General features: G+C 37.4%; 1 long non-coding RNA gene across 1 annotated transcript; it reads left to right on the top strand.

The window, feature by feature from the left end:
* Nucleotides 1-26,461: 26,461 nt before the first annotated feature.
* LOC113965272 lies at nt 26,462-55,173 on the top strand. Its single transcript, XR_003533487.1, has 4 exons — nt 26,462-26,562; nt 37,988-38,047; nt 51,636-51,962; nt 55,154-55,173. It is a non-coding gene; the product is annotated as an uncharacterized LOC113965272 (long non-coding RNA).
* The last annotated feature ends 16,916 nt before the right edge of the window (nt 55,174-72,089 follow it).

Below are 72,089 nucleotides of genomic sequence, written 5' to 3'. Positions count from 1 at the left end.
TCCCTGTGGGAGCCAGATGAGATTCCCCATGAACCAGGCAATAATATGTCTACAAAAGACTACTTACACTCAAAACATGTAGCAAATGTATGTCTAATCATAGTGATCCCCACAGCTGTGTTACCCATGGGATTCAGACTTGAGGAATGAGACAATATTCCATTGGCCTTGGAAACACTGAGGTAACTGCCCATTTTACTGAATGCCAGTGGCCCATGTTGAGCATACAGCAGCAGCAAAGGCTTCAGTTTTGCTTCTGTTTTTCCACCAGGTAAAAACAAGGTCTGCAAGCAAGAAAAACTTGTTCACCCACGTGTACTGAATTAGTAAGCAATGTAGTCAGATTTATCCCACCCACTTCTGTTCCTTCATTCCTTTGTCCCACAGCCAGAGTTGTTGCTGGTTCTGATCAGCATTTGTACATTTCCATGAAAATTTGTAGTTTTTTTAAAAAAGGGGCTTGGAAATAGCAGGAGATGACAGTGACCAGTGACTGATACATGAATTGTGTTGACAGTGCTGCTATCCTACTGACAAATGTCAGGATGGATAGCAAAACAGGATGAGAAGCATCACGATGCCTTGAGAGAGAGATGAAATACAGTGAAATGGAATATAGATGACATGTATATCAAAACAAATATATCTAAATGGCTGACCTTATTTAGATAAGGAATGACATTTACATGGCAAAAGCAATGAAATTTAAATTATTATCTTTAAATGGCAGTAATTAAAGTGTATGAAGCTATAGCAGTCTTCTGTAGAAATAGATGTATGATATCAAAAGTTACCGACAGAAAAGCCTCCATTCAGTACATAATTCTCAGCAGACTTTCTTTATCTGGAAACAGTGTTACAGTGTTATCATCAGAGTGACTAATTTAAATGAATTAAAATGTCATCTGGAATTAAGTCTAATTTTATTATTATTCAGTCTATCAATGGAATCCTTACATAATAAGGGGGAAAAAACCACAGTATGTCTGAGAAAATCAGCATGATCAGTGATTTCAACCTGAAATATTTACTGTTTTCACTAAGTCTATTGAAATGTGAGTTGTATTTAGACCTCATACTTACTTATGTTTAGCTATATAGACAGATTCATTGAATCAACAGGATTATAACTGTTTTTGAAAGTGTAGGGGAGCTGGTCTATATGTAAATTTTGGTGAGAAATACAACTAACATGACTAGAAATTTTAGTGCAGATGTAGTTACAATGATATGAAATACTTATTTACAGTGATATAATAACTGTTTTTCTTTCTTTTTTGTCTGATAAATTCTGTGTGAACTGGACTCCTAATCCAGTTTTCTTTGGAATTAACTTTGTAGCTGAATAATGCATTTGGGAGAACAGTCCCCAGGAAAGGAAAATGTATTTTAAAGGTTATTTAAGTGATAGTATCAAACCAGAAAACTGGGGAGCAGCTGAAGTGTAAAATATCTTCCTATAATGAATAATGAACCCATATTTTGGATACGGGTAATATACATACAGCTTTTTACAAAAGGTCCCATTTCTAAGCATTACTGAATATAGAAATTTGTTCTCTCCTTTCAGTATGTTTGTGACAATAGGAATATTAATAAACATTCTTGGTAGATCAAATTCTGCTGTCACAGGAGCAGTTACATCTCATTCCTTGTACACCTTCATTGGTTTTTATGTAGGAGCACTCTCAAAGCTGTTCCCATGAGTTTGTGAACCTGGCAAAGGGAACTAGAGGCAGTGCATGTCCTGGGACCTGGTTGTTCCCACATGACGGTGGCTGTTGTGGATGCAGGACACAGAACTCTGTGAGAGCAATGACATTGTATTGCTCAGGTGCTTGAACTGATGAAGCAGCTCAAAGCTTTCCTTGTTGGGAAAACCTCCAGGACTACTTTTAAATTAAACCACTTGTCTCCAACATATTTGAGTAATCTTGTGACAGGAAGAAAGCAGAAAAGCAGGGAATATGTTTGAATTTTTCTGTAACACTTCTACTAATGATAAGAATAAATCGAGAAAACTACAACCAAGATGCCAGTTTTGTTTATCCTGTAGCATTGTGTACTGTTCTTTATAGGATCTGTGAACTGCTGCTTCTGTATTTCAAGTATGCAATTCTAAATATTCTGTATAAGTTGCTTAAGGAGACCTTATATACAGGAAAAATACCTGTTAGTGTACTTAAACCTAAGCATAGATGAAGTATAATGAACAATCTGTTAAATGTTAATATAATTTATCCTTTCTTAATTTACAAACATGACATATTGCATGTATTTAGTGTTAATCTGTTTTAGACACTCATTTGTTTTGACCTATGTCCATAATATATTATGTACCTTGAGAAATTTATCTTGTCACTTTGAAACAAGATTACAATTAATATGACACACATGAGTTTAAATTAGTACTCCAACTAGAGATGTGTGAGTAATGAATTAGCCACAGTCTTGAACTGTTGGCAGACAATTTAAATTGCCTGACTCCGATGCACGATCTGGAATCACTAAATATGTACACGGTCTTGAGTCAACATGTTTTTTGGATCAGTGACTGAATGATACTCTTTAAACACTTTTTTTTTTCTCAGGGAAAATAGCAAAAAAAAAGTTAGCTTGGGACTGTATAGTCAGATGTCTGACTGCAGACAATTCTTCCACAGATTTGTTTTGTCACACCACATTTGGTTTGCGATTGTAAGGTCAAGCCTAAAAAGTTAAGTGGTTGCCTATAGGAAGCAGGATTGTAATTGTGATATCATTAGAAATACTGAATTGTGGATAATACTTTATATTTGTACTTGTCACTTGTCTGGTTTTTGACAAGAGGAGGCAGTTTTGATGGGCTTCCTGTGGTCCTTGTGTTTTTTATCCTGTTATCCAATTTTCTGCTGCACTGCTTTCCTTCTGTCACACTGACTGCTAGCCAGCCTTGCGTCCTTTACTGGAAGGGCATACAAAGCTTTTCGCTATAGTGGACAGGAATAAAAGGAGAGGCAATAGCAGGGCTGAATTTTGATAAGTACCTTATGTCCCCTGTCCAGGGTAAGTCACACGTGATCTATATATCACCTGAAGGTCTTTCAAATCTTAAAGAAAAAGTAACAATTATGGAATATGTGTATGTATATATAATTTTGAAAATCAAATTAATACTTAAAAGAGATAAAACAATCTATAATTTTAAGGGATCTTTGTGAAGGACAGAAAACACTTAAGTTTAGTGACCCTGTATTTTTTTGAAAAAGTCAGAAACCAAAAAAATAAAAAATCAAACAAAAACCAACCAGTCCATAAACCACAATCACAGTCCTAGTATATAGGTAAGTGAACATTACTCAAAATCTCTACCCTTTATTCAGCTTATAATACCTTTTTTTTTTTTTTTTTGAACTGGAGTTTGGCATGAACGAGACTGAATGTATCCAGGTTTATGCTCTGTATGTGTTTACATGCTGATTTAATCTGCTTTAGATGTATCCTATGCAAAACTGACAGCCTCTGCTAATAGTCACATTTGCTCCCATTCTTTGAAAACAACTGTAACTTTTATGTGGGGTTTGAATTATTGAACGAATCCCTGGCTTTTGGTTATATTTGGTGCTAGATTTCTTTGCCTGAGTGTTTTAAAATCCCACCCCCATAAACTTAAGGAGAGAAGCGTAACAATGCAGGAAAGATATCAAGGCTGTGTCTGAACAGGCAAAGCTTTGAGTTCCTACAGCCAGGTTCATGCCTTATTTGGATTACCCACAGGTAAGGACATATTTGTGACAGTCAACCCTCCTCTCACCATGGCCTGGCTTCTTTGGCATGGACCTGGAAAGCAGAAGAGAGGGAAGTGGCAGTCCCAGTCTGGACAATCAGGAGCCTAGGACAATTGGTCCCAAGCTCAGGAGAGCTATATCTCATTCCATATGTGCCTAGTAGCATGCTCTAGGTCTTCAAACAGCTCCCAGCTACTTTATTTCCATTCCTCCTTTATGCATAGCTGAGGTAGAAATGCTCTTGTTAACAGCTGTTATTTTGTCATATGCCAAAGACTGTCAGTAACATGGCTCTGGGCATTGTTGAGAAAGAAGGCATTAAGTGGGAAAAAGAAGTGTCCTGTAAGCTACCAGAGACATAACTGCATTACTGAAAGAAAGTGCATTTTCAAGGCCAGGCTGGATGGGGCTTTCAGCAACCCGGTCTAGTGAAAGGTGTCCCTGCCCAGGGTGGCAGAGTCAAAACTACGTCATCTTTTAAGGTCCCCTCCAACCCAAACCATTCTAGTATTCTATGACCTAATGTGGTCCCATCATCACTGATAAATTTAGAGAACACCATTCTCCTTATTTCTTAAATTATTTTCAGAACAGGGAATTTTTGGTTTATGTAGAACATTTTTTGTAGATCTTACCTATTATTGTTCTTTCTGGACTCAATACCAATGTCTACTATAAAGGAAGAAATAATTGCTTAAAATATCTGTGAAAATTTGCTAGCAGTTTTTGGGGAATTTGGCAGTCTCCCAAAGAAGCATCTGAATCCTTGTTAGTCACTTATAAAACTACTTTGAACAATGTAATAAGTCATGAGATTATGGATAAAACCCCTGCTTTAGTCATGGGTTGGGCTATGATTTGATAGATCTCTTTTTATAACTTTATTTTAAGAGGTTTTTTAATATGCCATATGGGGTGTAGGATGTAGCTGGAACAGATTGTTGTTCATTAATCAGTAATTCATACTTCATAAAGAGCAGAAGTAGTGGTAAAAGTAACGAATTATCTAACATTTTTGGTCAGGCACAGCAAGCACTTGGAAGCATAATGATTGCTGTCCTTACAGGGCTTCTTCCACAGCCACCTTCTTTGTTCCCACAGTACAGTCAGGACATGCAGTTTTATGTTTGGAAATGAGTGGTTGCAGCAGCCAACATTCACACCGGCTTGTTCAGAAGCAAAGCTGATACAGCCACAAACTGAGTCACACCCTGAGCAAATCTGGGATAAGACCACAGGAGTTACATGATATCATAAGAAGCCTGACCACATAAAAGAAACTTAAAGGTATCGTCAAGGTTTGAAAAGTCATGAAAAGGGAAATCAGATCAGTCTAATGCTCGAAGGTTTGGTAGGTCAGAGAGGAAGAAACATTTCTGTAAAAGAAATTTGTAGGATTTTTATTATGTACTGTAACTAGCTCTAAGATGAACTACCCAGTATGTTATCAGGATATATATATATATTTGTCTTGTTTTATTTTATGCTATCAACAGTCTTAAAAAAACTTTGCTTTTCATTAGAACATTTTAGTCTTCATGAATGGATGACACCTGGTAGCTACCATGCCTAGAACTGCAGTCAGCAGAGCATGAACTGAGGAGTCCTCTCTAAGGTATCAAAAATATCCAGGAAGTGCCTTCAGGTACAAAAAAATCTCTGAATTCTTAGTTACTTATATGAGTCTCTTCTGGATTGGATTTATCCTTACACATAATATGGCAACAGTTTATTGACCATTTTCTAGTGGTACGTATCTCCTCTGCTTTTGTTCTGTTCTGTCTTACATAGCTATGTGTGTTTTTTCACATGAGAAACTAGGACATTTTTAAAATTAATTAATTTATTTATTAGCCCAGGTGTGCTTTTGTGTGTGTGTGTTGTGCTACTGTGTGTTCTTGGGTTCATGTAGAATATCACAAATCCAATCACTGAAAAAGCTGAAGTTTAAGTTATGCCCAAATAGTTCCTTTTGTTCTTAGTGCGCTGCAGAATAGGTATGCTTCCATACACATCAAAGAGCTCTTTTAAATTTTTCTGTTCAAGTACAGGCTAGACGGATATAAATCAAAACATAGGCAACTCAAACACCTATTCCATTCACAAGTTGACCTATATTTAGATTGTGTTTTTTTGTTTTAGTGTTTCTTGTTTTCAGGTAGCTTTTATAAGCTCCTGTGGTTTAGTGCTGGTAGGTCAAACGTGACTGTGATGTGTGCCTGAACTTCATGGATTCTCATTCATAGTGAAACTCCAGATGTCTTGTGGTTTTGGTGTCTTGGTACAATGATGCAAGGTACTTAATATTGTCACAGCTCACCTATGATGCAAGGCAAAATGTTACGTATCTGGATTTGAACAACCTGCTACAGAAAGAATGTGGTGATTTGTTTTTTTTTTTTGACCCTGTGACCCTGGTCTTGTAATTTCAGTAACTTTATAACTCTGAGCTCTCCGGACTCAACCATAGAAATAAAGTTTCAAGTTTGCTTAGGAATAAATCAGTGCAAAAGACAAGTCCTCTTCTAAGCAACAATTAGAGCATTAGCTGAACAAAGAGCTTCATCTGGCAATTAGTATTCCTATGGTGAACAGGGAGAGAATTAGCCAGAGATACAACAGGCTCAGGCTGCAAGAGCTGAAGCAAAAGGCTCGGTGTGCAAGCTTTCTGATGCTCCAATGCCTTTTCTCCTCCCAGTTTGAGAATCACTTGCATTTATTTTTCACAATAGGTTAATACTCTTGTGTTGAAAGAATACATTATGGCTCAAACATTCATCTCTGCTTCAAAAGATAGGCAACAGCTACTGGAAACAGCAGGGCTCTCTGCTGTGTTTTTAGTCCTGAGGCTGATCAATAAACTCTGGTGACACAAGGGAGGAAGGGGTAACACACTCGCACACTGCTCAGCCCCAGGAATGCAGAAAGGATGAATAGAAAGCTAAATGTTTCTTTAAGGAATGAGACCCAAGCACAGATGGTACTCTGTATTCATGGAAGGCTCCCACATGGTGCAAAGAATTAGAGCCTGCAGGGCCTCATAAAAATGGTGGAATCACCTATAAGCAAAATCTTCAGCCTGATTCACTCTCAGCTACATCGCTGTAAGATAGTAGGAGTAGAGGTATTAAAGTCATTGGATTAATGCAGTGTAACGCTGTCCTTAGAGCTGAACCTCACACCCACTGTGTGAAATGCTTATCCAAAGGGCTTGTAGTGACTGAGTCATGAATAAACTGGGCAAGAAACCTAAACCTCCATCTTTAAGCATGATGAACCAGATCATGGATACTATGTGGGGCCATGATATCCCTGTTGAGGTGGAAACAACCCAGAAATCCAGCTTACTGGAACATCTGGGGTTCTCACAGGGATTGGAGTCACATCTTGTAACCATTTCTAAACCGCTGTCTTTATAGTTCTTTATCTCAGAAGTAACATGAAGTCAGGAGAAAGGAAAAAAAACCCCACACTGTTTTTTCTGTCTCGTAATCTCCAGATGCCTTAAGTGCCCCTAAGAGAAAAATAAACTAATGTCATTCTCTCTCAGCCTTCTAAACTGCAAATTAGAAAAATAAACTTCCAAATATTCCAGAAGTTCAGATGTCCTGGAACAGAATATTGCTGCTGAAGGGATGTAGTTAGTTCCAGAAATCTGAACCTTAAATGGAAACAAGCAGGATTTATCTGCTGGACATTTGTAGTGGATATAAATAATGCATGCTACATAGAGACAAACACTGTTATTTATTTCATTAAATCTTGTCACAGTTTCTATATCACTAAATTCACTTGTGCTACATAGATGAGTGCTACAACAGATCAAAGAAGAAAATAAAATGATCTCTTGATTTTAATTCAATACAAAGTCATAGTTTAGTTATGTCTTTGATGTCCTCTAGTAGATCACTCAGCAAATATCAATTCTCAGAATTTACGTGCTGTGGATGTGCTAGTTCTGAATTCTTCCTGGTAATGGGGAAAACCAGTTTTGTTAGTATCATGTTTACTGATGCTTTAAAATGAACTTGTAGCTGAATTTCTGATCCCAGGGAATTGCTGTTAAAAGAACAGAATGGTAAAGTTAAAGCAATCCGGGGACACAAAACCTCTTCATTTACCTGCTGCACACTCAGATCTGCCAGACTGCAATGGAGGCAGCAGACTGGGGAGACAGGCCTAGGAGTTGTATATATTCCTGTCTGAAGAATTTTCCTTTCTTGAGTTTTTACAGAGGAAAAAGCAGATGAAAAGGGACTCTGTTTGTCCCATGCCCTTCATGCCTTCCCAATCTCAGTCTTCTCAACCATGAGTAAATTGTTATGTTGTGGTTTTCTGCTAAAGAGGGACCTCCACTCTGGGATGCCCCTTGAGCTATGCTCCATCAGGCTCTGGACCAGAGAAGGCTTTCAGAAGTCATAACTTGATGTAAATCCACCAAGACTGGAACTAAAATTTCTAGCTATGAGAAATATTTGGTTTTCAAAAAGAATTGACTTTGGAGGTGAAGAAGCATCATCAGACAAGAGTCAGGGCCTACTATAAATCTTGTCCAGATATGTTTTGAATGGTTGGAGTTAGGACAAAATTAGAGACTGAGGAAGAAGAAAGGATTGTTATGTGAATAGCAATGTAATTTTTCTGATTTACGAATAACAGCACGTATTTTAATTATCATGTCAAATGGAGGTAGTTTTCTCTTTGTATAGCTCCAGAGCATTGCGTCTGCAAGCTTTCTTCCTACCTGGCCATCTATCAGCCCTGAGAAAACAGCCCTCCCAGACTAAGAAGGCCCATCACAGCCTAGTGAGGCAAGCGACAGAGCCCCTCTGTGACACCACTAACCACAGCTGTTGCTGCTGGGAAGGACACTTAAGTATAATACGTGACTTACCAGACTGATTTTCTACAGGTCCCAAAGCTTCCTGGGTGGATGCTAGGTTATTCATTTGGTGGAAGAACATCCAAGAGCAACATAACCTATAAGAGGTCAGGCTGGGCTGGTCTTAGATGTATAGCTTAAATACATGGTCTAAGACATTTGAATGAGGGTAGATTAAGCATTGATGAATTTGGAGATCATAGAAGCGATGATCTTACAAAAATACATGCTTATTAGGCACTATAGAGCCAGCATATAAACTAAGTTGGAGTAATTAAATAAGAGGAAGGCGAAGGGGTGAAAGAAAACACCATCTGCTAACTCTCTATCAGTCACTTATAAGCAAACTGGAATATAATGAAGGCCATTGCATTCTGATCATGAATAGATCCGTCTGCTTGGCTTGTGTTTTTTTTCCTCAAAACTAGTGCATATGTTTTGTAACAGTTTGGTAAACACATGAAAGAGAGAGGAAAAAGAAAGCTAAAAATCTCTGCTGAACTGTATGAAATGCAGCAATTCGGATGATCTGTGATATTTTTAAAATATTTATTTTACAGACACTCTTTACATTTCCAATTTAAATAGTTTGATTTGAAGGTAAGAACTTTATTATTCCGTCAGCAGTTTCACATTGCCATAAGATAATTGTATTTGACAGAGTGAATCCAGATCAACACTAATTCATGACCTGACATTCTCAGTTATCCATAGCCATTAACTGAGACACTGATTCTATTAGCTGACTTCTAAATGTAGGGTATTCATGGAATCTTCTGTAGGGTTGAAATAACAATTGTTTTTAAGTCTGCATTTTTCAATATGAATGATGACTTTCTAGGTTATTAATAGAGAAGAGTGACATAAAATGACATGCCCACCTGTTGTGTCAACTACCAGCAGCCAATAACATATGTTAGCACAAGAGAAATATTACTTAATTAATATTTATATAAAATGAAAGAATACTTTTATTAGACGCAAATAATTCAATTATTGCAAAAAGTAAAATTCATTGCAGCATTTTCATGGGCATTTCAATCATGCTCATGAAACACTTAAACAGGTGTATGACTTTAAATGGGAAGGAACAAGCCACAATACATGGAACAATTTATGTAAGATGCTCTTGTGCTTAAGTCTTTTTTTGAAGGATATTATATTGAGACATGTAATTACCGATACAGACTTTTAAGGACACTTTCCACCACACCTGTGGCAAGGATTCAGTCTTAGTAATGTTAGTTCAGCTTAATTATTAAATCAAGAAAGAGTTTGGGGATTCTCTGCAGAGGCTGTGTGGTTGGTCACTGTTAATAATATTCAAAATTCAGTATTCCTGAAAATTTCACTTGAGTGGAATTCTTTTAAAAAACAGCTTGTCACTAGTTTGTTTGTAACAAACTAGTATGCCATTTTCACTTTTGGAAGTTGAATTTGCTGTCCACTTAAGCTAGTACTATGTCTCTTCTTGTGCCAGGGTATGGTATCATGAGTAGCAGTGTGGGATCTGTGTCAGACTCCTCATTGACCCTTTGGCTTCGAAGTTACCAGCAATCAAGTCCTCATGCTTACGAAGACCATGGGAGCACTCTTTTGCAAGGAAGGCAGACTGCTGCATCTGTGGAAGGCACAACTACACCTCCCAGTGCGATGAGCTGCACAGTATGCAGGTGACAAACTGCAGCTAAAACACTTCTGGGGGACATGTCCCATCTGCCCCACCCCAAACACACATATTTTCCTGCCCAGAACTTTCTGAGGACAGGCAGTGTCTTTCTTAAAACCAGTGCTGAGAAAAATAAACATAAGAGGACATCCCTTTTGTTTTAAAATCATGTTCCTGACGCCATCAATTTTCTTTTCCTTGGTTACAGCAATGAAGCAACACATTTTGGCCAAGAGAAGGAAACATGCACTTACACCAGGCATTAGTTAGGACTTTGATGTACTTGAAACTGATTTTAAGAAGAATTTATATATCTACTATGTTTTGCTCCTTGCAAGCACACTTTTGCCCTAATTTCAGTTATTGACCTTTAACTGTGAAAAGTAAACTGAGGAAACACAGACACAATCGTGCTTGAGATGTGCTATTAATATTCTCTAGACAGTCAGCAAGTTTGCATCTTTGCCAGCTCTTAGCAGGCTTTTAAAGACACGCTTCCAGAGATTACAAAGTTGTTTCAGTGCAATTCAAATGGGTTTTAAGACTGCTTAGGCTGGAGGACTAAAGCACAATGCTTGGGTTGACAGTATTTCAGCCCAGCAAACTGGGATAGCTCAAGCTCACATGTGTATCAGAAACACACATGCCTCTCTGGGTACTTGTGTAAGATTTGGAGACTCTGAAACAGAGAAAAGAAAAACTTCTCTCCAGATTGCTTAAAGGAATGTTTTTTTCTAGCAGCTAATTCTTATTACTGAGGTAAAGTGAATTGCTCCCTCTATACTCGTGGTAACCCAGCTAAAACTGCTTAGCATTTTTCGACTGATGGGGCTCCTTGAGGACCTTTCCCATAGCTCCATGCTTATTTGCCTTGCAACCTCCACAAAAATAAACAGGAACCACTATGTGACTGTTTGAATGTGAGTCTTGAGGAACTGCTTTCTAATCTTCACAGTACAATAAGGGAATGTCAGTGCTACGTGATGATAAATGTTCAGGGGGCGAGTTTCTCTCATTTTGGCACAAAAACTGTCTTTTCCCTTGTAGTAACTTGTATCACACAGTCATGAGGGACAAATGGGTGCTGTGGGAGCCACTTCCACAGCTAAACTCTTGAGTGTCTTACAACTTAATACAGAAAATTAATCTTTTCTGTGATTTTATTGTCTCAGTGGAGTTGTTTTGGCTTAGCTGAATGCTACATTGAATTATCTCTTGCAAAATACCCCCCTGCTTATCTATCTGACTCCAGAAACTTGAAGAGGTTAGTTGCTGTCTAATGTCAGAGTCAATTACTTTTTAAAAGACAATTTTACCAGTTGGCACCTGGCTAACTGACTGTAGCTGCCCTCTCCTTGGAGGCAGTCTCCCTAGGTCAGCTCTGAAGCTTAGGGCGGGAGAGCATATGCATCATTTCTGTTAGAAATAAACAGATGACATCTCCACATAAGAAATAATCTGATGTACCCAGTGATTGATATATAGTCAGTGATAGTAAGTTTGTATCTGCCCCTTATTTAGCCACTAAACTTTTGCCATGATCCCACTCCTATAAAAAAAATGAGAAGTGGAAAGGAGGAAGTGTATTTTAGCATCATGAAACATGATTCCTTGCCTGTCATTTTAAATCAGAACAAACATGGTCCCTGTCACATATTCATTACAGGGAGAAAAAGAGAGAAGTATTTCAGGATAGTAAGCCATGATGAAAACAAAAAGCAACCTTTCCCTGAATATTTAAAAGCTAAAGAATGTTACAGAAACTGAAAAGAAATTAATTGACTGGGTGTGGTTTAACTGAACAGGAAGAGGAGGCAGTAAAGTGTGAGAGTCCCAGATAAAAACAAAAGTTCTTTCAGAGTAACATAGCTGCCACTGTTTCTGGTTTCAACAGAAATGCACAAGGGACTTCACAGAGGTGTATTTTTCTTTCTTGACAGTACTGGCACAAATAAACATGACACACTGAGTTTGTTTTGCATTTATTGAAATTTTCTGTGTTTTACTGTGAAGAAATTATCTGTTGGAAGCCCTCGTGGGACTCCTGAGAAAAATGTATTAAAATCTGCCACCAAATTAGAGGAAGGCCTGGGATGATGTTTTGATGTTTTGCTTCTAGGAGTCCCTACCCTCCCCTAATTTGATCCTTTTGCATTAAATTCTGTTTAGTCTCCTTTCCATTAGCATCTAGATGCCTTTATATGAAAACAATCTTGTTTAAAAAAAAAATAATGTTTGAAGAAAACTCTTGCTACTTGTAGAAAAATGCAGAAAAACATAGCACTTGTTTTCTTTCCTAACTTCTAGAAGAATGGTATGGACTATAAAGACTGAATTATATTTAAATAGGGTGAGAAACATTAACATTAATTAACATTTCTCCAGTATATAATTGATATGGTGGCTAGCAATAGGCACTCACATAAGTGTGCTGGCAGGAAATAATGACCTCTATATTCTCCTTTGTATCCTAATAGGAGGCTAGGATTAACTGCCCTGAAGCAGATCAATTACTCTGAATACAGACTACTCAGACTGAAGATGAACCAAGGTGGTACTGAGGTTACAAAATAGAGGGGAGAGGGGTGTATTTGCCAACTCCTAAGAGAATATATTTTGTATACTATACCTGGATATCAGCAGGAATATAATACCTTTCTTAATAAAAAATAACTTTTTCTCATACAGAAAAAAGTAGAGGGATTCTACTGACACAGAAGGACCCTGTGGCATCACAAACAGCTAGTTCATTTTGCTTTGACTGTGTTCCTTTCCACCTTGTTAATTAAGAGTTTAAATAAACCTAGAAAGTGAATCCCTGCTATGAAGCAGACACGCAAAAAAAGGATAAGAAAATAATGAACATAATAATACAGGGATTTTTAACAAAGGACTGTATGCAGAGAGGCAAAAAGGAAGCAATTCGTGTTACACTGGGGTGAAGATAGTGTCGTAATAGCAAGATGTGCCAGTGGGAAGGTGAAAGTTGTAACAATTTAAGTTTCCGCGGCCTGTCTTTGATTTATGTCAGAAATAGTATGCCTGCTGTGACCTTCACAGCTTCTTAGGGAAGACTTTTGTATACTCCATTGTCCTTGGCATAAGGGACTTCTCATAAGCAAAGATGTTCAGCATAGCCAAAATTATACAGAAGAGTTATATCACAGAGGAACAGTGTGGTTCCATACATTGTTCATGAAAAATCCAAGCATCTCCTTCAAAAAAAAGATCACGAACCATCCCATGCAAGCAGGAAACATAAACTGGCAGTTTTGGTTTAGGTTTTTGTTTATTTGTTTGTGTTTTTCCTATCTATGAAATCATATGACCCAGATCTGTAACTCCTGACAGGCTCCCTTGAGACACATCTCAGAAATGTTGTTTTAGATACATATGAATGCCTCTGTTGGCTTCCAGCCTGGGTTAACTTCAGTGGCAGCTGATGGCAGTGTACAACAAATAGGATGTAACTAAATTTGGGAGTGAAAACTGTTATAAAAACCAGTGGAAATCACATGGATCCTGAAAGGCTATTCAAGGCTCATGAACAATTTCAAACCATTCCCACCTCCCCAAACATGGTGATTTTGAGACCTGTGCCAATGCTATTACACACCCTACGCTGATCCAGATCAAATGTTTACACAAGAACATTTGGAAAGCTGGAATTCAAATAATCTTTTGAACATGAATAGGTAAACCACGTGAATCCCTTTCTATGCTGTTTAAAATCACTTGTTCTGAATGAGAGTATTCACGCATTGAGATTTAAGGTAACACAACTGAGTTACTTCAAATTTCACCTTTAGCTGCTTCAGATGAATCTTTTTGTGTGAAAGCAAAGCCATGAATTATAACTGATACATGTAATGCTGCCCTTTGACTCACTTGGCTGTCTGACTGAAAGCCTGAGGGCAGATGAAAAAGTGATAAAATTAATGAAGTAAAAAGTATCCTGCCTATTTTTAGAAATAGGTAAGATTTATTCCTCATGGTATTACAGATACAAGTTTACCATCACTGTGTTGATGGTTTTCAAAGTCATTCTAATCTTCTATGTCACTTATTATTTCTTAAATAGATTTTGCAAATTTATTTTGGCTATCTGTCTAAAAGTAATGTACTTAAATATCAGAAGATAATATTTCCAGCAAGTATGCAATGCTATTTAAATATTATTTTGTGTCTCTATCATGTGAGCTTCATCTCCAGAAAGCTTACAGAGGAATGGGATCTAAAATGGAATCTGAATGGGAACTGAAAATAACGACTCTTCATTGTTGCATGAGAGACCAAGGTTGAATGGGTTCTGACCTCTAAACTCAGGGGAAAGGGAAGTTCTAACAGGATACATAACCAAAGCCTGATCCATGTTTAATTAAGAATTCATGAAGTCTAGAAACTTTTTGAAATACACGGTGATTTAATTAATGCTTTGTATGGTAAGGATGTGCATCTTAATGAAAAAGAATTGCAGTAAAGCATTCAGTTTAAAAAAAGAGCTAGCTGAATAGGGTTTACATTGCTTTAGTGGTAGCTTGCATTGGGTACCTTATACCTTAAGAAACAAGGAAAGTGATTATAAGGATTCCTCTTCATATCATTCATAACTTTAATATGCCTTAACACACTGCAGAATTCCTCTTTTATAGGACTCCCACACAGTCACATGGGAAAAAATTCAGACATGTATAGCATAAAAATAGTCTGCACTGTTTGGTGGCATACAGAATTACACTTCTTAGTAGAACTGTATCTTAGGCAACAATTCCGAGGGAGCTTTTTGGTATCATTTTAAAAATAGTGAACTTATAAAATTATTTCAAATGCCTGTGAGCTTTCTTCCATCCCGTAAATCACTAAATCAAGTATTTCTACATGAAAAAGATGTGATCTCACTGTTGATGTCAAGAGACGGTTCCCTGTTTTTGTTCTCAGCATCTCAGCCTTATACTAACAAAAGAGCAAAAGGTATAACTTCTGTAACAACTAGCATTTCCTATCATAATTTTTGTAGGAAATTGAGACTAGAAGGCAAGAGTCATTATTAAAAAACATATATAAAAAGTATGTTTAAAGTAAATATATTCCCATGATCAGGGAACCCATTTTAGAAGGTAGGAAATATCTATAAATTTATTTGAATCAGGTATTAAATGCTCCAGTTCTTTGATAATTTATCGTTCCAAATTGAAGTGCCATTGTATGTGATAACAATGCATAAAAATGGACTGATTCTTTTTTTATAAGTGGATTGAGAGTTTGTCATCTGTAACATGTTACTTCATGTGACATAAGCTCCAAGAGCAGGTTTGCTATTCTCACCCAAGCCAAGAACTGTGGGGCCTGAGCTGGGCTCTTTTAAATAGTTTCCCTTAGGCTTAGTAAACTTTTAGTAAGAACCTTGGATCAGAACGTTATGGTTATAATCACCACCTGCCTTCTCGAAAGAAGAAATGGATTATATAAAGTGAGTGTGGATGTTCAGTGTTTTTCAGTGGATCTCTGCAGTTTATGAAAGCTTGAGTTCAAACTGCAAATTCTAAGGTCCTTTCCAGGGTTCAGATAGTTAAGGTTTATTTGTAATAGAGTAACTTCAAGGGATACCAACTAAATGATCTTTTTTCAGTTTATTTTTGTTTTATCTTTCATTTTCCCGAGTATAATTTTATATCATGCTAATTAGAAAGAAGAATTTTCCCCGCATTATGTACTTGACAGTACTTGGTCTTTACTTTGTTTCAGCTGTTTCCCTTCTTTATAATTAGATGTTTCCTTTATTTTTTTAACTGTTTTTGTCCACAGTAACAGAAGCAGCAAGATCTGATTGCCACAAAACCTCAGAAGGTTTATAAATTGTTAACAGTATTGCTAATGCCTGGGAAAAAAACCCTCTTCTGAAACCTCTAGTGTTAGGGTCTTCTTGTAAGTGCAAAGAGAAAATGTTAGCTCTGGTGAAAGTTTACCAAGCACACTGACTGCTGCAGTTTACTTCATTGGTTAAGGGATAGGCAGACATGTTCAAAAGGAATTTTACAGGGTGAAAATAAAGAAATAATTTCCATGAAAACATAAAGAAAAATACTTCAAGAAATATGCTACCAAAAGCCTCATGTGTGACTGGGGATGTCAAAATGTCAGATTTCACCTATGACTTACAAAACATATAATGTAATCTGCATCATTTTATGAGCAATCAGAAGGATGCAACACATTTACTGGCCAGAATATTTACTTCTACCAGAGCACTTACAGCTGCAGTTTCCAGATACGTCACTAAGGCACTCTGTGCACTTCTGCTGCATTTTGTGCTCTCTCCTTCTTTGGCCTGGGAAGAAACCATTCTGTTCACTGAAAATTTTCCTAAATAAAAATGCCTCATTTACATTTAATAGTCTTATGTCACCAAAATCACATTGAATTTCTGTTTCGTCATTATTTTTAGGTTCACACTCCTTAAAATATGTTGTAATGTTAATGGCAGACACAAATTATAGCTGTTCTTAAAATGTCCCTGTAGTGCATGAACTTTCAGTAAAACTTCTTTACAGTAGCCTTTCGGTGAAAAAAGAATCAGTTGCATATAAAAATATACAATATATAATTTCAATTGCAGGCACTGCTAAAGCACAGAGAAGAGAAGCAGACTTTGGCCTGGGCAAAAGTAGCAGAGTGACTTTCTGTTAAACAAGCCTGCAAGCAATCATTGAAGTCAGTTGGTAGCTGTATGAACAGTTTAAATTTATCCATAACACAATTCCATAATGTACCCTTCACAAGAATAAAATAATATGTTTAACATCAATGCATAACCATGTTTAGATTCACATTAATGCAACTTTGCTTGTTTCCATCAGCAGAAGCAGAAACAGACCAGATACTTCAAATTTCTTTAGTTGAAATATATAAACAAGAAATGTTGACGTTATTCTAGAGGGTGAATCTAGTAAGGAAAAAAGTAATCAAAAAAATTTTAAATTAAGCTTCTGCCTAAAATAGATCACTGTGAGAAAAGAGTCAACTAAACATCCTTTTTTCTAAGTGACTCCCAGCGGACTTCCATCAATAAACTAGTTGGACATAACTTACTATATGGGAACTTATCCAGGAGTTATTTCTGTGACGACTATAATAAAAACTTGTGAAAAAACTTTCTGAAAATATACTACTTCAAGTCAATAATAAAATTATTATTTTTTGAAGTTTTGTTTGTTATCAGCTGAATTCTGTGAACTCCTTTCTGAACACAGCTCAAAGAGCTGAACAGAGGAATATTTTTTGATCAAACTGCTATTTTCTCTTTTCTGTAGTTCATTTTAATCTTCTGTCTGTATAAGAAAATTTCTCTGTTGTATGTAGCTGACTCTTGTCTTAAAATACAGAATATAATAGTCATTGATCAGTCAATGGATATAGAATAGAAGCAAATATGAAAGGTAAAAACACATGACAAAAATAAAGCAGTGAAAAGAAAACATTACAAACATTATTTCATGAATCCATCTGCTTCTTCAGGAAATGCTTTTTCTCTGGGAACTAGGGAGGGCTGGACAAGGCAGTGTCTTTTGGAACAGTGTCGCCTTTTAATAAAAGTGCTAGAATAAACATATAAACTTATAACTATAATTAATAGTTTGAAGGTTTATGGAGTCTTGTAATTTTTTTTCCAATTATTATCACAACATTTACTGGTTGTTTACATTTTTCTTTCAGATGTATATTGATACATATTGAGGTTGTAAACTCATGGCCTATACCTCTTTGTACCTTCAAATGTCCTGTTTCGCAGTACTTATCTGCAGCACCTGGGATAAAGCCAGCCAGGCACTGAAGAAAAACAGAGATTTGATGAGTTTGTTCTGTAGTATTAAATCAGGAGATGGGAAATAGTATCTTGTGCCCTTTTCTTAATTTTATCCCTGTAAAATTCAGTTCCATACTTAGTGGAGTATTTTGTTTGTTTTCTGTAGGACCCTGTGGGAGGATCTATCCATCATCCAAACCCACATACAACACAACCTGAATAAACAAGAGTTGAATTCACCAGAAGATGTGCCAGCAATACAATAAAATATACTGACACTTCTTCACATACAGTTGCCATGTCCTATGTGCTTTGCCCTTATAATTTGCCTTCTGGGAAAAGTAATATGTGATAAACTTGCTGCAGGTGGTAATAAATTAGTAGATGCAGAACTGATTCAGAGTGGCTGTGTCCGCCCATCTCCAGCACAGATGTTCTGCAAAAGATTTAGAGACTGTTCTGCAGGCACTCAGTCTCTGAGGTGAAGTGGTTGCATGCTTACACAGAAAAATAGAAACAGTCCCTTTTTGCACATACCTCCTCAGTTTTTTGGTTTTCCCTTCCTCTAAACTCCTCCCACACAGAGCTTTTCCCTTGCACAGTATGTCCATATGCATGGATTGAAAGTAGTTTTTAATCTGCAGCACAATATAGCTTCTCATGTATTATACTTTCCTTTAAATCATCTTGTATTATCTATACTGGGACTTCTACTAATTTCAGTAATTGTATTCACTAAATCATCAGAAAGTACTTACTAATTTTTCTAAGAACAGTTACAAGATCAGAAAGGCATAATTTTTTTGGCCTGAAGGGCTGGTTTGGTCTGTCAGGCTATACTTATCCTATCATCAATAATTAATCTTTCCCAGAAATTCAACACTGAGTACACAGAAGATCAAGTTTTGATACTCATGTGGCTCCTCAACACTTCAGGATAATGTATTAACCAGGTTAAGAATCACTGAAGACAAACATTTCTGTCCTTGTAGTGTTATTTCCCTCGGTTATCGTATCATTAAACTAAAAATACAGTGGTGATAGGCAACGCTTATAACTTGAAGACAAACTTGCCTAACAATGCCAATGACACTTCTATTAATCTTGCTGATCAGATGAATAAGGGCTACATTTAAAACCTAATATGCAGCGGAGACAACTTGGCCGTGACACCAACCTGAGAGTTTGGAGACCCTGCAAAGAGCTTTCTTGTATCTATTCTGAGAGGACACTGAACTGTAGACCAGTAACAGACTAAAGGAAGGTTATAAGGAGGCTAATCCTATTTTACTGTGTAATGTAGTTATAAATTAAAGGCCAGATCTGCAGAGATATAGAGGTGTTTTAAGTGCTTTCTACCTCCATTTCAGCACTCAGAGCTTCACTGAGATAGATGGAAGTTTTCCAGCAACTTCGCTGGGTATTAACTTCCCTAAGTGCAGCATCAAGTCTCACATTACCAGTGTATTCATCACACAGTATTTTAAAACATCTCAATAGCTTTTTGTGATCTAGTTATGTATCTTTAATGACAGAAGCATCAAAAACAAATAAGCAACACAAAACTAACTGAAAGTAATTACATTACTTCCTGGTCTGATGACGTAAAACCCCCATAGCTCACAATTGATTTACAAAGGGGCCAACAAGATCTGTAAAGAAAAGGTAAAGTCAGAACTCCCAGTGTAAGCACACAAGGCTCCCTGCTTCTTGATTTTTAGTTGTTAATACTAGACATTCTGAGAAACAAAGCTCTAGAACATCCCAAACGATTTACTGTGACAGATGGGAGACACAAACAAAAAAAAACACACTTGCTTTGGGGACATAGTAACCTTTTTTATATCTGGATCTGCATGTCCTGTGCTTCCCATAGCGCCAGTACAGATCCAGATAGATGCAATATGTCACACCTGTGGGTGCAGCACAGTTTCTCTATTGGTTTATTTTGTCTTTTGCAGCTCATAGTGCTATTCCCTTACACAACAGAGCTGGGTAACCCATGCTGAACTGGGAGGAAGACAACTTCGATTCGCAGCTGAGCCAATCAATTCACAAACTGCCCCAGAAAGGATTTTGTTTGTACCTCAGTTTTCAGTAGCATGACATGTTGTGATAATCCATGAGGACTGATATTTATTGAGCTTCTCCTGATAAATGTTGCCTCTGCTTGATAGGCAACATGAGTAATGAATATACCTGATGCATTACACGTCACTGTGTGCACTCCTGGATGATGGGATGGTGAAGGGAGCCTGAGTCCCCATTTTCACACCAGGGATTCATTCTTTCATTTGGATGAACACACAGAGTATCTAAACAGCATTTTAAAATGGCAAGTGACAAAGAATATATCACAGTCCTTGGATAACTGCCATTGCCAATAACAGCACAGGTTTTATTTTAGTCTGAGCTGTTCTAGCTCTAATGTTGGCTGTCTGCATCTGCTACCTCCTACTTGATACTTGTCTATAACACACTGACAGTATGTATGGATGTAAACAGCTACTTGCAAGTAAGAAATTCCTATATGTTTCCTCTTACTTAATCTTTCCTATTCTGCTGTATGTGACAAATGTTGTCATACACCCATTCACTCTTTTTTAAGCAATCATATCCTCAATGAGATTTAAGGTGATAACACATCTTGGTATGGTGGAATGATCTGTAAAGTCAAAGTGAGCCCAATTCTGAACATACTTCTGATTTCACGATCATTATGGTGGTGATTACCAACCGTGTGTCCTCACAGTGAGAAAGCTGGAGGAAGCAGCTTCCAGCATTGGGAAATTTCTGAGGTACAGCTCACAAAGATAAACATATAAGAGGTAGCTGGCCACAGCTTGCAGCCTCTGCTGAATTGTGAAGGCAGTGGAAGCTGAGACCCTTCACCTTGGAGAGGAAAGATTACTTTTTGATGTGCTCTAGGAGTGGGAACCAAAAAGCTCTCATGCTCTGAGCACCAAAATGTCTTGCCCTATGTGACATAGGATACTGATGCTAAAGTTGCACATAATTTAATGCAGCAGACAGCTACAGATTCACAGCTGAACAGACCTGCAAAGAATCATATTATTGTGCACAAAGGAAGCTGTATGATATGAATATGATCTGACACAACTGACAAAACCTGACAGTATGTATCAAGCTAATCATGCAGAGAGCAAGTACGGGCAGTTTTCAGAAAACAGGCTTTTGTTTTTTATTTATTTTCCAAAATACTGCATAAAAGACTATTTTTTGACCTTTTGCCCAGTTCACTGAAACTGATGGAAAAATCTTCTCGGATTTCATGGGTTGTTGGATCAGGCCCAGAGACTGCAGCAGTGTAGTAATTTAGTGTGAAGGGCACTGTCAAAGCCATGAGGAGGCAGTGGGTTGGGGTAGATGGAGACGTTTAGAACAGAGCTGAGATTCATAGGTAGAATTATTAATGTGAAGCTTGCAAAGGCCCTCCTCCCACTGTGCATACCTCTGTTTAGCAAGATCAATCACTCACTTCCACATCAACCAAATTTGTCCAAGATTAGGAAGTTAGTAATAATAAATAATTAGCATTTACATCACACCTTTCAGCTTCAAAGCATCTTACAAATATTCACTAATTAATCCTCACAACAGTCTTGTGAGTTAGGGATTTTCAGCATTCATTAAGGACTCAAAAATCTACAAAGTAAATAAAAAAATAGGCAGCAAATTATCCCCTCCCTGACTATATGAATGTTTGCTGCCGACCAGTACAGAAGAAAATATGATGTGTCTTGGGAACACTTCTGTCCCAGTAATTCATGCATTCTCTAAAAAGTAAATACCTATGTATCATAACTTCATGAATTAAACATAAGGTAAAATAAACCCTATTATTTTAAGTCTTTGTCATCCTAAAAATATTAAATATATTAATTTTGAAACAATTACACAATTATTTATTCTTTTACCAGCTACTGTGATCATCAATTGTGTTTTCCTACTATAGGTTTCCGAAATATCAAGAGAATCTTTGAAAATATCTATTAACTATCCATTTGTCAGATGAGTGCTGGGAGCATAAATGCAGTGGTCCTAAGAGACTCTAAAGCAGCTGTGTTTCTCAGAGCAGTTAAAAAGACACACAAAATATTGCTTGTAGTGTCTTTCACATCCAGTTTAATGTTCATTCTGTGCAAAAAGAAGCTGCTAATGGGAAAAGGAGGAAACGTTAATGAATTCTATCCCTACTCCATAACGCAGGTTACTCAGAAACACGTGGTACCTTCAAATCTTTCTGGTTAGCATGCAATGTGGAGAAGCTGTTACAGTAAAGGATAAAGAACTGCAGAGAACTACAACTGCTCATGACTCCCTGCTCCCTATCGTGTGAGTAAATTGGAATAGAACCACTCAAGGAGATGGGTCTCAGCTGATTCACATCAGGCAAAAATGCAGTGTGCCTTTGTGGTTTATAGACCCTCTTTGTCTCAGTCTCCCCAATAGACAACTCTACGCTTTTCCAAAGGAAAAAGAACAAGCTCTGGAAATCAATGGAAATCTAGTTTTGCTCTGTGGTTCTTTCTCAGATTTTCACTTTACCCATTGATAGAAGAGGAGAGTTAAACAAGTAGATTCTTATTTGTTTCAAAAGAGAGAGGGTCTCCTTGTATTTCTTCAGGATTCACACGAAAGAAATTACTGTTACCTTAGGAGAAAATAGTTTCATTTAGCAGGTTAAAAAGCTTCTTTCCTTGTGGTGGATGCCAAAAAGTAATAACCTTGTTCTTAGGAAACAGTGTGAAATAGTCTATTTTCTTGTTTTTTTTGTTTCTACAGAGGCTCTTCATGCACTATTCAAACTAATAGTTTTCATATTACAAATTACTATAAAGTAAGGCTACAAAATGAAGAGTTATTCCCTAAATAGTTGCATAAGTTCAGGTTGTGTTGGAGACATATTGTCTGGGGCAATATTGGTAGAAGAGCTACCAACATTCTGAATTGAATGTTAACTATCTTCAGAAATATCTAATTCTTTTTGTTGACTGGCCTTTCCCAGAAATCAGAAAGCTTCATAATCTGCTGAGTTCTGCAAGTGACCCCTTCTCCCAGCTTAGGTTCAAACTTCTAAATCATTCCCTGCTCTGCGGCCTCACCATTGGATCTGGCTGTTCCTCGCTTGCTGTCTACCTCCGGTACTTTTGCTTTTTAAACTTAGGTCATGATTTACAAAAGAAGGTTTTGCAAGCCATACTTTTTTACATATTTGTTATTGGATTCAGTTTCACTCAGATCACTGGCCTGCCTCCAGTTCTTACCCACTCCCTTCCAATTCCAAAAGTATACACTTTTTCTGGCTCATTTGTAGTGTTGGGGTGTTTTACAGGGGGGTGGCACACGATGACAACCAGGTGTCACAGATAAGACTTCCCCATGATACAATTTCACAGGGTGCTCTGTTTTTCTCAGGAGACATTCTGGACTATTTTGTCTTGCACATTGCCAGAAGCTGATTAGAAATCACTGGAGTACAAGCTGAATGGCCAATTAAACCCCTGTATCCTATGGCAATCTGATCGAGATAGAAATTAGAGAACATAAGGGACACAGCTCCCCTAAACCACAGCTTTCTTAGCAGCTCAGCTTCTTTTAGATGCTCTGTCTGTGATAAAACACATTTGACCACCTGACAACACATATATTTAGTATGTATTGCAGTACATCCATATATGTACAATATATGCACCTAGTATCAATCATAGTACATGTAATGCAAATATATGTAGTCTTGTAATTTTTCAATGCCATACAAAGAGACTTACTCACTCCACTATTCTGAAACACAAAGACCTTTTAAGACTTTCTGACAAGCAGAAAATTCCTAACCCAAACAAGTAGAAAGTGTTAGGAAAGTAAGTTCACTGGACTTTCTGGAACATATGTCCTGGTGTTTCACTGATGGAAAGAGGGCATAAATGGTCATCCAAAGCAGCTTGAAAAACTTAAGTGAATTTCGCTTAACTTTTACTACATAGATTTTTCAAGCCTTCATCTCAACAAAATTTAATAAGAATTTAATTCTATAATTAAATAATTAATGTAAAAAAAGGTAATGATTAATTACATAAGCACACAGCATGTATGTCTTTAAGTGCTGGCTAGTTTTATGTTTGTACTCTGCCAATCAAAAGCATGTAGTTATGAGATGTCTCATTGATTGTTTCGCATAGAAAAAAGGAACTTCATGCTATAGGATGTGATTGGGGCTGAGAATTCACAAAATCCACTGTTTTCATTTTCCTTGCGGCTTGAGTGGGCGAGAAGGGTGGTCAAGAGCTATAACTGGATAAAAGAGGCTGCCCTCTCTAAAATGAGGCTCCTCCAGCTACCAAACATAGCTGTGTTGTGAACATTGTCTTATCTGGAAGACCAACAGAGCTGAGGAGGGCAAAAATAAAACTTCTACTTTTGGGGCTGCCTCCAGTCTCCATGGCAAACCTGCCAAACTGGCTTCTCCTTCACTCATCAAGTATTATTGTGAGAGGCCTTACTAAGTAGATAAATTACTTTGTATTTTCTTTCCCAAGGCATTTAAATCTTGTTTCTGATGAGACTTTTGCAAGACTACCTTTTTTTAGTGAAAGGTGCCAGCAAGTGCTTGTCTTCAATGCCCTAGTTTCCTTTTCTTTTTGTGAGTGGCAGGGACAGCTCACACACCCGACAACAGGTACAGTTTTGCATTTTGGGACTCACATGGTTACAGACAAATCAGCATTTACTCCTGTGAGGATACGAGATTTAGGACTCCTGGAAGTGTTGCCTCATCTGCCTTGTTGCAATCCCCTGGGATGTCCTGTCCTACAGCTCCCGGTGTGCTTGGGAAGCAAAGCCAGGCCAGGAATTGTGCAGCAGTAACTTTAGACTGAGTTGTAAGGATGTGTGAAGAATCCCCAGTGTTTTGTAACTCAAGATCATAAAGGTAATTTCCAAAAGTTCTCCTGCAGAGTTTATCATGTTAATTGTATCTACAGTAATAATTCTCAAAGCTGATGAGCTCCAGCATTTAATTTCTAAGTCCTTCCCACACCAGAACTATACGAAAACATAACTTAGTTCTTTTTAATTCAGAACAATAAAATTACTCCAGTTTCACTGGAGAAGAGCTGCGTGGATCCTCAAACATTAGGGAGAAATTAACACCTTTTTGGCCATCCCAGTTTGTCTATGAGGTTTCAAAATCCGAAAAGTGCGTGTGTGTGTGGCAACTAATTATAATAATTTTACAAGTTCAGTGATTTTTTTTTCCAAACCTTTGATTTTCTTTCAGAAAAAATCATGGCTTCATTTTGTCAAAGATGTGAATTAGTTTTCATTTTGTGAATTTTTTCAAGTAAAGCAAATTGGACAGTTTGTATTCAGCAGCAGAACTCATTTTGAACAATACTTAGGTAATGGAGCAAAAGATATATAAGGTAAAAACATGTGCTGAACATATGCACCCCCTCGACGCATGCCAAACTTAATTAAAAATCAGGCCCTAATTTGCTGTGGGATCTAGACAGTGTACTGGTTTGTCCAGATGTTTATAAATGAGAAAAATACATTCTCTATTGCAATTCTGCATTTTGCAGACTCTGGGAAACTATTGTCCAAGTGTTATGCACTCTCAGTTCCTTGAATACCAACACTGTTGAAGGTATAGTTTATAAATCCTAAACACAATTGAGGCTCTCCGAGGATTGCTCATTTTACATTAAAGAGACTCAGTGTAAAACCGTGAATAGAAGTCTTAATAAAACCCTCTGAGAATACATGTCCCGGGGCTATTCAACAGGAGATTGTCAGCCTTTCCCCTGAAGTACAAGGCAAGAAATAATTTCAGGTTGTCCCATATTATTATGCAATTATTTCAGCATGCAAGTTTACCAGCAGTCCTCTATTTCAGCACTATAACAGAAGCAATAAATAGAGGACTTTGCAATTCGGTATATTGATGGATTTAACACATTAAATGCAAATTTGATTTTGAAATTTAATTAATAGCCTTCACGCCATTGAAGAATGTATACCAGTTAAAAAAAAAAATTACCCCCCCCAAAAAAACCCACCAAGCCCCCAAACATTTTTAAATACCTGTTTGCACCATTTGCAGTGATCAAGAAGAGAAATTAACTGCAAAAATTACTTTGGGAATTATTTTGTAACAATTCAAGTCATATTTTGTAGTAAGAGAACTTCTCAAAGAATGGGGGGGGAAAAGTGTTTTATACCACTGAAATTGGCTTCCTTCACATAACTATTTATTTTAATGTTAGATTTTGATAAAATATTAACAAATGTGTAGTTTATAACTAGTAGTGTTCACTAAGTACAGTGAAAGATGGAAAATTTCTGCCCCCTCTGCAAAACACTGACAAAATTTGATACGCTGTTTTGCATCTTTTGGGAATCTCCAATGTCAAACAGAAGAGTAGGTATTCCTATATCATCTTTAACTGGCATACAAACAAGGTTTTGTAGTTGCTAATGCAATGAACTTGATATTTAACAAATCAAATTATTTTATTTATTATGCATGATATTTTAATACCCTCTTCATTATAAAAATAGTTACTATTTAAGAATGTTTAAAGTAGCCAATCTCTCCCCTCCTCTTGTTTAATATTTACCTCCTTAAATTGTGAATAATATAATAGTACTGATATTAAAAAAAAATTGGAAGCCTAACTGATGGCTCACACTTAGAGTCATGTATTCCATTGGCAGCAGGGAGTTCCTAATTTAAGACTGGGGTCTTAGAATGACAAGAAACAGCTGATGGTGAGACCTCTGTTCCTTACACAGTTCAGCTGGTTCCACTCTTTCCTTGGACTTTCCACAGCTCCAGATCCAGCCCTCTGCTCTGCCTTTTGCTCAGGCTGTGAGCTCTGTAAAAATGTCTCTGTTGTCATGCTCTTTGTCTAACACCCTGTCTAACAATACTCTGTCTTGGCTAACTTCTGGACAATGAAATAAAGCAGGTAATTGGTCCTACATTTTTGGGGAAAGACTTCTGGATGGAAAGGAGTTTTTTGTGTCCCCTTTCAACTGTGAGAAAAATCACAGAAAGATTCTGCATCAAGTCACAGATTTTTTATCATTGCAGAAATATCATGAAAACCTGCCAGATTTTAACTTGCTAAGAATAGTTTAACCGAGAAGCAGCATTGACTCATGCAACACTGACAATAACAAAATGTGCTGAAAGTTCTTGGAGTATTAATAGATTTGATCGTTTCTCAATATGTCTGAATACATTTTTATTCATATATTTTTATGGAATCTCACATGTAAAAGGCCTAATTCACTAATCATTTTTCTTCACACAGTTACTATTAAAAAACACACAAACACACTTATAATATTTTTCCTGTTATTTTAACCATTATTTAACTTTCTACAATGGTGGAATTCTATGGTCTGTTGTACCATTTCCTAGTAGCCCATAAATACCACCACCACAAGCATTTCTTATCTTGTCTGCTGGACAAGCTGATTCACTACATGTGCAGTAGAGTTAGGTGAGACTGAGCTCAAAACAGCAATGACAGAAAGTAGTGAAACTCCTGTATTAAAGCTTTTCCTGACAATTGTCTGTGCAGTAATGAGCAAATGTGGAAAACAAAATCATTAAAAAAAAAAAGAGGAACAATTCTTCCAAGGCCACCTGATCTTCTCAGCTGACATTTAATAACTTGCACCAAAGGGACATCACTGCTTATAGTTCATCTTCTGTTAATCAGCCACTTTTCCTTCAAGTATAAATGAGTCAAGAAAAGGCAAGCCTTGCTTTGCACATTTGTAACAGTTGAAGGAATCCCTTTTGAAGTGCAATGCTCACACTGAAACACCTGCATTGGCATCAACGGGACTATGCACTGTCAATGGATAGCACCCTGGAATTTATCCTTGGTTTTAATGAGAGTGGGATCTGCTTTCTCTGTTTCAGTGTTTCCATGTGATTCTAAGAGGTGATAGTTAGAGAATTAAGAACAGTTTCTTGAGACTTTACAAAATATTAAATGGAAATGGAAAAAAGTGAACAGCATGCTCAAAAAAAAAAAGATTATGAAGAAAGGTTTGAAACAGTTCTTGTCTGGTTCATTATTAATATTTCTTCTATATTTATATTCTCATGCTATGCATCTTATTAGGTATTATTCATTGCTTAAAGTTTTAGGTGTAAGCATCATAAGCTTAATCAGAAGCAATATTTCTTCTTCCATTGAAACTATCCTGACAATGACTCTGAAGAGTGGTTAAGACAAGCATGGACAAGGAGTAGGTCCTGCCCTCTAAAGCTGGAAAGCAGTTTCCACACATGAGGTGTTCCGGCATTCTGGCAAAGCCACAGAGTCAGCCAGTGCTGATGACTGTGGATTAGAGTTAAACTTCTGATTCCAATGTAGTTAGTGATTATTTGAAGAGCCTCAATGGCAAGTCAGACGTGAAGCATTCCCTGTAAAATCTGCTTCTCTTTCTCTCTTAGACAAATACTCTTTTCCTCACATAAAGGAGTATTGGATTCTTTAACATAATAAATATCAAGACTTTACAACTGATTAGCTTGGCATCATTGCTGTTACTATCCTGCAGGTTATAAGCAGAAAAGTAGCTCCTTGCCAGCAAACACTCAAGTAAAGTATTAAATAATCACTGCTTCCCACTTTGGTGCACTAAAATACTGGAGAATTGACTTGGGCATACCATATCTAAATCAAGCTATAGGGTTTGAATCAGTTGATCAGTCAAAGAACATATGCTAAAGCCAAGGAATATCTTACAGTGTAAATAGTGCGTGAATGTATTTGTACATGGGTAACAATCTGAAGATCTTAAATAATGAAATATCAACAGAAAAAGTTAAATTTTGAGACAGAAACACAGCAGCTAGCTTGCTTCCACCTAAAATTGTTGCTATTAGTGGCAAACCATGTGTATTTTTTAAACAATTATTTTTTCCTCCCTTCTGATTCATCAAGAGGGAAGATAATAATTGATTATTTAAGCAGTGTTATTCCCTGGTATTGATTGAAATTTGTAGTCAACAGAATAATTTGTGTGGGAGAATAAGGTTTATCTCTTAGGAAGGTTCAGTATTCTGTCAAGTGGTATAATTGCTGTCAAATCATGATATCATCTGTCTCACCAAATTGACCAGTAAAAAGTAAATCTGGAGTCATCAGAATTGTAACTTGTCAAAAATAGATCTCAGTGGGACATTGACCTTTCAGTACTGTAACAGTCTTGACTCATTCAGCTAATTGCACACATACTAGTTTTTACTCTCTTATGTTCATCACTGTAAATACACAGCATAGATATATAATCTACAGGAACAAGTGAAAGGCAATATACCTAGGCAGAAATAATTGAGAAGCTTCAAATTGTGGTTAAAATATTCATGTGGTTACTGGAAAAGCTGCCAGCACATATTTTCCCATGAGTGCAAGACCCCAGGAAGTGAGGGACTCTTACAGCATTTGAGGGGGCAGCACATGGGGGCCTGAGGATGGGAATTCACAGCCAAGAGGGAGTATTTTGGACAAAGTGACAATCATGCCTTCTACTATTACCACAGTGAGAAAACAGCTTGGGGAAAATCTTTAGCTGAAGCAGCAGAAGGACAGATAATTCCCCTGGGGAAAACAAGAATGAATGGAGCAGAATATAATCCCAGAAATACTGGGGAGGCAAAATTTGGCTGGCTTTCATTTAACCCTTTGATAATCCTTCATTTACGATTGAGATTTTAGATCATGATGCATCAGGATCTGAACTGTATCTCTCAAATTAAATTCTTCTTTCCTTGTAAGATCTAAATAGCTTAAATTGTATCATTTTCTGTATTACTTAGAAGTGTTAGAATCTTCAATGCTACTTTCACAGCTGTGTCATTAGAAAATCAAACACAAAACCTATATACCTATAAAATCTTAAACTTTTATGCAGGTCCTTACCTAGAACTTTTTGTAAAGAAATGTTAATGAAGCTATGAGCTATACTTATCATTGTAAGTCAACTTCGTCATGTCTTTTAAGGCTGCAAAGAACCACCTGTCTGACTGTGGCAGTAAGCCAGAAACCAACTGCATGATTTACGCCCACTGGCTTCCTAGAAGCTGTGGGAGTGTAACCTTAACCACCATCTTCTTGCACAAAAGATCCTGAGAACCACTGTTGGTTTTTTTCCTTCCCCTAGAAAAGCACAGTGAGTGAAATATTAAATATACTTCCCGCCTCCACATTCTCAGAGCCTGACAGGGATAGTATCTCTTTAGGAAAGCAACTACTATTTTTCGTGCAGTTGGAGAAATACTAACAGAGTCAAGAATTTCTGTGGTATGGCAAAGTCTGATTGTTTAGCGTCAGCTCTGTAAGGGTAGTTAGACACCTAAATCTCAATAGTATTAGAGCAATTAGGCATCTGAAGATTCAAAATTTGGCTGTTATGTTACAGGCAGTCACAATGCAGAACCCATTCCAGAGCTGAAATAGGGAACTGCTACCCTGGACTTTTTAAGCATCCATGTCTACCAGAGGATTTGCTTGTGACACGTTACTTGCATTACGCCATAATTCATTGTATACACAAATTTTATACCCAAATGTAAGAGTTTATGAAGCATTATAGTATTTAGCAAGTTGAAAAAAACTGTAAACAGTTTCTTTAGGAGGAGAAATAGAGCAACAATAAAATACCAAAAAAAAGTTAATAGAATAAACCTTTTTCACTACTAGAATATCACTCAATTCTTAATTGATGCTTCTCAAAATCCCAAATTTTTATAAAATGACAGGTTAGAGGAACACACAGACCAGCTTGGATGTTAGTTATAGACTTTCCTTTCAGGTTTTGGGCTTTGGCTGAGTCCACACAGCATCCCTCACAGCTAATGCCAAAAAGTCGTCTCATTATTCCCTGCCCAGCTTCTAGGGGGAAATCTTCTCCCACAGATAGAGAAGGGATCAATATTTTGTCTCCTGGTTTGCAACATAAAAGCTCACTTACAAGTCTCTAAAATAATTTCCTCTAGAAAGAATCCAGCTGGCAGATTAACCTACTTATGTAGGTGTTCTGTGTAGCTCTCTAAAGACCTACAACCAATTCTTTTGCATACTACTCTGTGCAGTTCAGTCTTTCAAAGAGATGCGCAGGCTGGATACAATGAAATGTATATACCATCAGAGCACAGCTTTGCCATGCTCTTCCCAGCTGTCTGCAGTCCTAATGTCTCCTTCTGCTCTTCTGTGGTTAGAATAAGACTTAGTAAATACAAATAATTGTCTTAAAATAGAAAGAATGAAGGAGCTGCCTTAAACAGTGTGATTCTGTTCTTTGTCTATGTCTAGTGAAAGGAACTACTGTGAGATCCTGGAAATGTGCTAAATTTTGCTTCCCATATCCAATTCTGCAAAATTACATGCTTGTACTATTCATTGATGCAAGTAAGTGAGGACAATTTCTCACTTGAAAAGTTGTTCTCATTTGTGGCCTGAAAACTATAGAAAAAAATAAAGTGTACAGAAGCAATTCTCATCAGATAATAAGTTACACAGACTATTCATTACAAGCAGATTCAGAAAGCAGGATGGTTTAAAACATCCCCAGTTGTCCTCCACATTTTTCAACAGTTTAAACTATGACATTTTATCTGCTTTTATCTCCTCATTTTCCACTCAGAATATTTCCTTAGCTCATTTTACTCCCAGTACCATGTGTTTTCAGTAATTGGTCAGAGTCAGATTGTGTTTCATTCAGCGCCTGTGCCCTCACCCAACAGCGCTACTAAGCACAAGCTCCCATCTTAATATATCAACTGGTTCCAGCTGGCTTGTGCTGGGGACCCTTGGAGGAACACGCTGTCTACAGGAGCTGATGGGCTGAGCGTGCTGCAGCCCTGCGTGATACACTGCAGCTGTTGGTTTGCAGAGCACGGCTCGGGGAGTCACACTGCTCCAAGCCTCAGGAGGGAAAAATACCCCCAGCACTTTCTGCAGGCACCACAGCACTGCTGCCCTGCTCTTACCTGGCAACTGATAACAGAGAAACTCTTACTAGTATCAGATAAGCTATCTGTTATTACAGGGGGAGAGAGAGCACTGTATTGCTTTCTGTTGTTACTAAAATGAGTCTGACTAACTAATTAGATAAACTAGGGTGTGATATTGCAATTCAGTAAGGCTTTAAAAGGCTATATATACTTAACCTCTTTTACCTTCTATTCTCTCCCGTCCCTCATTCCCATGCACGTCAGTGTTTAAAAATATATCTTACAACCATACTTGATAATCTAAATTTTTCCTGTTCTCATTACTATCTGTAGCAATAGAAAGTTGTTTTGTCCAGTCCAAGGTGGTTTTTGCATATTTTGTTCCCTGAGCGTTGGTTTTCTTTCTACAGTTTTTTTACCTACCAGGTATAAGGGTCTCACAGGAGAAGGTCAGATGAGAAGAAGCTTATGGTTATTTCTTTGCTGACAGTGGGATTTGGTGGGGTGGATGAGGGGGGAATGATAACTGTTAGGTATCTTATCACAACTGACCTTCATCAGTAAGAAACAAAATCATTATGCCAAAAGTAACACGAGGGTGGAAGATGGTGATGTCTGTCACATCCCACAACCCCTATTTCTTCTTTAATGTGTTTTTGGCCAGCTGTCGCGGTTGCACCTCACAAGGCAATTCTGGTGTGCCTTATCTCACTCTCTCATTCATTTCTACCCATAAACTGCACCTTCAGGAGGCAGAGAGGCTGTTTGTTTCCCTGCTTTCACATCATTGACAAAGGTTTTTGTCATGTAGCTGTTCCTTATGTTTTCTCCACAGCGCAGTTTTTCCTAGATTCTGATCATTGTCCAGGATGTTCAACTCAGCTATGTGAACTCAGAAGTGCATCTTGGGCTGTTGGTTTTGCTCGCTGGTGGTTTCCTGTCTATGTTTTAGCGGATGTCATTTTTTTCCTTAAAAAAGACCGGATTTTATACACTGTAGTGCAAATTACCAGCTTACAAAATGGTACTACCAGGTTATAATACTGCTTTATTGTTGAGAAAATTTAAGTAACTTCATGCTGATAATACCCATGGGCAAGGGAAAGACAAGCATGTACCACAAGACTTCAGAGATGTGTAAAAATTCTTATTCTTTCTTCTAATTATTAAAATCATGGGGGCGGAGCAGGGGGAGAGGAGAGAATAATATGCTAAAAAGGGCTGTTCCTCGTATTGGTCAGACCTACTGCTTCCTTTTCTTATTTATATTTTGTGTTCATAGTATTAGGTCTTCATTAAGTTACATGCATTTGTTATGAAGGTCAGGTCATATCATTGTAAACAGCTGTGCTTGAACAACTGCTGGTGTTTATAACTAATGGGCATGTTATTGTAGTCAGATATGTGCTTAAAACGTAACTGCAGTATTTTTTCCTTAAAAGCACATAGCCAGTGCTAAGGCTCTAATTCTGTACCTTTAGTTCTAAGTAAATCTTTGCTATTTCAAAGATCAAGCACTTAATACTCACAAACTGCCTTTCAAAATATTAGTGTCAGGAATCACATAAGTGGTTTTCTGCAATTCACAGACTCTAATACAAATCTAAATTTTCCTAAAGCTCCTTTATTTGATGCTTACAATCAATCAAGCAGCTTTTTTGCTTATCTGCTTTCATTAAAATTATCTGCAGTACGTTCTGTCTTTCTGACTCACTCTGGATGCAGTAGAGAGAGAACCACCTGTAACAAGATATCTAATCAGCAATGAACTCCTGCAACACTTTTAACATGCAGTGTTCTTCTTTTAATGTTTTATGTCTTGCAAGTTTCACTAAGGCTATATTGTTTAGGAAACATTTTCTGTAGTCTGTAAATCACAGGTAGAGGTCCCAGCTTCTGTCACAAAGCTGCATTTAATGATATACAGATGATAGCTTTGAGGTAGTGCATGCTCAATAAGCAAGTTAAGTGTAGCTGAAAATCGGGCAGATCACTTTATAAAGCACTGTGGAGGATATATCCATCTGAAGATAATAAGTAATGGGGAAATACCACTAAAACATACAGCATTTAAAAGAACATGCTGATTTGAAGACAGAAGTTGTTTGATCAGTTTAAGGAGCCCTAGAACGGTCCTTGACTTCTGCTCTGGGCTGCTACGGTGTTGTACAGTGCACAGCTAGGCTTTGAAAAATGCTTTCGGCTCACAGTCAATACAATAGAAAGTACAAGCTGAAAGTACAGTGAAATAAATTCAGATTTCACTTCTAATACTCCATTTTGCACTGAAATAATCAGTGAGTACCACATCAAAACATTAGGCCTTCTCCAAGTTAAAGAAAAGCTAGGAAAATTATTCACAAATGTTTGCATGAATTCTAAATTGCTTTCCTATTCAAAAGTGTTCACACCCCTTTTGGTGATTAATCCATGAACATTTGTGCTAATGGACATCTGCCCACACAAATGTTTGGCTTTTCACTAAGTGACAACTTATTTTATTTGCAAATAAGGTATTGGTGCCCCAGTAGGGCACTCACCATCATCCACTCAAAGACTAGGAACAGTGCCATGTGATTTAGGTTACTAATCTTATATAATGAGTTGTGAATAGGCAAAGATATAGTGGAATTAACAGTTGAGGAACACCACACGAGTAGAAATGTACTCTAGATGAGTATCTGGCACTCCAAACTGAAAAGAAACCCAAAAAACCAACAACCAGAAACCCCAAACCAATCAACCAAAAAAACCCACCCCAATATCTAGTCTGTTGTGAAAATACGAAAAGGGCTGCATCAAATAAAATATTTCTGTAAGGAGTATGACCTGTTATAGCTGTACTACTACAGCCTGGTTTCAGGCAGGTCTGAAACCTGATGACTTAAGGTTTTAGAAAAGAATATAAGAAAAAAAAGACTCTTACAGCTTATATAGAAAACAAGGAACTGAAGAATTTCTTTAACTGGGTACACACCTGGCATTAACTTGCAGGCACTCAGGCACTACTGAAACTCAACCAAACTTCCCAAGCTGTTGATCCTTACTATTGAGTTCAGCAAGGCAGCCAAAAGCCAACATATATTCTGCAGCTTTCAGGCTCAGAAATGAACTGGAAGTGTTAGGAAAGCAGGCTTCTGCTGAGTTTATTTTCTCTGTTTGTGAGCTTGGCAATATCTCAGCTGTTTTCTTAGCTATTGATTTTTCAGGTGGTAGTCTGATATTTAACCAATACCTTCAGGAAAGTGCTTTTTTCATCCAACCTACAACCAGTACAAAGGACAACTGTATTAAGATTTTTCTTCTTTTCCTCTACCAGAAACATACAACAAACTCGTATCTTGCAACTTCTTGCTTCAAAGAAGACAAAGAAATTGAGTCAGAGATTTCTTATTAAAGCAGTAGAAATGGCTATTTAATTTTCCACCCTTCTCTCAGCAGGATCTCTTTTGAGATGCAGCATTTAAGACCTCTCCAACAGGTCTTGGTTACCTTAATGAGGGGCATAAAGAACACAATTGCAATTATAAGAAACTGTGATCTGTTGTGTTGATATGTCTCAGCTATGTTGTGGCTTAAATGAAATACTGAAGACCAGTAACACTGACAGAACAAACACTGATTTGCTTTGAGGAGGTGCAACTGCTAAAATGGAAGTAAGCCCTACCTGCTTAAGTGTGGTTGTCCTGCTAATATGTTTGCATGACAACATGGGCCAGGAACCTCTCTATCCACAAATAGCTAGCAACAAATCCATCTGTCCCTAAGGAGCCAGCTATTTCCTTTTGTATACAAGACATTTCAAATTGACAGCATTGGTCATTCTGCCAGTCCAGGGGCACAGGAAATCACCTGATTGCCTGCTCTCAAGTTTTCTTACAGTTGTTGAGGCAAAAGAAGACTTAAAGGAAAATTTTGAAAAGTGGCATTGGTTGACCGATATCTCAAAGAGTTTTCAACTGAGAGTGCTGAAAAATTACTTGAATGGAACAGCTTAAGACTTACTTAACTCAAAATATATAGAGGAAAGTAATTAGTAGTTGTACACATACCTGTAGGGAAATACCAAGTTGAAATCCCTTTCTGATTCTGTTTGAGGCTTGAGCTTGAATTGTTCTGAACAAATATACACTCTGTCTAATCCATGGAAAATGACCCTGTCCAGCAGAAGTTTTAGTTTCAATGACTCAGCATCTTTGGAGGAAAGTGTATCTTTTTCATCAAGGCTTCATCACAGAATTTTCAGCTGTAATTCTGAGTTTATTGATCACTCTGTAAGTACATCCAGGAAATAATAGCTTTAAAACTTACAAACTTCAGTCCTGTTGTCAAGGAGTAGTTCTTTTTTCCTGAGGTACATCAGATCTCTACAAATTTGCATGCTTAAACAGTTGCCTTAGTACCATTTAATTTCCTTCTTGATTGATTTCAGATGTCAGAAAAGGTCAGGCCTAATCAGTACTTGGATAGGCAAATTCCCAGGAAACATGTCACAGAGTGAGTTGTGGTGATCCAGCATACTGGACTCACACCCCATGCTGCCTCTCAACAAGGGCTGGTAAGAAGAACTTTCCATTCCAAGATCTTGTCAGCTTTTGGTCTCTACTGCTCCTGCAGCAGTCTTTGTTATCAGTATGATATCAGTTGTCATACACTAACCAAAATTTCATTGAGAAATTACAGCAGGCCTAATTCTGCCCATGTTGAAATAGTCAAACTGACTTTAGTGGAAGCAGAATGAAATTATAAACCATTATACACCTAACAGTTCATGCGTAATTTCAGTTTTGTAAATAATATTTGCTTTTTGTCCTGAGTCATTGGGTAGTGTTATATCCCTTTAAATGGCTCTGCTCTTCTACTCTAGAGGTAACTGTGGGATAGATGAAGTTGTCTCCCTGCCATATACAGCATATGACATGCTCACATCTTTGCATGAGGAATTCTATTATTGTATCACCATCACTCCTATTGCAGACACAGTGTCCTCCCCAGTCTGCAGCAGCACTATTAGCTCAGTTCCAATTGTGACAGAAAAGAAACACAAACAGAAGCTCAGAGAAAGCAAAGATGTAATTACGATTCAGCCTGCCTGAATAAGTCAGCAGCATTTCCAATATTCTACTCAATATATTTAGCAGTGAAATTGGTGGACTATTTTGCTTATTCTCACTTCACCTCTGTGAAGCTGCCTTGAGTACATGTCTCTTTCATATACTTATGGTAACATCCACTAATGGCAAATACTGAAGTATGTATCAGGCACAATGGATGCTGCTCTAGCCCAGCATTCTATTCTTGTGTTTTGGTGTTATCCAAAATAGGAGTTGGACAAGCAGTTTTCTCACTCTTCCTTTTTTGTCACCCCTCGCTATGGTGGTTGTTCTTTGTAAGCCATTTCTTTTCCTTCCTGCCCACTGCACAAACCCAGTATTGTGTAGCATGAAATGAGGAACAAGGGGGGCGCAGACTGCTCCTGTGTGCCCCCTGCCACTCCAATTCTCTTGTTCATTAAAAGCTCCTATTGACTTTAAATCAGTTCCACAGGGCTTTGTGTTGACAGAAATTTGCCCAGAGACGATTTGGCTGAATTTTGTCTCCAGACTTCAAAGAATCTTGCACTTGTACATGTAGTTCAGACAGAATTATTGATAAAGTTGGAGTGGGATTAACAAAAAGTGCTGCTGGGGCCACAGCTGTAAACTCTGAACCTGTGATATGTCATGGAATATTGGGGTTTATATCTGACTTTTACAGCTCCCCAAATGAAACCAAGTCACATATGTATTGTTTGTTTTCAACTTTCTGCCTGTTTTAGGATTTAAAATTTTACACAGTTTTTTGTGTGCATTTTTTACTAGAGGTACTTCAACCTGAAGATGTTCATCACAGTCAAAAAAGATAAATCGTAGATCCTTAGCATGTAAGAACAAGAATCACCCTTATATTGAATTATCTTTATTTTATTATATATAATAGTGTGTATATTATCTATGTAAACCATTACCATGTCTTGAAAAGCTGATCTTTTTCAAAGCCAAGTTTCCATGCCTGAATTTTAGCTTGTAAATAGCACTGGCCAGATTGGACGGCATTTTATCTAGCAGAAGATTTTCAGCATTTGATTCAATAATGAAATATGAATGACTGGAGTCGGAATGGAGGGAGGATGGGATTGAAATACCTTAAAGATTTCATTTTAAAATGAAAACTTTAGACGTTTCAGAAATGGTGAGATGGCAGTTGAGCATTCTGAAGCTCTGTTGAGAAGTTCTTAAATGAGATATGTATTCACACCAACCTCCAAACAACATCCTCTGCCAAAAATCCTAAAAATGCCCCTCTAACATATATGTTAATATTAAAGCAACACTTCTAACTTCATGAGATATTCTACAGTTCACACTTAAATTTAAATAGAATAGCTTGTTCAAATGGGGTTGACAGCTCATGGATAACTCAGTATTTTCAACTTCAGAGGTTACTTTATTTGTCTAGCTGGGCTGGGTAAAATCAGCAGCTGAAAAGCCTGATGGGGTGTTATGTCCTTCTTGCTAACTGCTCTATCATCCCTTTCCCTCTGCTCCGATCCTTCACGCCACTGGCACAAACAGGCAACTCCCCCAAGCTCTGTGCTCTCACAAGCAGGGGGGAGACGCTGGGGACAGCCCTCACATGGGCTGTGCAAAGAGTGAGGCTTCAGACCCCTTCTCCTGCAGGGTGAGGGGAGTAGAGAGTAGGGAGCATAATCCAGCCATCTGTATTTTTAGCCACTTTAAAAAAGCAGGCTAAAGAATAGCATACCACTGATTTGTAATCAGGTTAAATGACAACAGCTCTTTGTTCTTTCCTCTGAGTGCTCCACTCTTTCGTGCTAATACACGTGCCTCTGGCCTAGGATGCACATTTCTAGTCCCCTGAACTACACTCCCTCAAAGAAAATCTTAAACCCCCTTTTCATCAGTATAATGCCATTATCAGAAACTTTGTGTGACCTCTTGTGGGGCATCAAACTATTCTGTCAATATCTTCAACTGTTAGCAAGCTGTTAAAAGGGTTAGTGCCTGATAAGGGATGTTAAGCTCATATGAATTTGCCTCTGAATGATAAAGTGAAAAATGCCAGGCTGATTCCCATAGGATGGCTTTCTACAGTAACTTCTTGAATTAATTTCTCTAAGTAGATACAACGTGTAATTAAAAGTATGTCTACATATGTGTGTGTGTAGATTATTTATAACTTTTTAAATATATTTTACTTAATTTTAAAAATCTGTTTTATATATTATGTATAATGTATGATTAAAAGTGGAATCAGCCACTACCTTGTGCTGTTTCACAGAACTTCCCTTTGCTCTGGGGGAATCCAGTGGTCACAGAATCACAGAATATGCTGAGTTGGAAGGGACCCACAAGGATCACTGAGTCCAACAGTCATATGGGACTGTTTTGTATTAGGACCTTTGTGGACTCACCTTATAGGACTCAGACCAAATCCTCAATGATTAAATCCACAGAGACACCTTTGAGGGTTCTTCTGGTGCTGCTGGCATGTTGTATATCTCCCATTGCCCACTCTCAGGGGGCTGCCAGTGAGCTCTCCAGAGCATGCAAGGGCTCACAGTGACTCTGCACATGGGATGCTCCCAGTGGCATTGTCAGCACTTGAGGCTGCAAGCAGCACACGCACAGGCTCACAGTGCTGAGCACAAGTCCCAGCCACGGGGGATTCCTCAGAAACCTCAAAGGATTGGATCCTCCTGAGTAGCCACTGCTATTGTCTGCTGGCAGATCACCTAAGGGTAAGAGGAAAGATGACTGGTATGTCCACCTCACCGAGCTCAGCTATATTTTATACCAGGGCAAGTCTGTTCCTATCTCAGTTTCACATCAGGGATCACCTTCAGTATGGGGAGGAGATTACATCCTTTCCTGTCCTGAGACAGGACTGGAGAGTATGCAGAGAGGTGGGGAAAGCTCCTCTCTGGCTTGTAATCTCCTCTCAAGTGTGAATCTTGCTGGTAAGCCACAAACACCAACCCAAGGCAAAGGACACTGCAGCAACAGTGCACTGCATACAGGCTGCCCGCCCTTGTTTCACACCCAGTGAATCTGGTAGTTTTGAGATAGGACTGTCTTTGTTCACATGGGAGAAACAGTGGAGAATAAGCAGACTGAGGTCTTCAGCAATAATTTGCTCCTTCTTGTTTGCTTGTTTGAAGACTGGAAAGCACACACATAGTCTTTAGGTGTGAACTCAACCTATGGGAGCCTGGCAGACAAAGGCAGTGGGATGGGGAGAACCCAATACTCACATGTGGCTCTTCTGGGATGTAATATAGTTAAATTCTTCATTTCTTTGCCCTGAGACACATATGGTTTGGCACTCATCTGACACAGCTCTCAGTTTTCCCAAATAAGGAGTGATATCACTGTTGATCACTAACAGTCAATGTTATCAACGCCTGTGAAAGTTGAGTTGCAGGAAAATGAAACCCTCTGTGGTGCAGTGAACGGTGTTTTATGGAGATGCTGCTAATTTTATCTTCCCTGTGCAACTTTAGTGTTTGCAGACTGAAGCAGACAGGTGACCTAGCAAACAGATCACAGAAGCCAGTCACACTGCAGCACATCAGCAGATTTTCCTTGTGTTTGCCACAAATATCATGTAAACGCAAGAGCTCCCCAGTTGGAATCTGCCTCTTTTGTCCTAGGGCACTGCATCACTTTGATCCCTCTGTGACCATAATTGATCTTTAGTGGGTCCAAAAGTCACAAAACTTAAAAATTTTAATGCTACCATCCAAGGAGGAAAGTCTCAAACACCTTCCCTCCTAAAAAAATAAATTATGAAGCAACCACTATTGCCTGGAGAATAAAGCAAGCTTTGTCTCAAAAAAAAAATTGATGAAAGGGTAGTAAAATATCTCTAGGCAGCCAGTTGAAGTCTGTAATATATCTTCTTGGAAAACAAATTAACATATTCCCTCCCATAAATAATTAAATTCCAAATAAATTCCTATGAAAATAAATTCTCATCAAGGTGAGCAAACAAAATCCAGCCTTAAAGGAGTATAAACTTTGACTCTGGGTGGTGCAGTGAAGGGGAAGAAAGAATCACATTGTCATGTTTCAACTGCATAAGACAGCAATCCCACTGCACTTATTTCTCTGGCACTTATTTCTGGGAAACACTGCTCCACTTTAATTTGGTTTCTATTTTATATCTAATTATAAAAAGACTAAATACTCCTAAAATGATGCTTTAAGAAGGCAGCAAAGAGACACAGTTCTAAAATAATGTAGACCATGAAAGCCAAAGCAACTTTTGATAAAAGTCCTGCTACAATGGTTGTTTTTTTCTCTTAGTACTATGTTGAAAACAAAATGTACTGCAAGTACATGTTTAGTAAAGTCTGTTTCAAAAAGTAACATGAAATGAAAACCAGTGGTTTTTGTACTTAAACAAATCTTAAAACATTTTTTTCATGTGCAGGTAGTATGTGGATTATCACACAACTATTGATTGGTTAAGACCAATGGTTTTTACTTTTTGCCGTTCAAAGTTTATGGCAAAAAATTATTGCTTCATTACCACATTCTCAGTAATTGGTTTTGTTTATACCATGCAAAGCTCACATCAGGGCTCTATCAAAATTAAGTAGACACAAATTCTGCTCTTTGGCTTCTTAATTAATGCAAAGATTTAAATCTACCCTTTCACTCTGTCAGTTTGATAAAATGTTTCTAGTTTGGCCAAGTAAGTAAGAGGAAAATGAGAGGTTTTTGAACCCACAAAGGAATCAAGATAGAGTAGTGCTAACAAGGACTGGACATCCTTAAATGTGCACATCATGAGATTCTGCAGCAGTTCCATACAATCAGCAACCCAGTCCAGCTGGGAATTTGCTGATCTGGGTGGCCTAAACCTGTTGTGTCTACCACCTGCAGATACGTGCTCTTCTGCTTATGGCAGCTTTGTGCCCACGATATTTGGCAGAGTATAAATTCAAGCTGACAAACAACCCTAAATATCAGTAAAGGAAATTACTCATAAGCTCTCCAGCAACTTCCTCAAACGTGCTGAGCAATCATGCTGATGGCTGCAGCAAGGATCACAATAAGAGGGTGTGTGATATCCACCTAAACAGTACATGGTGTAAGAGGTATGAGGAGCAGCTCCTTAGCTCACGGTCTGCTGTAGCTGGTATGGTGGGATAAATCCTCTGGCCATCAAGGTTAGAGGTCGCCTATTCCTTCCCTGAAATCCTGGTAAGAAGGAGCACATCAGAGCTGCTAGGCAGTCAAAATGGCAGAAAAAGGGTCAAGAGAGTCAAGATGTTGTGGACAACTTCTGTAGATCTAATGTGTTTGTGCCTTGAGGCCCCTGCCTCAAAGTGTAAAATGTGGCCAGAATTTCATGTTAATGTAAAAGACTTACTGGTAGTAGCTGTGTGAAGCTGAGTTAGCTGGATATCCCAGCCACACAGAGATGTAATATCTTCCTGGGGAAGAAATAGCTGGTATGAAATATTCACAGTAATTTAGGACAACCCACAGTTTTATTTCTGTCTCTACTGCTGTGCTGTCACTGTCTTGGTATTTGGCGCCTGCCTTGTGCCATAAACTTATCTGATTCTACCTTGTGGCAGTGACCTAAAGGATAAGACGAAGAAGCCCTCTCAGCTTCTCTTCCTTGTAGTGCAGAGCACGCATGCCAGTGATCATCTCCCACTCTGCAACTGCACTTTGGAGAGCACAGTGCCACCTTGGAAATGGCTTTTGATTTAGTGTAATAAATAAAGTCAACTTGTGTCCTATGATAGCGGAACTTATCTCCAGCCACAACTTGAGGCTTTTTATTTATCTGATTTTTTTTTATCACATTGTTGAATAAGTACAATGTGTTTCAAGTGTTTCAAGTTGAGATAATTGATACCAGTATTGCAAAGACAAATTGAGTAACTCTCTGCTGAGGGAAACGGGGCATTTGGAGGTCATAGAAAAAGGAAAGCAAGAATACCTTGGAAGAAATAGGATTTTTTTAACACTAACTAAGAAATGGCTTCTGAGGTGTAAACTGTGCCTATTATTTCAGTGCTGGACATAACTGATTAACTTTTTTCTCTGGTTTTGGAAAGTTTTGAAAAAATCATGTGAGCTGAATCTTGCTGAGGTTGTAGTTGATCTACTAACACTCTTGTTAGGAAGCACTGTACTACGTCTGGAGTTTAGCAGTCTGAGAGGTCACAAACTCTCAGAAATGAATCAATGGATATAATTGTCTGTAGCTGTCAAACAGCTCTTCTCAGTAGTGCTAATTTTTTGTGGCAGGATTAGTTTACATTACTATTGCATTATAAAGAGCAAGACCGAAATCTTCCCCCTTCAGGGCAGTTGTGGTAAAGTGAAATTACTCATCCCCTGAAACTCAAGGAAGATACACAAGGTTCAGTGTGCATTTGAATAAGTTTCTCAATTTTAACAAAGCAGCTCTGGCTTTAGTCTGAACGTGACTAAAACTGGTTTTGATTAATATTTTTCTCATGTGCTGGAATTTCCTGAACCCATATTAAGTTGTGCTCAACACTATAAAGACAATCTTAACGTTCAGTGGGTATATCCTTTGTGTTAGGCTCTTATGCAGACATATAGGCCAGGAAGATTTAACAAGAATCCAAAATATGACCAGTTTTTACAAGTTGTTAAATGAATGATTTTTCACTTATATAGACTATTTTAGCCACTTTTTGTCATATTGTTTATGCAAACTTATTCATTACTTAAACCTATTAAACAAATGCTTTCAAATAGTACATTGTGGACACCAAAATCATAGTCTGTATAGCTTCTTCAATTATTTCCTTAGAAGTCACCTGTAGGAAAACATTCAATGATGTGTATAATGCCTCTCAGTTTGCTTTCTTCTCCCACATTCTCACTAGAGGGAGGTGTATGTTTTGTAGAGCTACTTGTTTTGAAAAGATTTATGTTTGATGAAATGGTTTTTCCTTGAGCTTTACGGAGGCATGGGTTGTTTTGTTTTGTTGATATGTATTTCTTGTGCTAGAGACAACAAAACAAATTAAGTGTGCACTTGAAGCAGTAAACAAGAGTTTTATACCCAGGGAAGATAATTTCATTTCCAGGTGAATTCCACAGAAATTTTTATTTCAAGCTTTACTTCTTCCACAATAAGCCAATTTACCAGACATCACTTTCATCTCAGAATTTTAGTGAGAATGTTTTGAGTTTTAATATGTCAAACTGCAAAGACAGAGACTGAATTTAAGTTAGATTGAAAGTTTATGAGTTGATTAAAGCTTAAAGACTATTGTCCAGTTGCTGTGGTCCACAAAAATAGTGAATGAAGGTTCTTGATTTAGTTTGAGAATAGTGCAGTTTAAGAAATACTAACTTTTTTTTATCTCTGTTGATGAGAACTTGAACATATGCTGTGAAATTCAACCTGAAGCAGAATTTCTGCTGATATCTATACAAGTCTTATCGAAATTCTTACAATTTCAAGGAGAAGGACATGGCTGATTCCTGTGATGTTTGGGGAAACTTTTGAACCTATCTAGTTCTAATTCTGAGCCTGCTAAGGCTCCGTTGCTAAGTATCCGCTATCTCCACGAATGCCAAAGTCTGCAAAAAGGGTCAGCATCTCTTCCCTGCCTCCCACACATTAGTCACCCCTCATTAGGCCCTAGAGTGCTTGGGATGGCCAGCTGGCTATGGGCATGCAGTTTTTACTCCACAGCTTATGGGTTTCTTTGAGCCAAAAGGGATAGGTAGGAAAGAAATGAGTGAGAAAAAGGTAAAATATGGAAATAAGCATATTTTGTCTTAAATTGTCTTAAATATGTAATGCAGATTGTCTTGGTTTTCTAATTCTGCAACTCCAGACCCAAAAAGGAAAACAGACTTTCTTTTGACCTTTGCAGTAATGTCTTGAGTGTCTTTACTGCAGACTATCCCCATTCAAGTGCCTCCATTAGGAAAAAAACACACAAAAGCAAGCTCTATAGGAGAGGAAATTGTAAGGCCTTATGCCTTCCTACCTCTGCTGCAACAAATATAAAAGGCTTCAACTGTCACATGTGTTCATACAGAGCAAAAACATTGCTAAATGTGCACACAACCCTAAAACAGTTCTCACCACAAACCACAAACACCTTCTTCAACACTAAATGAAAAAGGAGGTTTGGTACATTATCTCTCCACTTCCCAGACTAGCTTTTCCTTTTCCAACGTCTTGCCCTTATTTTGTGCTCAGCTTCAAGTTTTCAATGGAGCATAAACTCCAAGTACTGTAGGACCCACCAAAGACACTGCCCAGCTTCTGTTCAACCCAGTCATGGAGATGCTGCAATTAATGATGACATTCTTATTTCTGGCTGTAAATTCATGAGTAGACTTGTTCTGTGATCAAGCTGACATACAATCAAAGGTCTATGAAAGGTCACTTTCTGAAGACACTTGTGAAGAACCGAGCACAGGGACAAGTTTCACCCTCTCAGCTTTCAGACCAGAACTGAGGGTTATGCTACAACAGTTCTGCTTTGCTGAGTTATTCAAATCTGTACAAGGGTGGCTTGTTTCAACTAGCTGTGAGACAGTTTGGGGGTTTATAGGCCACTTTGTGTGAGAAATATGCTAATAATGCAAAGATTTTAGTAATTTTAACCAGTTTCGTTTTTGAGATGTGACCTCATAATCCATTTAAACAAGGGTTAGTAAAGTCCAGCTTAATGACACCAGCTCAAAATTAACAGGACAATGTCTGTCTAATGAAGACATAGGACTAATTCATTTTTTCTGTCGGAGGTGTGGGGATTAATTTAAAAAATACATACATAATTTTTGGATGAAAACATTGGGTTTTCTAATGAACATTTTGAGTTTTAGTATAAATGACATGGCTTGGTTTATATGTCCATCTGAAGAAGAAAGAAAAACTCTGCCTATCTGAAAATTAATTTTTCACCAACATTTCAATTCCAATAGTTGCAGCTGCATTTTTCTTTGCTGAAACAAATCAACTGCAGCTAGGGAAGTTGCTAACATACTTTCGTATGGTGGTAGAGAAAAAGTTTAACTTTCCTCCTAAGCTAGGAAATTCCCATATCAACATCCACCAAGAATCACTTCTAGACAAGGGTTCTCCCTCTCTGTAAGAAGCCATCTACCACTGCTGTGTACCAACATACCACAATATCCACTCACCATAAATGGCAGGCTCAGTGCCTGGCTCTTACATTTTTCTACTGTAGACTAGCTTTCATTAATCAACTGAAAAATGCAAGGGAGCAGTTAGTCAAAAAAGAAGCTCTGCCTTACAGCTGTGACAGTCTGCCATGACACATCCATCGTGTTCAAGCCCCCGGTCACAATTTCTTTCCCTCCATCTGGTATAAATATTTAGTACTTTTGATGTCACTGTTTCAAATAAATAGACTATTTGAATATTCAAGTATTCCTTGCCTCTGATGTATTTTGAAGGAAATAGTATATCTCAACCCTCCATCAACCTGTTCTTTTGTATTGACAAAACAACTATTTATTGATCTTTTTTTTGTGGTGACTGGAACAATGGCAGCCTTAAACACCAATTCAAGTATTTAATAAGAATTATAATATCCCTGTCATTCTCTGCACCAGAAGAGTTTACTGAAGGTTTCACTTCCCTGTTGATGAAAATGAGAATAGTTTTACAATTTGCTTTCTCTGGAAAAATCTGATCACCTCACCAAAAGGTGCCATTGCCCTGAGAATTTGCCTCTATAAGGTTTTCTAATTTACAGTAGGTTTTCAAGTTTGCTTGTCCTTGTGATTCTGGCAATTACCTTCAGGCTCTTAAGAAAAAGTTCCTGTAGTGTCAGTGAACATGAGAGTGTCAAAGAAACTATTTGTCAGTAAAAGAGGAAACATTTCACTTGAGCATTAATGTTGTCAGAATCTGCTTGTTTTTTCCACATCGTTGCTGAGGTAACCTCTGGAAATAATTGATAGTAGTATCCACTACTAGTGGCATCCACTGTCGCAACACCATTTTAGAGTCTTTCCAGTCAAGGTTTATTACTGCTTAATGGATTTGCTTCTAAAATTATTCAGGAAGGAAGAGGGATAAATATAAACTTTCCCAATATGGTTTTGTTTCCATCTTGAAAACATCCATTTGAAAACATGAAAGTGAGTCCTGACCATGTGGCACAACAGTTGTGAAGCTCAGTTGAGCTTCTTACAGAGAAATTTTATGGTCAAGGATTTCATCTGCCGAAAAGTTCTGTTCTTGAAGCCCCGCTTTATTGCACTAAGCATTGCACTTCTTTCATTGTCCCAGCTAGTTAGGTTAATTCTGTCCCTGCTCTTCTTCCCCAGCACTGCTTGTAATCTACCACCTGCAGAGGCTGTTAGGAAGAGCCTGTTTACTTACTCATGCTGTGACTCACTACTCTTCAAAGGAAAAAAAAAAGTCTTCTGTACCAGTAGTCTATCACTGGAGCCAAGATGAGAAGGAAAAACCTCATTCTGAAATCTTTAGGAATGACACTACTGATAGAAAGACTCATGTTCCCCCAAAGAGATGAAGTTGTAATGTTCTGCTTTGAGGAAGGAGGATTTAAATAAAAGGAAAACTAACAAGCAGGCATGAAGATGGGTTAAAAGAAATAGACAAAACACAGAATTATTACCCTCTAATGAAACATTCACAATAAAAATTTTCTTTCTTTTCTTCTAAAGCATAATGTGCTTTTGCAGACTGCTATAGAGGTAGTAAAAATACATTCCTACAGAAACAATTATTACAAGCAAAGAAAACAAGAGGAACCAGAGACCTTTCAGAAACGAAACTGCTCAGAATGAATTCCAGCACAAACTAGATCTCATGAAGGATAGAAAGAAGAGAGTAGTTACATATTTCACTTCTTTTTTTAAATTAATATCTACTATCCAGCAGCCATTTTAAAATAAAAAAGGTCAGAGCTGGGAATAAAAATTCAAAAAGTGACATGAAGTCAAGTGTATTCTTCATTATAAATCTCAGTGAAAGGGGAAGCTGAAAATACATGATGTTGTGGTAAGGAGGCAACCCATGCACCTCTCCCACACTCAATGTTTTACAGTAAGAATTACAAGCAGTAAAAACTCAATACTGCATTTTACAATATAACTGAAAGGAAGAGCAAACACAAGAGGAAGGAAAGGTAGTTTATAGTAAGATTATTCTAAGGGAGCAGGACAAAATTCTGCCTTTTGATTTTCTGTCAACATCGGACTTAAAACGCAGACTCGTACTGTTCTGTCTTCATTCTAGCTTTTGATTCAGGTTTTGTTGAGACAGAATTTGGCCCACCCAAGCAAAGAATAGAAGTGAAAATGAGGTTCCCTATGTTTGCAAATTGGTATTACAATTCTTCTTGCTGCCTGAATGAAGCTATTCTCCATGCTGCATGGAAGTCATTCTGCAGTCTTGACCCAGGCAAAACTTCTGTTGGTTTTAATTGTAATTTCCTGGCTGTGGGTTGCAGTTCTTAAGAGTTTTTTAATGTGTATACTTTTCCTTAGCAGGATGTGAAACACAGCTGGATTAAAAAAATAAGCAGTTTTGAAAGTATCATTTGTTTTCACGCTTGAAAGGGCAGCTTCAGCTGTAGTATTATTGTGCCTGTATATGCAAGTATAATCAATGTTTCTTCTGGTGACTTAATATTATACTGCCTTTTTAAATGTTTTTTAAAACGGTTGATGAAATCATCTTAATTAGATTATTTACTTTAACATCTGCTGCTGTTGTCATTTAATTTTCAGTGTTTTCATTTGGTGGAAAGATTTCTCTTTTCCATCTTGCAAAACAACAAAATATCTGTATGCGCATATGTAACAATAGAGTGTATACATGTATTTTTAGTACACTCTGTTCCTTCAGCTGTGCTTGGGTAACCTGGTAAGCTTCATTGCCTTGTGTTTGCATGATCATGATGCACAGCATGGGGGGACTTTTGTAATGTGATAAAAGAGCTGTGAAATCTCACATTTGCTTGCAGAAATAGGAAAAATGTGTGTCTTGCCATAACCAAAGAGTTTTTTGTAGGCTACAAAAGTTCTTTATAATAAACAGTAAGAAGGAACGGGACCACAGTCTCCTGTAAGTGTAGGGAGAATTAAGGTAAGCTTTCAGTAGATCAATATTTAGAGCTTTAGAACTGCTTCCTGTTATTCTCCTGGCTTATTTTCAACCCTTTTTAGACTCAGTCAGCTGCTGAGATACTACCTTTGTGTGATACTTTAGATTTTAATGAGGAGCTTCTCAAAGTCCAGCTGCATTCATTGGAAACAAGTCTAGGAGCTGAATACCAGAGAAACAGATAGGCTGGAAGACTGTTCTGTAGTCTCAGGAAAAGCTGACCACTTTCTTCTGAGGGTAAACAACAAATCTATGGACAAATCTATTATGTATATGCTCTAATGAGGTTCTGGATCTCACTTTCTGTATAGTAAGAAGTGTTTGCTTCACTCCTCACCCCAAGCTTCTGAGTCAATAAATAAATTTAAAATATGTCATCTTACTGTATCCTGACTTGCAGAGACTGTATAGAGGCAAAAGAAAAAACCCACATGCTAGCATATGAATTATTCCATGTCATTTATTAGTAAACTCTAGATGGTACTTCCTTGTGAAAGGGAATTTTGTGTTTACTTTTTTATAGTTAGAATCTGCAGAGTATAAACTGAGTACACTGTAACAGTGGAAACTCTACTCTTTGAGTGAGTTCCTTTCAAATGCTAAACTAGATAATACACAGAGCCCCTGTTAGGTGTGAGTGGTAATCCTTTCATGGCCAAAAGTTCCACACTGGTATCAGAGCCCGACTAGTGATAAACTAGTTACTGGCTTCCATAGTTATGGAGCTGCACTGGAAGACTAGTTAAACTTAGACAGAAAGAAAATTAAAACAAATCAACTAAATTCCAAACAGTTTGAAAGCAAATCATCCAAATCCCTAACAAAAATCTTTTAACACATTTTGACTGAGGTCTGAGTTATTACATAAATGGAAGCTGCTGCTTCTCAGACACTGCTGCCATTTTCAAGTGAATGGGGCAGTTCAGCGGCAGTCTCCTGTTCAAGCCTTCTACCCAACATCATCTTCTGTGCTGGTGGGTACAGGGGCAGCTGTTCCCACCGTCTGACCAGTTGTATGTGCAGGAGAGACTCCCAGAGAAGATAGCAGCACATCTTCAGAAGCACAAGTGTCTACTGAGAACTTTCTAGGGACAAATACTTGTGAACTTCAGTTGTGCACTTGAGTCATAATTGGGGTGGTAGAGGGACAGGAGTCAAATTTCTATTTTTGATTAAAGATACTTCAGTTCTTTGCAGCTGACACTGATTTAGAGAGAACTAGTCAATATACTTGAGAGCAGAGATGTATTCAGAGGGGCCCAGAGAGACTAAAGGGCCAAAAGTAATCTTGTGAAGTTCAAGGACAATGCCAAGTACTGCATTAGAGGAGTATGAAACCCTTGCAACCATAAGGGCTGGGGACTGCCTGGTGAGGGTAGACCTCTGTGGAAAAGGCCCTGTGAATGGCAACTTCTATTTGTAATATGTGCTTTAAGTACTGAAGAATAAAATTCAGCCCTTAGGAAAAATGCCTGGTCAGGAATATAGTGCAATCATTTCACTTAATAGCAATCGCCCCACACTATGTAAATAAAAGAGAACTACATGGTCCTTCTTCTACAATTTCAATAAAAGAAGATATGTTTTCCCTTTTGAAAGAATTCAGATTTTCTAAAAGGAACATTATATATTACGTGCTTGTCATTCACACTGTCGTACCAGCAAATCTAGAAAACATCTCAGCTATGAATGTCCTCCCTTCCCCCTTCAATTTAACTTCAAGGCAGTTCACTACCTGTTTCCATCTTCTCTGCATATAATAGCTACTTGTAACAATTAGTAAGTAGGTGCTAACCAAAACAAGCTTACAAATCAAGGACATTGGGTTTGTTACCTTCTCCACCGGCATGCATATTAGAGTCATAGATGGGGTTTTGGGTGGAGTTCAGTTTGGTTTGTTATTGCCTATGGATCACACAGCTTCTAAATGAGCACCAATTGTGTGACACTAATTTCCACAGAAGACCAGAGTTTAAAGTGTTTGATGTAGACGTCGCCATCTTATCATATGACAGAGCTTGCTCTGTCACTGTCTTACTTAAGAGCAGTGTGGGGACCTTGAACCTTTCAAGACTTGGAACATTTTAATGTTTCTAAGTATAAATTTAAGAAATTTGTCCCTGCTGAGGTCAGTGCCTCTCTCAGTGCTGCTCAGTGCTGGTAAACGAAATACAGCAGATCAGTCTACGCAAGCAGAAGTGCCCGGAGATGCTGGACCAAAAGACTGAAAGAATGTATTTTTTTTTCACCATTTGTTCCTACTTTTAAAAACTTGCTCAGTTTTTCCAGGACCCCAAAACAACACCCTTTCTCTCTCGCAGGAGAACAATGAGGGCCTGAGTATCCACTCACAGAACCATCACAGGTTTCAATCTTCTTTACTGACCAGACATCACCATTGCAATCTCCATTGCCACCCAGCATCTGAGAAAACTTTGCCCTAAAAGTCCAGATTGGGATTCAGTAAAGAAGAAAAATGAGAAAACATGTTTTACTGTGCATAACCCACACCTCAGTGGTAAAAAAGCAGAGGCAAGTGTCTATCCAGTGGAAGTAAGTACAGAGGGAGAGGTGGAAGAGAAGTAGTACAGCAAAGAAACTCTATGCAGCACACAGAGCTCAGCACTGCATTCCCTTTTGTACTACAGGTATATACATCCTACCCTTCCGCAGAGCTGCAGAGCTGTGAGCTGTGGTTTAGGGTGGGGTTGGTTTGTGGTTTGTTTTTTTGTGTTTGGTTTTGTTTGTTTGTTTTTGTGAGGGGCAGTTAGCAAACTGGATAGGTGCTGAAACCTGGTTCTTTATTGTGAAGGACTAGTTCAAATTCTCAAAATATAAAAAATATTACATTATTACTGCAAGGTTTTACAGATGAGAAATAAAGTTGAGGCTTCAAGCAAAGTTTGTTTTCTTCTGTCTCGGTTTGTCAAACTGACCATAAATGTGACTCCAAGAATAACCTGAGGATTAGAGGATTTCAGGTGGTGATTGCTAGATCTCCAAACTTGAAACTACAGTGAATCTTTAATAGAAGAAAAGGTAATCATCACTTCAGTGGAGATGAGGTCTTGTGAGAAAAGGAAAAAGGTCTGTGGAGCTTAAGTAGGCTGTGAGACAGTAACAGCAAATTACTTTAACCAGAGTATCTAAGGATATTTTACATTACAGATTAACATTCTTAATGTGGCAGTTACATGTACACTTCTCTATCAGTATATAGTGTTTTGATTTGTACTTTCTGCACAAGGTAGAATTACTTCTGTAATGAACAGTTCCATTCCTTTATAAATGTGTGATTCATTTCTGTAACACTTCCCACTCAGTTTATGTGCAGCCTCTGTACAGGTATAGTATAATTTATTTTCACAGTCCTTTGTAAGTGAGTGTCATCTCACTGATAGGGGTTCCTTCACATTCTTTCATATAGACACTTTCTTGGTCCTTTGAGCTGCCACCGAACTGTGTTACATTGCATGCATCTTAAACTACCAGAAAGCCACAAGAACAATGAAATAATGAGTCCCTAATGTTAGACACAAAGAAAAGGTTATCTGGCTTTACATATTCCTTTATGTCAAAATCATAGTGTTATGCCGGTAAAGCAAACTGATTCTGATACAACATGAATCTAAATTCATTTTGTTTGCTGGCATTTTTATTTATTATTTTAGACATTTTTCTATCTGGGCTTCTTTTCTAGCCCAAAGACATCTGGAATGAACTTTCCAGATAAGTAAAATATATAGCACACAAAGCCAGTAGCAGTCTTTCAAGCAGTAGAATGATTGTATCATGGATTATAGTGATTTCCTTAGACAACATTTTGACACGTAAGTGTTAGGACCACTGGCTTGTCATGGTGGCTTTAAGGTGGCATGCTAATCATTTGCTTTGTTCTTCTGCTGTTTCCAGTCTTCACTCTCTATCATCTCTCTCTAAATAATCTGAATTTCTTGCTGTTCTGCTTATTGTGCTGAAAAAGACCCAAGTTGGAATTCAAGTTTTAAGCATTAGAAGTCAAAATAGAAAAGCTTTCTTCAAACATGAAGGTAAAGGAAAGGTCAGCAGAGCAGTCAGAAGGATGACTGATATGGTTTGACAATTTAAATAGTCATAGGGAGAGGAAGACCATTACAGCCACAGTTTAAAGAGAAGAATTAGTAGGAGGTGAGAGTCAAATATGACTTTGGACAATAAGTGAGTGGCTGTCTGGGAGGCAATGCCTTCTTATTTTTTAGTGACAGCAATGGACTGAGAAGTCACTCTGAGAAGTCTGAATAAAGCAGCAAGCACTTACTGGAACAGACAGTCTGACTCTGCTTTTCTGAAATGTCACTCCATGCTCAGTAGGAGAAAAGTAAAAGTAACAGACTGCTGCAAGTGTCACAAAGTAAGAAGGCCTTAATCTGAGAATAGTAAAAATTACAAATGTAGATAGACTTTGAACTAGACCCAAAAGATGTCGTCTATAAGACTTCTTACAATGAAATCTGCAGATTATGATGCAAAAGGGAACAACAGGAAAGTGTCAGTATTACTTGTTGCACAATCTCTAGTGGCTGAAGATAATGAGAAAATTCTTGGGGGAATGTGATGGATAATCTTTTGCCAATGAAACAAGACTGAAACCCCTTGTTTTCCTGAATATTTCAATGTTTATTGATGGTGCTCTCATATTTTACAGTTTGCTATTGGTGGGTGGGTAGCAGTCCAGGTTTCATCTGTGTGATATAAACTCCGTACTTTAAAATAACCACAGACTTGTCAGCACCATGTACCATCTACCCCCTGACTCCATGCAGCAGGCTTCTATTTTCAACAAACTGTAGGTCTTCCTTTCTAAAACCCTTTAGGAAAGACAAGAGAAATTCAGTAGCTAGGTAGAGATCTTGACTTGCCCAAGGCAGTAGAAAGGTCAGGTAGTGTTTCTGTTACTTCAGAAATGAGAAAGTTGTCTGCCTATGGCCTAACCATACTTCCTGTAAGGTGGCTGATAAGAGCCTGCTGTAAAGGCTTTCATATCTAAAATGGGTTACAAATCTTGCAAGTGGTCAACAGCCCAACCCATAAAACTCAAATGGTGATGATCAGACCAATTAAATGTCCAGTCACATGTGGGAAAATCTGGTATGGGGGAAACATGCGTAGGATTATCTCTACATGTGTTTGGTACTATAAAGAAAAAATAGATTTACCGTGGTAGGCTAGTATAGGAAACGTGCATTCTCATAGTGAATCTGATACTGCCTTGCAATATAGGTACTGCAAACACCATGTTACTGGTTCTGCTGATGCTAAGGGACTATGCAGGGTCACACACTCAGCTCATGAAGATTGAAAAGGCCTGGAAATGAATTTTTACCAACTACTAAGATTATTTTTAATTAATTCATTAAACTACCTAATACCTTGAATACCATGGGATTACAGTGTAAATGTTCTACATTAATACAAGTTTGAATTGCTAATTATAAAATGAAGGAGAAATCAATGCAACATGTGGTAATGCATCAACAAATGTAATCTAGTACTTGAGGACTTATTGGCAATTGCAAATGAAACGTCACTACTGCAGCATATTTTTAGCTTAATGCTTTACTTCTGTGGTAAAAATGTTATATTTGACATCTTAAATAAAAATACAAAACATTCAAGAGCTCCTTAGGAAACAACTTTTGGCTTGAAAGTACTTTTCCAGTGTCAGTAACACAATTCTAGTACTTAGGGCACAAATTCAGCCAATCAAAACTAGCTGGAACAAACATTGTAACTTCTATTAATTTCTTTCTCTTTTTTTACATCTGAATGTGATTGATATGTCTCTGAACAATGGCTGAAGAACCTTGTTTCAAGAGATAAGTCAACTGAGAAAAAAATCTCATACAAAAAGAAAAAATCCAAATAAATTATTTTTTTCTTACAAAAAACCTCCGCATTTATAAACTTAGTGCAAAACATTCATCTATAACTGAATGGAGGTTGTGCTAAAAAAGATCTTCACACATCAGTACAATGCCACCAGGATTCCCCTGATATTTTACATGGAATTTGTCAATCTTTCAGCTATACTGGGAAAGTCTTCTCAAAATGAGAAGTTTACCAACTGGGAGAAGCGCAGAAACACCTTTAGTTACTCTCATGAGACATTTGGCTGATTAGTCTGATTAGTTCATACTCCAACCAGACATTGTGGTTAGAGTCCTCTGTGGGTTTTGCAGGTTGGTGTTTGCTGTTAGTATCAACAGAAGACAAAATAGAAGATTTCTCTGGACTGAAAATACTGCTGTTTTGCCGGGAAATATGTTGCTGCTTCTTTCTAACTCATCTCACATATTTAACACTCTAAATATACATGGGTAATAGAGACAGATGAAAGTCTGTGTAATTGATAGGATTGTGTTATTGTGGCTTCTGACAGATAAAGAGAAAAGCTCAGTGTTGTGAAAGTTTTTCATGTTGATGCCCACTTTCCACAGCAATAGGTGTAGGACAAAAAATTAGCTGCGTAATAGGATGATGTTTCTGATCTGATTGGGAGAGGTACCTCAAAAAATCTGAGCAATTTTGTAATAATTCAGAACCATTGTCCCCAAGAGATTATGAGGCAATGCATGTGAAAAGTTCACACTATAACCTAGAGATGTAGAAAAGGAGGACAAACATCTTGTAAATAAGTGGTTTACCAAGAATAGGTGAAATAAAAGTATTCTTTCACTTGCTAGAGGAAAGAATGATGAAAAGAGCAGGGATAAGACAAGCAAAGGAGAAAACTGAAAAAGTTAGATAGAAAGAGAAAAATTTGAGAGAACCAATGATATAGTAAAAGTAAAGCTTCTACAGGGAGCAAGCAAAGTAAATAAATAAGGGAGAGAGAAGGAAGTCAAGACAGAAGGCATATTTTTTCAAATATTTTGCCTTGACTCTTTGAAAAAAGCAGGGAAAATTACAAAATGAGAGACGATGCAGAACCTGCTATGGTAGCAGTGGCTGAAAGGCCTCTTACCACATTCTAACTGTCCTTAGGAAAGAGAAGGAGTTTTCAGACTGCAAATCATGAGTTTGTGACAAATATTTCAGCACATCTGCATCATGCATTTTTGGAATAAAATGTAAACAATGAAAACTTTAAACACCATGAAATACACTCTTTGCCATGCATTTTGATGTGATTTTCAGTTCCTGTGACAGAAATTTCTGAATGTCTATAGTCAATAGACAATCAAAACATTCGGCCTTTTGAAACAACTTTTTGAAAACAAAACATTCAGCCTCTCAAACTAAGTAAGCAACATTAACTACTAATATTCTTCTAATTCTTTGTTTTGAAAAATAGCCAGTGGACCATATGCCCACGACAACACTGACTACTGTGCTAACTCTACACTGAAAACCAAAATAACCTGTAGTTCCATGTTATTGATCATTTTCTGACCAAGGGGTTAATGAGGTACCTGCCATTGACACATTGTTGTGCCCATCTGCCAGCTCTGTTTATTCACTTGTTTGTGAATTCTCTCATCTAAAGCAGAACTGAAAAATTACCAGGTCATAGCAAGTCATTTCCTTAATCAGCATTTGAAAAGCAACTCTTTGTAAACTTAGTCCAGAGCAGTCACATGGTCTCTGTTTGGGGAATGGGAACTTGCCATGCTGAAGGTTTTGCAATGTGAGAATGCACCCTGGTATTCCAGACAGGGCTGAGACTCTGCCTTTCAGTTCCTGTGGTTAGTGTGTGCAGCAGGAGATCTACATTCAGGTCTCAGATCCCACATAGACTTTGTAGATTTATTACAAAGCATTTATTTGCTTAGTTGGATTTCTTGCTGAGCAAGTGTTTGGTAATTATGGGATTGTAGGTACTGCATGATGTAAATCATTCACAATTTTAAAAGATCATAGTATACATTTATCAGTTTCTGTGGTGGTGATCTGCAGACCTAGCAGCATCATAATACATGTTTCAAAAACAAGCTAAACTTGTGACAGTAAAGACAACTATCATTTGCTACAGCAGAAAATAGTTGTTGTGATCTCTAGATTAAGAGAAAATACTGTCTAGAGGAGGGGAGCCTAAATTCCAGGATCTTTGTCTCCACACAGTTCACTTAAGCAAACCTTCAATCGTCCTCCCTCAAATAAAAAAAACCATTACATTTGCTGGTAACTACAACAAACAGCTTGGCTTAAGTACTTTTTTCCTTCTTTCTTGACAGAGAGTCTCAACATGAAGAATGACAAACCACCTCAAATCATACTTAATCTTTAGAAATTACTTGCAACAAGTCAATGCCCCCGACAATAAAAGAAAGCATTTAATGTGGCAGACCACGAGGTAAGGAAGCAATAAAAGCGAAACGCAGCTTGAACTGTGATATTGCTGGGTAACTCACATCTCCCTGCTGAAGGCAGCAAAGTTGCAGTTACCGAATGGCTAATCTCTTCTACTGTTTTTTAATCAGATGTTGGCATTATCTGCCACTAATTGCTTTTTCATTTCCACTTGTAATTATTCCATTGCATGTTTGTGGTGAGAAGCTGAAAATGAAGCAGATCACCAAGAAAGAATTAATTGTTAATGAATAATCATCAGTAGGAAGCCAATTTCATTATCTTCAAAGAGGTAGCTAGAGATTAACTACTGACTGGGGTTCTCCTACATTCAGTGCATGACTGTAAAGTAATCACAAATAATCACACCCTCCAACTTCATCAATTAGTTTCTATTATGTGAATTGATACCCATTTTTGGTTTTGTTGTTTAATGTTAATGGTAGTATTCAAGCTGGGGAGTGCTAATTGGAAGGTGTTGTATTCAGTGGTCTTAGGCCCTAATTATTAGAGCATCTTTTTCATTAGCATATGATTCTAGAAGGGATATATGATGGTAGTTGCTAAATTCACCTTGTTATAAATGCATTAACTTTATCAATAAATTTTAGACTGTCACTTAAAATAGAGTGATACATACAAAGCTACTTTGTCAATAATGCACAGCAGTAGGTCAGTTTATAAAACATGTCATCATTAACTGTTTTTTGAGAAATTCTCCTTAAATCAAGACATCAAAAACAAAGGCTGCTTGGAATTTAAGCAATGGGTATAATAGAGTGAAGGTCTAAAAGAAATCAACTAAAAGTTTTAAAAAACCTACATTTGCCTTTTCGTTATTGCATAGATTGATGCCCAGTGAGAACTGTTAACTATCAACCTTCCATTCTGCTTTGCTACTGATTTCAATTCGGTCCTCTGTGATACCAACAGCAACTGTAAAGAATAGCTCTCCTAATGTTTTTAGATTAATTCTGTATTACACTTGTATAATTTTAATGGAAAAAGAATAAAATAAATAATGCCAGCTGTGGGATAGATTCAGTCTCTCTGTACTGCTGCCCTCAATGAAGCCTCCAGTCTTCTACATGTGTGGATATCTGATAGCAGTGTAAATACTGCCTGTATTTTTTCCAGCTTCATACCTCTGCATGTGAAACTCCCTGAACTTTGACCAAGGGAACAGTTGTCACCTGTTAGTTCTCTTCTATTTGAACTGATTTAAGACAAGCCAGCTTTTAGACACAACTTTATTATTCCCTGGAGCAGGGTGCATAAGACAACCCCACCAACTGTGTCTGAAGAAATACATACATTAATAGTAGTTTTGTTCATGATCCTCCTCAGCAACCTCATTAAAAGTTTAACTGGGAAAGATGATAATATATCAGTGTTCTGGAAACCCAAAGGAATACCACTAAGGAAGAGGAGCTCTTTATGAATTTCAGGTTTTCTGCAAAAAGAAATAATGGAACTTTACAGGAACCTTTCACACTCCTAACACACTGCATCTCAGACACTATGCCAGGCACAGTCAGTCATAAAACTGCTTCTGAAAACGGTTATAATAAACACAGAAGTTTGACCTTTGCTGAGAAATAAAATTTGGCCTATCCAATTTGACCAGCAATCCTGGAAACTGGAAAGTTCCATTCTTTCATACAGGTGATAGTCACATCAAACTACCTCTTAAAATATTGCAGAGCAGTTACATTTATCTGCTGTCAATCATACAACTAACCCGTGCCACCTCTGTTAAGTACCACCAATACGTTTCTTTCTCTGTTTTCTCTGTTGTGACAGAGCTTGGATCACTGCAGTTACTTTCAGCCAAAATAGTCAAAAGCAGCAAAGATAATATTCTCTTTAAGGCAAGATATTTTTCCCAGCTATCATGACAATGTGTGACGTGCTGATGTCACTGTTGCCACAAAATATTCTTCAAATTGTGCATATTTGCATCCAGAGTGGGGCGACTTCTGTTATATTTCTTTTTTGGCACAGAATCTGATGATCTATTAAATAAATATTAATCCCTTGTTGCCTTCAAAGCTGTCTCTACCATATTAGGATTTTAAATATCTTCATTAATTGCTTAACTACCTTTTCCTCAATTCCCCATGGGCTCCTTTGATACTAGTGGCTCTAATGTGTTACCATGTGATTCATGGCTTCACTCTGCTGAAACACAGAACATGTTTTTAGCCAATTTTGTCTTACAGATGCCTTTGACAAAATGAAAATTCAACATTTTCAGACTCCAAAGATAAGCAGGCCTAGAGTCGTTAGAGTACTACATTTTTAAAAGGATAGAAAGCATTTCTGTCTCAGTTCATGTTTGTGTAAAATGTTTGTGATCAAAATCATTGGTAAATAAATCCTTCAGTATTACTTAATCTAGACACATGCCCAGAAGAACAGACCTGAAATGTGAAAAATTGTAATGCCAACCAGGAAAAAAGAGCTGTACTTTGTGATAGTCCTAGAAAGATGATTTCTGAAATGTAACAGGAGAAACTTATTTTCAGTAACATAATTTTGGCAGCTGCAAATACAGTCAGAAGAAGCAAAAATGTAGTGTTCATGTGTTGATGCTTTCATATTTTGATGCAAAGGTCTGATGCACTCTCCATTCATGTATCCTCCAAAACTGAATTTCCCCACCTCTTCCAACCCCTGGTACAGACTAAGTCATACACATTTTCCCATAGGATACTTCATGTTGAAATGGTCACAATACTTTATAATCAGAGGTTGCGTTACTTATTTTGTCATTGTCTCTTCTGTTTAATCATCTTCTTTAGGGTGAACAAAAGACCTTATGAAGCATCTCCTGGCTCCTCTAATTAGAGCTCGGGGTTCAGTGATCAGAATACTGATCTAATTATCTATACATATTCTATTGTAATTGGGCAGGACAAACTTATCTTCAAGAATATCTTAGAATATTTTTTTGCTGTCACTTTTTCTGTGGTATTTTAGTCATGCTACAGACTGAGGAAAGTGTAAGAAAAAGTACTTGATTTTTCTCTAGGCAGCAAAGGATGGGTAAGTGTTCATCTGTTATTTGGCCTTCTGTGAACTTCCAAGCTTTGCTTTCCGGCCTTTCACGCGTTAAAGAAGGCCTTCCGATTTGTATTGCTAATGGCTAGCTATGACACTTAGCCTGATGTATCATAGACAGATAATACTGTAAGTTTGGGGTTTCCTCATGGTTAGCCTAAATTTAAGCTTATGTGAGAGCACTCTGACTATAATTCATTTTGAAATGAATGTGATGCATTTGTACTAAGAAAAGTGTTTTGAGAAAGCAGCACATTGACAGGGAAATAGTAGCAATGCCATCTTTTTTTACAAAGATACATAGTCAAAGGGTCTTCAAGATTCACTGGTTTTATTGTTTCCAGCGAGGAAGTGCTGATCACAGGATAAAGAATGCAGAGTTAGGTCCAGAATCCAGTGCTGGCTATAACTTTTGGTAAAAGTAACTGCATCTTGAAAGCTCAAGGAGCAGAACATAAATTTGCCTGCCTCACTGGCTTATTTTTTTGTAAGTGAATTTAACAGCCACCCAGAAAAATGCATTAATATCCATTCTATTACTAGAAATAAAGTAACTTATTAGTATAGATCACAAAGCACTGTAGACCTTATGTCCTTTTTCCAAGAAGTGAAATTAAGTGGAGTACTTGAATGATAAACCTCCAAAAACATCTTCTAGAAGACCCTGAAAATTTGTAACGACTCAATTTTCAGGCAAATTGTAGCTGATTCCATCATGTACATATTAGAAGGAAGGAAACTTTTCAAACCTGCTGCCTGAGTAGAAGAGGGATCTGTAGTCTGCCTACAGAATTTAATGATAGAAAACTCTTATTAGATCAATCAACTTGAAAAGAAACTGTGGAGCTGTAAAGCATCTTTACTGTTACTGCCAAACACAGGAAAAGAGCTTCCTTAAAACAATGCAGAAAGCAAAATAAGGCTTCCATAGGAGTAATTCAGGTTTCTAACAGCAGAGAAAATGTTTCTCCCACCTCTCCCTATAAAGAGAAATTTAAATCACTTTCACTATTTCATCTCGTTTTGTCTTTAGCTATAATACAAACATTTGAACTATTAAATCCATATGCAATTGGATACCTCTTGCATCTAGCATATAAACCATCATGGGTAATGTTCTAAAAGCCCAGTTACCTTAGCTTTAAGGAGAATATTAGACATTGAAAGTCAAGCAAGCAGTTCATGGTTTATGTGGCACATTACAAAAACCAGTACCAACCAGTAAGGTATTTCTGATCAAGTATCAAGACTCTATAATCTCTGCTTTCCTTAGGTGGCTTATTCATACTACAGTCAAAATGTCACCTGAACAAACACAGAGACTTTTTAATTTTATTCAAGCACACCCCAGCTCTTAGATTGACAAAATGGACTGTGACAGCCCTTTCAGAGGCATTCCAGTCCATCATGTCCTGTGTGGTTGTTGTTCACGCACACAAGTCTCTGCACTAAAACTCTTTATGAAATATTTATCCCCAGAAAGGTAATGTGCATTATCAATAACAACTTCCCCAAACAAAACTAAGTTAGTCATTTCCCATTTCCCCCCAAAGCACTGAGAGTACATCACAGATTAGTGTTTTCAAATCTTTAGCTGTAAAAAAAAAAAAGACAGGAGGAAAAATATTTATAATTCATAACTGCTTGAATGAATAGGTGAAAATTTTATGCCTTTCAAATACTTTAAAAGGGCCGAAAAAACAGCTGCAAAGTGGAATTTATAATTGGAAGCAGTGACACACTATACCCTACAGCAGCATCAAGAGTACTTTTATAATGCTGTCACCTGAATACAGCATAATTTCATTTGGCAACTAAGTCCTTGTATCAGTCACCGTTGAAACACACTCAATTCAATAATGTAAAATACACAGTCATATTTTTGCATTTATTTTTAGGCTTCCTTTTTTTTTTATTTCAAAACAAACTTTCTACGTGGCATACATAATTCTGTCTGGTTTTAGGGAGTTTTCATTAAACTATAAGTGAATTGCCCTTCTGGCTGAAAATCTGTTTTCTTTTGCATTCCCATCCATCCTATGTGCTACATTCCCTCTTAAATTCCACATGGATTCTATAGATTTTATTTAAGCAGGGCCAAGTTGCATGAACAGATCTGCCCTAGAGAAGTTTGCCTCTTTTAGCATGCAATCCACCACTAATGCTCCTTTTTCATTTAGGTTTTCAATTTGGATGAATTCCAAATTGCCATTTATTCCAATAGAAATGCAACTAATTACACAAAGCATCTTAATAAAGAATGGAAACAAGATTAAAAGCCCCCCTCCTTCTGGTGTTTCAATGTGTGGCATTTATAAAACGTAGAAAGGTGCTTTAATTTCAGTTGTAGTTAGGTCTCCTTATCTTTTATCTGGTTTTTAGTACTAGCCAAATAGAACAGTATTCAAGTTGAAGGCTAAACATAGCCAACTTATATGAATCTATTACACAGGGTTTTCCTTACTCACTGTGTTTTCTCATGTTTGCAAATAAAAAACCAGCCAGGCTCCTCACATATGGTATGTTCAGAGCACCTATTCTGACCTAGAAAATTTGTTGTCCCGTCTTTCTTTAAAAGCTTTGCACACCCTGAAGAGACAAACAAGCATGTAACTGGGGGAATGAACAGCAAGAGATATTTTATAGGTCAGCTTAATTCACTGTAATCAAAACACACATTTATACAGCCTCTAAGAACACTGTCTGGTTGGATAAGACAGGTTTCAACCAAGCTCTCAATGGTTACACAGGTGCAATGGTCCTAAGAAGAAAGGATAATGTGGTTGGAAATGGTCACATTAGGAAAGAATTATTAGAGATGGAAAAGAGCAGGAAAAGAAGGTTTAATATATTTTATATTTTATATAAAAGTTAATACTTAAGCAAGATAAGTACTATGGGAGTGATAAAAACTATGGCACTGACACCACTAGAGATGTGAAGATACTGACTGAAATCCCAGAAGGAAATAACACACTCTGCAAGTGAGCAAGTCTGATGACAAGTTTTTGTGCCTAAAATTACCCAACACAAAGAATGCATGTACTAGAAAGACCAAAGAATGTACTTTTCCCATTTAACTATTGCCCAGAGCCAAGCCTATATACTTACAGATCTGGACTGGGAAGAACAGACTGTGAGAGTACAAAAGAAAGGGGTATTTCCTTCTGCTACCTCCTTTGCTCCACAAAGAAGCTCTGGCAGAATCCAGTTAAAACAGTCACTATATGGCACAGAGGATCATTTATGCGATGCTGCAGAGTCAAACTCAACCTGTGCATGAAGAATCTCTCTTACACTTATGATGTGTTGGACAAAACACAGTGTGATGGTCAAGCAAGTAGAAAAATATCTGGTAAAAAAAACTAAAAGAGAGAGCTTTAACTTAACAGAAACTTGTGTAAATACTGGAGAACATTATAGCCAGAGAGTAAACTGGAGCAAGGATATCATTTAAATCAGGCAATACCTCACTCTGAACCTTCATGTTTGTAGGAATTTTCCATTGGCTCAGAGGCTACTTGTGAATGGGTGTTACAGAAATTTACAGAATAATGCAGAAAAACTGTCTCGCCAACAAGACCACTGCTGCTACTGGGCCTATCCCTCCTGGGTTCAGTCTCTGTACGTCCTTTCACAAAAACACAGCACGCTGTTTGTTTCTTCCCTTGTCAATTATTCAGCTCATGGTTATACACAGATTGGTCAAAAATAGCACCTCCTGGTGCTACAGCAAGTCAGCATTTAGAAATGATTGAAAGGTCAAAAATGGGATGTGGTCAGGATTGTTTGCTTCACCCAATGTTTAGTTTTCAAGGGGATCTTATACAAATATACGTACACACCAGTAAGATTCATTGTACTCTCTGGTATACATTCACTTCAAAGTAGCAAGCATTTGAAATACCTAAGAGCTCAGGAGCACATAAGAGAAAAACAAAGTCTTTCCAAATGTTTTAGTGTATCTATTGCTTTTAAATCTTTGAAAATGTTAATTAAATTGCCAATACATAGGAGGAAGACAGTACAAAATAAAATTCAATTATTCTAGGGGGATTTGTCCTTTAGTCTCAGCACAAATGAAAGGATAGCATAAACCAGTGAAAAGGGTCTCTTTATCCGTAGAAGGAGAAATTCAGTTATTTGTATCTTATATTTTATAAACATCACTTCCTCAGATTTAGGACACTGCTAGCTAGTAAACAAAACCAGTTCACAGTACTTTCTGGTGCTAAACTGCTGGCTGGTCTTTGCAGTGCTGTTAAATATAGGACAACTAGGAGATTCCACTATCTAACAGCAGAAAGGTCAGTAGTTGGGAGTGAGACACAGTAGAAATATGCCAGAGGCTACAATCAAATGGTCAACTCACTATAGAGCCTCAGCTTTAACCTTTCAGTTCCTTTTCCCCAGGAGCTTACAGAAACCATGGACTTTGTTTCCACAGCAGCTTCCTTGAAACCTGTGTTTCTGCTATGGTGTTATCACAGTAGACAGGATATAGCTACTAATAACAATGTTACATAATTTACAAAAGTGGATCATTTTTTGTTGTAGCATAGGCTGTGCCCATCTGTATTAATATTCAGTGCCAATATGGTTCTTAGTAGTCTCCATTGTGGGCAGTAAGGAAACGCCAAAAATGTTGTGGACACCTGCAGCCCGGTACCTATTTAAGAATACCAGTGCTTTATGCACCTATTCTTTTTATAGTGTATGTTGTCTGTCTTCATAAAACTGTTTTGGCTTTTTTTGTAAGATTTAGGACAATTGATTAGCACCGCAGCCCTCTGTTCCCCTTGGGCAGTTCTTCAGTCCAGTTCTGCAAACCTTTTCCAAGTAAACTATCCCTGAGAATCTGCAGAACAAAGCACCTCCAGAACAGTGTGTATTCAGACCATTAGTCTCTTGCTGAAGATTTTCACATCAGTGGCTGTTACAAAAGCACCTGTTCTCTGTTCTCAAAGTTAATCAAGCTCCCAAGACACTGAGAATTGACAATAAAGTTTCAATAGAGACATATAAGATGGATATAATAAATGCTATGAAATAAGAGCAAAAGATTAACTTCACTGGTTTGGGATTTTGAGATATAGCAGTTCCTTTTAATCTCCAGTGCTGTTCAATATTGTATCAGTTGGCTACTCCTGTCATGCTTTCATCTGGAGAGACTTTAGGAAATACAATTTGTCCCAAGTGCTTCTGGACTTACCCAGTGTTTGACTCATATAAAGGAAAATTGAACAAGAACTGACTAGCGGTAATACATTTTCCTACAGCAATTGCTGAGCTATTAATTATTTTACATGAAATAATGAATGTTTATATGATCTAATTGCATGTTATTTCCTTCTGTCTACAAATTAATTTTAAGAAATATGTTCTCTATGTAGGAAGAAGATTCATATTTATCAACAATTACAGAAATCTGAAAATCACGTCCAGTTTTACTCTGTTCTTGAGCAAATATCAAACCTCACTGCTTGATCCAATGGTGCAATAGTATTTTAATGATAAACATGCATTTTAGACTGAACTTGAATTAGATTCTACTTCTTTTACAAAGCACTAAAATTTTACTTTGGTAAAACAAAAATAAAAGTGTCACACATCAAGAACATCTCTATTGAGGTCTAGTTATACAGATGTAGACTGAGTTAACTGCAAAAGTTGAATTCATAAAAGCAACTAAGATAAAAAGAAATATAAGCATTTTCTGAGTGCAATATTTTATGGATGATCAATACAAATAAAAGAATATACATGTAAGACTGGGTTTTCACTCTCTGTGTGTGGCAAAATTATATGAACAGTTGCTACCCTCTTAATGATATTTCAAAACACAAAGGAGAGGATCCTTAGTTATTATTTAATAGTAGCAATAGTATCTCAAATTTGCATAGTACAGCAAAGGCTTCCCAACTGTTTTATGAACCAAGACATCTGTGAATGTGTTAAAATGTCCAAAGATGGTGCACTTAATATAGCGATACCCTTATACTTGCTCCACTTATTGTCCCAGTATAAAGTGGAAATCCCACCTGAAGAGATATCTCAAAACAAAGAGAAAATTGCACTAAATCCTGATTTGACAATCAAGTAAATGACTTGACTGACATGAACATTTTGAGAAAAATACCAATTAATAATATCAGAAAGATTCTAAAAGTCACCATTTGCCCCGTAAATACTGAATGATGGAGATGGCACATCACTGGCTGACTAAAAGAGCATCCAAAAGCCCTGTTCAAGCTACGAGGAGGTAAGCTGGGAAAGACACAAAGACCAAGAAGCATGTGTAAACTGCCCACATAAAGCAGCATAGATTAATTCCAGTGAGCTGCTAGATCCTAGTTGTTACTTTTCAATCTGTCACCTATTGACGCCTAATGTAAAATAACAGACATTTGGGTTGTTAAAAGTTCTTCCCCTGCTAACTTTGTACTAAGGGATAACTCCTGTTCAATTTTTCACACAGAAGAGCCAACATGCTCTCTCTTCCCATACTAGTTCAGGATACCTTGAAGACTGGAATCACTGCAACACCCTCTGAAATGAAAATGTTAATACAGAGGTCTTTTGTAGATGCCAAACCTTAGCCATTGGGCCTCTGGGTAACAGAAATAAAACTAAAAACCACAGAACTTGCTGTTGACATCAGCTAATGGCCGCCTAGAAGGAGCTGAGAAGGAACAGCTGCAGCAGGTACCTTCTCCAGATGTTGCCAAGAAGAATGACTTTTGAACACTTATCAAGTACATGTGGTCCCTTTTTTGAAACCCTTTGATTCCATCACTTTATTCTGCCTCACCCTTCCATTCACATCTCGTCTCCCCTCTCCATACTGTCTTTGTCTCCTAATAAAATCTCATCTCTTTGAAGTTTTTAAAGGTATGAACAGAAGTGTTGTGATTTTGATGTGACATCTCAAAATGCTGTTGTTTTGTCTGCTTTATCCCCTCCTGCCCAAGTCGTCTCTCTACCTTGCCTATTCAACTGTAAGTTCTCCCAGATGGGAGGTTCCCATATATTGTCTGTCACAAGTAGTGTCATTCTCAGTTGAAATTCCTTGGCACTACTATAAATGTTAATGTTAATAAAATCACTATCTTGGACTTCCCTGAGTGTAACCATAAATAAGAACATAACATCAGTCAAATCTTTTCATAAAAAGGTTTCTCATACACTCTCCTTTTCCCTCTCCTGCTCATTACTTTTAACTTTTCTGTCAAAAATAGCTAATTAAGTTTTCTCCAAGTACTGAAGAGTTTGGAGATGCAACTTTCTGCAGGTATTTTTTTCGTCTTTTTCTATATATCTTTATCCTGGTTTTGCCTTCCTTTATTGAATATTTTACTTACTTTCTCAGGTGAAAGCTGCTGTCACATGCATTTCAAAGCACTTGACTGAGTCCAGGAGAATTCACACACAGCTCTGCACCACAACAATTCCTCACCAGTTACAGATGGCATAATAATAAATATAAGAAATACCAGAGAAGAGTCACTGGCACTAGGGAAGGTTGGAAGCCCTATCTAAGGATTTCCAGCCTTCTGAGCTTGCAGGCAATGCACCTCGAAGGTGCCACTGTGAATTTATCAGTCGCGTCACTGATTCATTGCCTCTCATCTCCCATCAGAGGACCAAGACTCTGCCAGAGCGTTGCCAAGCAACACTGTCTTGGGCTAAACACAAAAATAGGTACCACAAAGGCTTCATGATTGACTGAAGTCCCTTTTCTTCACACTGACAGTCTTGCCTCCAGTTACCATGCAGGTCTCCATTGCCCTAAAAACTTTGCTGCACTAAGCTCTGCGTGGGATGTGTGGGAACAGATCTCTGGCTGCAATGAGCTGCAACTCACTGCTGCACTAGTGGAAAAAAAAGGGCTTTAATTAACCATTCTCCTTTAGCAAGAACGTTTAGCCCAAAGTATGTTTTTGATGCTGCTACCATTTGCTAAGCGTACAATCAGCAAAAGATCATCACTAGAGTTTTGGCTCGCATGCTGCATATAAGATTGTAATAAAACCCGTCATCGCATAGTCATGGACTCAATCTATGCCACAGAGCAGCAATGCTAAATAGGAGTTTGCATTCATTTGTTTATTTCCAGCTGTCTTGATAAATACCGGTTCTTTCCCAATGTCATTTCTTAAGCACCGTTTTGAAAACGCCATGAATGAAAAATAAAGTCCATGTTTTGGAAGGGAGAGGTTAATAAAAGAATCAGCTTTTATATCCCTTTTTATTACTGAGAGCTTAGGCAATTTGAATTATTTTAGTGATACTGCTCTTGGTAGTATTTTGGCTTTTAATGTTACTGACTTGTTGTCCATTTTTAACTGAAGTATTCACAAGGGTGTTTTGTTTAAAAATGCACAAAGGTATCTTATTAAATAATGTCACAAACATGAAGTTCATTATTATGCAAATGCCATCCTCAGAACAGATTTGTTAATTGCAACTCATTTGCATAATTAATGAACTCTCAAATGAATAATGCCTTTGCAGATTTGTGCAGCATTGTTTTAAAATAAATTATAAAATACATGTCAAATGAAGAGTGCTTCTTAGATTCCCATAGCATTGTTTGAAAATTAATTACCAAACGCTTGTCAAATTAAAATGAGTTTATAGTTTTTACAATGTTGTTTTAAAATTAATCACAAAATAAAATGTCACCATAGTCAATAACCTGATCTATTTTTTCCAAAAAAGAAATGCATAGAAATATGTTTAAACTTCAGTTATATTGTTTGTTATACTGATCATGAGTTTTAGTCAATTTGTCATAGCATTGTGATTTAACAAACTTGGTAGCTGTTTGTATGTTAATGTTTTAGTAAATTGAGATTAATTTAATTATATTGTGCTGTATCTCTAATAGTGCTAATGATTAATGATAGTGCATGTAAAAATGTTGTGTGGGCAAGGTCATGAGATATATTAGTAACAAAAAAGCCTGGACTTCCAAGGACTGTAGATTCATGTTTACTCTCATAAAAGTTTATGTATCTTCAAAACTCACTATGTTTCTGGATATTTTTAAAACAGTGCCTTAACCAGAACTCTTATTTCTTGTCATATAACTTATATTTTCATTTTTTTTCACTGAGAAAAACAGCCTAAAAGTTCAGGAAACTGAAAATTTCCTTGCATTCATAACCGTACAGCCTAAATTAAGTCAGATCCATCTCAGGAATTCAGCACTATCCCTTAATTTGTCTTCTCTTTTAAAACTCAGATCATGGATGATCTTCCACTCTGAGACACAAAACCTTAGGTAGGTTTCCTGTGTTTTGTAAATTACTGTTCTCTGACTCTACAACAAAAAAAATCTTTTATGTCCTGAGTAGCCAAGCATGTCTGTAAATGATGGAGGATTCAAATACCATGTTCGATGCAGCAAAATATGCTATGGAGGCATTTAATCAATTCTTTTAAGATTAACCTTGGTAGGTAAAGAGAGAGCTTCCAACCATTTCACAACCCTCTGAGTTATGTTAAATTCATCCCAAACAATTAATACAGTTCATAACCTTTTTTTAAAGCAGGAACAATTCCTTTTTTTTGACCATAATTCTTAAGAACAGTTTTAATCTGTAGATGCTATCCTGTTTATGATTTTACTCAGTCCCAAGCAGTGCCTTGGCAGTGCATAAATATATATTTTTGTGTCTCTCTGTGTGTAAGGAAGTATCATTTAAGAGATGCTTCAAGAGAAGAAGTTAAATAATTGGAGTAATTGCATAAATAAAAAAATTTAAAAATTAAAAAAAAAAGGTAGAGAGGAAAAACAGAGAAAAAAAAATCCATTTCCTGGAATTTGCTCAGGGGTTACTTAAGGTTGTTGATGACTGTAGAGTGACAACAGAAAACATAAGTGTGCAAAATAGATTGACCCATTTCAAAGAATTCTTCAAACCTACAGTTCTTGGGATAAAGTAGTAGGTTAAATAGAGATCAGGTATATGATGTGATCAGATGGAATCGTCTTTTCTGCCCTTCCAATGAAGCAGCTTTGGGATTCGGTCTTCTAAAGAAATAACAGGGATTACCAATAAAATAGGACAAGCCTTCTCTTGGGTTATGTTAGTATAAACTTGAGGCAAGGAGATTTGTTCTCATACTTTGTAAAACAGACTAAAAGCACACAAAGTACACAAGAGATTGCAATAAATTATATCAAATGAAGGAACATCATGTCAGGGACATTTTTTAAATATTGAAAGATGTAATGGAGGACACATGATAACTAAGTAAGTAGTACAGTAATACCCATTCACATTTGATTCTGCAGATGACAAAATTTTGTTCTGTGCCTTAAGATGACTATGGATGCCACAGCAGTATTGCTGCTGAGGGAGAGGGATCTATAAAACACAACAAAGCTAATGTTGCTGCAGAACATGCTTCTCCAGGCACTCAGATGGTGTGGTGTGACTAACCAATGCAATGTACTGGGGACCGTTATCAGGGGTGAAACACTGAAACTCTGGGGTGACACAGATTACTTTCAAGAAATCATTACATTTTTAACTTAAGTGTCATTAAGTCAATTGCAGGTGTGAGAGTTTCTAATGTAGAATATAGCCACTCTCACTTTAAAGTTTATTTCCCTTGATTACTCAGGGGCTAACTAGTTGTGTATGAGCCATCCATCACCATGTCTGTTGCCCTAGAGATTTAAAGTGCTTAATGTGTTGTTGCTTTATTGTGTCAATGAGCTTACTGATGTACAGGAAGTTAGTTATGTCTTTGCATTAAAAGTCCAGTTAGAGAATACTGGGGAGATTAAATTCCTAATGACTGCCCTTCAGACTAATCCCAACACCTTAAGACCAGGAAGAAATATTTCCTCTGATGATACAAAGCCTGTTTGATTGCTGTGGAGGACTAGACTACATTAAGCAGACTGGAAAGAGCCATCATTTTTAGAAATTTCACTGGATTAAGCAAGGAAATGTTTCCTCTTATGAGTGTCACAGATATTAGTGGACTCTGGATTACTTTTTATTATAATATGTATTCCTTGTTTATAAATCCTTATTTATAAATCCATTCTGTATTCGTTGTTTATAAAATCTTCACTTAGATGAAAGAAAGGAGCAGTTTAACTTACCTTTATAACAGTGTCTTCTTTTTTCCTCCTTGCATCTTCAAAATAGCTACAGAATTTCTGGAGCATGGGGAATAAAGTTTCTGGACATCCAGAAGGATACATTCTGCAAATTCTCCAAACGATTGAGAATGTCAAATTGTGTTTCTACTAACATATGCTGCCAACAATGTTATGTTGAAATTGTCCAGATTATAGGCAATGCTCCATGTGGATTAAAATCTAACCTTCATAAGAAAACCATCTCTTTACCAAAAATACT

This window comes from Neopelma chrysocephalum, unplaced genomic scaffold, assembly GCF_003984885.1.
Source record: "Neopelma chrysocephalum unplaced genomic scaffold, ASM398488v2 Primary Assembly neopelma1_44, whole genome shotgun sequence".
Classification (NCBI taxonomy): Eukaryota; Metazoa; Chordata; class Aves; order Passeriformes; family Pipridae; genus Neopelma; species Neopelma chrysocephalum.
This window is presented reverse-complemented; position numbering and strand designations above follow the sequence as displayed.